Source organism: Monodon monoceros, unplaced genomic scaffold (assembly GCF_005190385.1).
Source record: "Monodon monoceros isolate NGI ecotype Baffin Bay Population unplaced genomic scaffold, NGI_Narwhal_1 Super_Scaffold_12, whole genome shotgun sequence".
NCBI lineage: Eukaryota > Metazoa > Chordata > Mammalia > Artiodactyla > Monodontidae > Monodon > Monodon monoceros.
The window spans coordinates 155,232,003-155,301,312 of NW_021703768.1; the positions used below are offsets into that span (position 1 = coordinate 155,232,003).

The window sequence follows — 69,310 nt, forward strand, 5'->3', positions numbered from 1 at the left end:
CCAGGAGAGAACATATATAAACCAACCTTGGACGTACACACAAGTAGAAGCATGAGTGAGGGAGTGGGAACATCGGGGGCTGGACCAGGCTGAGGTGAGTGCCCGTGTGGGGTGGGGTTTGGTTCTCACTGAATGCCCCTCCTTCCTCCATGCCCAGGTGGTGGAGGAGCTGAAAAGCAGTAGCTGCAGCCAGGTGCTGGAGAAGTACGACTCCTTCTCCACCAAGGTCAGTCCTGGGACACACTTCCTGCTGCCCACAGCCCACCCTGTCACAATCTATGGAAAACATGGCAGGACCACCCACCCTCTTTCCAGCTTGTAGCAGGAGAAACATGTTAACCCTTGACCCACCCTCCCCAGCAGGCAGCCAGAGGGAGCCTGTGCACAGACCCTGCCCCTGGGCATAGTCCCGCCTGTGGCTCAGGGCTGCCCAAGATGGAGAGGGGGTCCTTCCTCACCCACCTACTCCAACCTCTTGCTGTTTCGTACTCAGCCAAGCACACCCGCAAGGCCTTGGCATTGGCCGTTCCCTCTGCCTGGAATGCTCTTCCTGCAGATATCACATGGCTTGCCCCTCAACCTTCTTCAGGTCATGGCTCAAGTGTCCACTTTGAACTGAGGTTCCTCCCATCTGGCACCCTCCCATCTTCCTTTCTCTGCAATATTTTCCACCCTAATGCTTATCACACTGTAGTGAATATTTTACTTGTTTAATTTGTTTATGGTCTGCTTCCCCTGCTAGAATGTAAGCTCCTGGAGGACAATGGTGGTGGGAGGGAGGGGAAGGAAGGGGGGAAGGGAAACAGGGGAGGAGGGAAGGAAAAAGGGAGGAGAGGTACAGGGCTTGGAGAATAAGTCAAGCTAGAGAAGATTCTCAGTTGCCCACCCTCACCCCCCACCTCCCACACACCCCATGCACAGAGGTAGGGAACCTACCACCCTCTCTGGGTTCTGGTTGTCTACACTGCAAATCTTGAAGCGTGTCTCCGGGAACTTTGTGATGTTGCTTTTCCTGGGATGGTGGGGCCCTGCCACCTTGTCTCTGGTTTAAACATGCATGGTTTTTTGTTTGTTTGTTTGTTTGTTTTGCGGTGTACGGGCCTCTCACTGTTGTGGACTCTCCTGTTGCAGAGCACAGGCTCTGGACGCGCAGGCTCAGTGGCCATGGCTCACGGGCCCAGCCGCTCCGCGGCATGCGGGATCCTCCCGGACCGGGGCACGAACCCGTGTCCCCTGCATCGGCAGGCGGACTCTCAACCACTGCGCCACCAGGGAAGCCCTAAACATGTATGTTTGATAGAGGTTTTTGCCCAGGTTAAGGCGAGACCAGCCATGCCCTGTCATCCTGGCAGTCCCTGTCAGGACTGCCCCCCGAGTGCCCAGCCTCCAGGGCTGCTGCACTGGTGACAAGGGTACCAGATCATCCCTGGACACCCCTCAGCCCTCGGCAAGCTGAACAGTTGGTCACCCTAACAGGTGAAGCCCTCCCGGCCAGTTCTGTTGTGTGAACTCTGGCCTTGCTTGGGAGAAAGGAGCAGGGATGAAGCATAGGGCACAATCCTCAATGGGCACTTCCACACGGAGAACTTCAGGGTCACTTGCTGGTGGGCTAGCCAGGACCACAGTGTGATGGTGGGGGATGAGGGCAGGGTGAGAAAAATTACTCAGTACCTAGATTCCTCCAGATCAGTGTAAGCAGCCCAACATACTTGCAGTTGACAGGAAGACTGGGCCTCAGTTCCCCCACCTGTAAAACAGGGATGATAAGCTACTTCTTAGGATTATATGAGGCTCATACAAGTGAAGGGCTCATCAGAGGGTGTGTATGTGGGAAGTAGCCCTGAAAGTTAGCTGTTTTCCTGTTATTAGGACAAAGGAGAGCATTTTGAGACTGTCAGAGCCTAGTACAAGTAGACCCGTGGCAGCCCCAAGGGGCCCGGCTGAATGGTCTAGCCTTTCCACTCTGTCCAATTCTGTTTCTGCCTGTCCCTGGACGCAAAGCAAGGGTTCTCATGTTGGCTTCCAGACGATCTGACTCCCCTGGCTTCTCTCCTTGCACGTGGTCGGCTGGTTGCAGGGATACCTGATTAAGTCGGGGAACCTGAGCCGGGGGGCCGTGCAGATGACTGGGGACCTGCCGAATGCAGATGTTGGCTACTACGAGGCCTTCTTGGAGACACTGCATGCCATCACCTCCCTCTTCCAGGAGCCCCAGTGGGAAATGGGGTGGAGAAATGGGAAAATGGGCATGGGTTAGCCAATTACTAACCAGGACAGTGGTCGAAAGAAAGTTCAGATAAATCTGGTGGAAAATCCCAAAAGAAATGGGGAAGAGGGGAAAGCAGGGGTTTCCAAACTCCAATGAGCCTCAGAATCAGTAGGGGTCTTGTTAAACACAGAAGGCTGAGCCCCACTCTGAGTCTCTGATTCAGTAGATCTGGGCTAGGACCTTAGAACATGCATTTCTGACATGTTTCAAGGTCTGCTGCTGCTTTCTGTCTTTCTGTCTAGGATCCCCACTTTAAGAATCTCTGGCTAAGAGGCAGTCACATCAGGAAGCTACAGATCTACTTTGCTCTGGGCCTCACCTGCTCTCTGGTTACAGAGATGAAGGTCCTTACAAGGGGTCTCACTGTCTTTCATCCCAGGAAGATGTATCAGGGGTGCTAACTCCAGACCCCAACCACCAAACCCCTGGTGGCTGTCAGGATGGTCTGGAGCTACAGAGATAAAATAGACCGGAATTCACTCTCCCTCAGGGTTCTGTGACCCAATTCCTGCAAAAAAAAAGGCTACAGATATTCGTGAGAGGGCAACAGACCCTGCAAGCCTTCAGTGGCCAAGGGGACTGGCTCAGTTATTTGAGCATCCGGTCTCCTTCTTTTCCCAATAGCATCTTCTCCCTTCCTCCCAGAATTTTTTTCAGGGTAAATCCATTTATATTCAGGCCAGGGACTGTCCTAAAGGGAAAATGGAAGGAAGAGGAGGGTCTTAAGGCAGGCCGAGTGGGGTGACCACTTGAGGAGGCGGGGGGCGGGGTGTGTGTGTGACTGCGAGCCAGGCATGATCCACGTTTCAAGCCTGAGGCTCTGGCAAGGGGCTGTACCTGCCCAGAGGGAATGCAGTTTTCTGACTTGTCAGCCCCCAAATGGCACCTATCTCTAGTTCCCTGGAGCTAAGAGCCACCCTACCCGGCATGCCCTTCTTTTGCCAATGGCTTACCTCCCTAACACACAGGCTAGAGCAGGTCCATTAGAGAGCTCAGCCTCTGTACAGTCCAAATGGCCCATCCTCTGCCTGGCCTTGTCCATCAACCTGCTTCCCTGTCTCTCCCTTTCCTGCTCACTCTCAGGTTTGATGAAATCGCTGGGGGCTTTGACCAGCTCCCCCAGGCCCTACATGCTGCCCTCTTGCCCGGGACAGTCCAGCTCCACTCGCCAGCAGAGGAGGTTGAGTCGTACGGAGACCACATCCACGTCACCTACCGAATGCCTGACCCTCTGCAGACCGGGGCACGTCTGACCGCCGATTACCTGATTTTAGCCACCACAGCCAAGGCTGCCTGACTCCTCTGTTTCAGGCCACCTCTCTCCCATGGCGACTGGGACGCACTGCGATCCGTCCACTACAGCAGTGCAACCAAAGTGATCCTGACCTGCACGCAGCATTTCTGGGAGCACAAAGGGATCTTAGGGGGAAAGTCCAGCACCGACCAGCCTTCTCTTCATCTTCTATGCCAACCACATCTTCCCCAACGGCACAGGGGTCATCCTGGCCTCCTATACCCTGGATGATGACTCCTCTTTCTTCGCTGTCATGGACGTGCCCGGGCAATTGATATTGTCCTGGACGACCTGGCAGTAGTCCATGATCTCCCCAAGGAGGAGGTGTGGGCCCTGTGCCCCTATTCCACGGTCAAGCATTGGAGCCAGGACCCCTACTCCATGGGCGGCTTTGCCTCCTTCACTCCCCACCAATATGTAAACTATGCCCAGGAACTCTGCAAGCCAGAAGGACAGGTCCACTTTGCTGGGGAGCACACAACCCTGCCCCCCAGCTGGATTGACACAGCAATCAAATCAGGACTCAGGGCAACACAGAACATCCAAGAGGCTGTGGGCATGGCTTTGACCAAGGACCCCAGAGACCCAAAAGAACCCCACTCCAAAATGGAGCTACAGCTACACCTGAAACACAATACTGTAAATCAACTATACTTCAATTAAAAAAAAAAAAAGGAGCTATAGCCAACTTTACGACACCAGGAATTGGAGTAACTCTGGTCACCATGGTCCACCAGGAAAGGTCTCAAAATCCACTCTCTCACTTTATCTCCACCTTTTTCCAAAGATGCCAACCAAGAGGTGCCACATAAGGCCAAGGAACAGAGTCCATCTAATATTTGGCCACCCATGACCTTGGATTTATTGGCAATGTCTCAACGACAACAACGTGTGATATAGTGATTAAAACAGTAAAGCATTCATTAAGTTTAAGGCAATCACTAAGTGTTTTACCTACATTCTGGGCGGCATCGAAATAATTATAGAATTGAGTGCTGAGAGTTAGGGAGGGCTTTGATTTCCAAGGACCTTGTCTGGGGTCCTTGGCTCCTCTGTTATTCCTTTAATCTGAGTCTAGTCCTACCTCCCCTCCCCACGTCTACTCCTCCATCTCCCGTGACTGTGAATTTTAAGAGAAGTTGGGGACTTAGATGGAGGCAACCTTGTGGCCAGCAACATGCTCAATGCTTTTCCACATTATTAAAGCAACCCCCAGTGTACATATTCTAATATTACTCCATTTTATAGATGAGGAAAACTGATTTTCCAAGAGGTTAAATAACTTGCCTGCGGTCACAAATGCTGGTCCAGAGGGATCAAAACCTAAGTCATCTAACCCCAAACCTTCTTGCTTCTACACTCAGTGGCTCTGTCTTATTCTTCTTTGTATTCCTGAAACAACAATTCACATTGTTGACATTCAGCGATGAATATGTTGAATGCTCGAGTGATAGAAGTTCTCAGAATGCACAGCATCAAAACTGCATGGTCTGCCCTCCATCCTTTTCCTATCCCCCTGGATCTTCTTTGCCTGGCAGCGCTGAGGGGTGAGGAGGCAGATAGATGGAGTCAATATTGATGAGAACTTTCAGGCAGACAGATGCATGAGGTCTAAAGAGGCCCATCATTTGGCAGTGACCTGGCCTGAATTATGTCCCTAAAGGACCTCTTGGAAGTATGAGTAATCACCCAGAGGGTCACAAGAAGGGGCCAGGTGATTATGAGGTTAAAGGAGAGTTCATCACCAAAGGCAAAAATGTACCTTCAGAACCAGCTGAGAAAGTGCCATTCTCTTTAGAGTCTGAGGCTAGGACAGAACAACAAGGTATCCAAGAACCCTCCTCCAGCTGGGAGGGTCTGGGATCTTATCCTACTTGTAAGCTAACAAGTTAGCTTGCCACAGTTTCATGGATGCTGGCAGAAGACTCATGGGTCAGAGGCAAAGGATTTTATTACTCATGCACAGCAAGTAGCATGAGCACCCCAAGCCACCAAGTCCCAATGGGGGCAACGCAGAGGTACCCAGGTAGACACCATGCATTTAGTGGCGTTGCATTGCAGCTGAGGAACACTGAACTCAGAAAATTGACCAGTTGTATAGCAAGCAGTAAGCGTTTGTGGGGGGTGAGTAGGAGGTGGGGGAGGAGGCATTATCTCATCCCTCAACGTTGCTCACTAAAACACAGCTCTGAGAAACAGCCCGAGCAAAGAGCAGTCAGGGCCTTGCATTTTAAGCATATCCAACAGGAATGTGCAGAGACACTCAGGCCTCATTGGTGATTGACTTTCCCAACATTGACGGACCCATACCTCAACCACTTCCCTACATGGTGTGGCTTCTATCTCCTTCCTCGTGTTCACCTCCGTAGGGGCTGGCACCCCCAGTCTCACTGAGTCCCCAGTCTATCTCACTGTACACATGAAGTTCACATGGATTAAACAACCACTCTGACAGTGGCTCTGAAATCTGGTGAATCAGACCCAAATCCTGCCTTTGGTGAACTTGGAGACAAGCTTAGGGACTGTCTTATTCCATAAGGGCTGCTATAACAAAAATATAATAAACTGAGTGGCTTATAAACAATAGACATTTATTTCTTATAATCTTGGAGTCTAGAAAATCCAAGATTAAGGTGCCAGCAGATTCAGCAGATTTGGGCCTGCCTACTGGGACCCCAGTTTCTTGCTGTGTCCTCACACAGTGGCAGGAGCAAGGGAGTTCTCTGGGGTCTTTTTTATAAGGGCACTAATGACATTCATGAGGGCTCATCCCTCATGAACTAATCACCTCCCAAATTGCCACCTCTGACTACCATCATATTGGGGATTAGGTTTCAACATAAGAATTTGGGGGGGCAACAAAAATGTTCAGTCCATAGCAGGGACTATGACACATGTTCAAATAAGTGTGACAAGTGACAGATGATGGTGTTTGTCAGAAATAAAATAGGAAAAACCTTGGGATGCCAGAGGTGGGCTTCTTCCTGGATTATATCTGCTGAAGGCTGATATCATCCATTATGTAGGGAGCATGTAACAATCAAGATACAGAGCTATTTCATCAACACAAAGATCTCCCTCTTGCTATGCCTCTGTAGTCACCTCCACCCCACTCCCTACCCCCCAATAAACACAATCCCTAGCAACAACTAATCTGTTTTCAGTCACTATAATCTTATCATTTGTAGAATCTTATATAAATAGAATCATGCAGTATGTGACCTTTTGAGATTGACTTTTTCACTCTACATAATTCCCTGAGGTATATCCAAGTTGTATCCTGCATTGATAGTTTATTTGTTGTTAGTGCTGAGTAGCATTCTGTGGTATGGTGGTACCACCATTTGTTTAACCATTCACCTATTGAAGGGCATTTCAGTTGTTCCCTGTTTCCCTGTCTTTTGGCTGTTACAAATAAGGGTGCCAAGAACATTTGTGTACAGGTTTTTCTGTGAATATCAGCTTTCACTGCTCTGGGATAAAGGCCTAAGTATGTAATTGTTGGGTCATATGGTAAGTTCATGTTTAGTTTTGTAAAATATTGTCAGACTCTTTCCTAAATGGCTATACCATTTACATTCCCACTAACAATGAATAAGTGATCTACTTTCCCTTCATCCTCGCTAGCACTTGGTGTTATCACTGCTTTTTATTTTAGCTATTCTGAAAAGTTTGTGGTGATATCTCATTGTGATTTTAATTTGCACTTCAATAACGTTGAACATAAATGTCTTGTCATGTCATTTGCTCATTTTCTAATTGGATTGTTTGCTCTTTTACCATTGAGTTTTGAGAGTTCTCTATTATATCCTAGATATAAGCCCTTTGTCAGATATGTCGTTTGCAAATTTTTTTTCCTGTTTGTTGCTTGTCTTTACATCCTCTTAACAAGGTCTTTTGCAGAATAAGTTTTTCATTTTGATGAGGTCCAATTTAATATTTTCTTTTGTGGATCATGTTTTTATTGTCATTTCTAAGACCTCTTCACTAAGCCCTAGGTCCTAAACGTTTTCTCCTGTTTTCTTATAAAGTTTTTATAGTTTTATGTGTTACATTTAAATCTATGACTCATTTTGAGTTGATTTTTGTGTAAGGTGTGAGCAATTTTTCAAATAAGTTGTATTATTCTTCTACTAATAAGTTTTATATACTCATGGTAGAAAAATCAGCAAATGCATGACATTACAGCAAAGAAAATTTAAATTTTTCATAATCCTACCACGTACAGAAAATCAGTTACATTTAGATGTATGTCTTCCCAGCTCTTAAAAAATCCTTTGTTTTTTATTTTTAGATTCCTTCCAATTCCTTTTGAAGATGAGGGAAGATTTCAAAATGAAACTTAAAGGTTAGATGGATTTTCATTCTCTTTCTTCTTCATCCTTTGATTGGCCAGTTTTATAGATGAGAAAACTAAAGCTTAGAGAGGATAGACATCTTGCCTTCTGAAAAGTCCAGTCAGAACTTGAACTCAGCTCAACCTGACCACCAGCCATCATTCACCATGCTATACTCCACACAAGGCTAGATTACAAAAAAAGCCAACTGCTAGCACACAGAAAAGCAGAGGCAAAATTATTTGTCCAAGGCCTGGGGTCGTTTGGCAAGCCCGCTTGTAACTAATATGGAGGTAGAATATATCCTAACAGCTCTGGCCTGGAGCGCTAAAAAAGGTACCCAGGGAGAAATGAATACTTTGAAAAACAACAAATTAAGCATAGAGGGTCAAAATATTATACAACTATTAAGATAGAACTTAAGTGTGACCAGTGTTTTTATTATTAAAGTAGATTATTTTCCACAGGTGTCACAATAGAAAAATGGGCAGGGAAAATTTCTAGAATAAAAACGTTTAAAAAGCAGCTATAAAAGATATTTTGGGAACAATTAGGGGAAATTTGCACGTGCACTGGTATCTGATGATGACAAGTTAACGTTAATTTTCTCAGGTGTGACATGGAGTAGTGTAATACTGTCTGCAACTTTCAAATGGATGGGAGGCTGGGGAAGCTCTATCTGTCTAGAGAGAAAGAGAAAATGTGGCAAAATATTAACTTATGTCGTATGTAGGTAGAAAGAACACCGGTGTTCGTTGGGTCATTGTTTTAATTATTTCAATTTACTTTCAAAATAAAAAGGTAGATGTTGGGGTGGGAGAGAATCTCCTGACTTCTTTTCATAGCAAAACTTGTCTGAGCCATTGTCAGGAGCTAAGACCTTCCTGAGTCCCCCCTCTAGATGACATCTGCCATTCTAATGGTAGTTTGGGCATTCGGGGAGATTTTTTTTGACCCTGGGCATTGGAAGACTGGCACTTGTGGCAGCACCAGGGTTTTCTTTTGGGATCATTTAGTGCTGTCCACAATGTTCTTCCCTTCCTAATTAAGGTATTGTAGGTATAGGACAATGATTCACACACAGCTAGCACCCGTTAACCAGAGTAACTCTCACCTCTGGTAATTCCTTTCTCCCAAAAAGAAAGCAAATACTGTATTTTTGAGGTTAAGTTGAAACAAAAACAGAGCTTTCCCTGACCGGGAATCGAACCCGGGCCGCGGCGGTGAGAGCGCCGAATCCTAACCACTAGACCACCAGGGAGCACATGAGAGCAGCTTCTACATCGGGCTAGACTAAGTGTAAAAGGTGTGACGTAAACTGGGTTCGTGAATATGATTACATGAACCTCGGGTACTTAGACCGCCTCCCTCTTCCACCTAGACAGTCTCTTGGCCACTGTAAATCCGAGAAAACAGGCAGTGGAGAACAGCAGGAACGGTAAAGTCTGAATATGGCCGCCTTCTCAGAAAACAGGAAAAAAAAAACAAAAAAAAAACCGCCAGTAGCGCGGGGGAAATGCGCTTAAGTATGTTAGCCAGCCTAGCCGAAAGTGGTAAAAAACGCCTGTCAGAAGTGGGATTCGAACCCACGCCTCCATTCGGAGACCAGAATGCCCACAGGGAAGGTACACACCTTGAGTCTGGCGCCTTAGACCACTCGGCCATCCTGACACGCTGTGAGCTGTTTACTCATAGAGAGCCTGCTTCCTGCGGCAGTCTGCTGCGCGGCCCCGCCTCACGGTCCGGGCGGGCTGTTGCTGGATCCGCCCGGCCAGGGCGAAGGAGAACCGCCTGCTGGGCGCCGGCCGCCAGCCGCGGAGCTCTTGGAGGACACCGGGCACTCCGGAGTGCCCAGCCTCGCTCTCCCGGGCGAAGCCAGAAATCGAGCCGGATCTCCAGAAGCAAGGACAATCCCTCTAGAAAACCAGAGGGGTTAGTGCCCACCCGGCCCAGCAAAGGAGGGAAACTATAGCAGCAAAGGCAAAGAGAAAGCGCCAGGATGCAGCCCACCCGGGCTACCCGCCACTGCCAGATCCCGGGTCCCCGCCACACATTCCTGGCCCTAGCTTCGAAAACTGGCTAGACGAGTGAATACAAGGAAAGCACTGGAATGTACGCTTGCCACAGAGTAAGCGACAGTGATTACTGTTGTTATTTCAAAATTATTAGGGCTTTCTGCGTTATTGTCCCTGGCATACCCATCCTCTTAAGGTGCACCCCTCTTCCTCTGCCAAGTCCCCCAGCCGTGGTTAGAGATAATGGGGAGATCAGTGTTCAAGAAAAAAAATTCATTCATGACACTTGTCAAAGCACTGTAAGGAAGACTTTATTCAAGGGAGGAGTTATCAAGATATGTGTAGGTACCACTGCACCAGGGTCTTGCAGTGGGGGAGGAGAGATTAGACTCAGCTCTGAGTACAACAAGAGAGAGTGGAAATTTATAGCCAAAGAGAGAGGTTGGGGGGGGGGGGCGTCATTGGATGGAAAATTACTAAGGGGGGGATTCTGTACAAACCGATCTAACAGGGTTCTTGCTGAAGGTAGGCCAGAATATCAGATATCACCTGGCAGATGGTAGAGGACAAGGAGCCCCATTATATATTCAGGGTGATCATATATCAAGGATGGGGCATTCTGGTTAAACATATTTAGCAGGATTCTTGCTAAAAATGGACATTGTTGAGAGAAACATGGAAGTCCGAAAGACAGGCCTAGTTTAAAAAGAGTTCAGGGGAGCAGTTAACAAAAGAGTGCAAAGATAGCAAGAGTGCTTTAGCATCAAATGGAAAGACCCCACTCCTGTGCTCCAGACCACATACCGTTCACTCACTCATTCATTCATTTGTTCATTGAGTCGTTATTGATATAGCAGTGAACAAAGTCCCTGCCCTGGCAAGCTGACTGCCGGTGAAGGGAACAGTCAGCACAAACAAACATACAGGCTGTAAGGACAAAACAAAAGCAGGGCAATGAGATGGTGGAGGTCTATTTTTAGACCGGCTTGATCAAGTAAGACCTCACTGCAGTGACTTTTTCTAAAAATAATTTTCGAAAAGTAAAACACATGACTCCCATGCAAATATATGAATGATGCACATGTATCAAGATTTTACTCAACTCATTAATGAGGGGCTCTGTAAGATGTTATAACCAATTCAAAGGAGATTTTGAAGACATCATTTTTAAAAATTTTTTTTATGGCTGCGTTGGGTCTGCATTGCTGCATGCAGGCTTTCTCTAGCTGCAGCGAGCAGGGGCTACTCTTCGTTGCGTTGCGCGGGCCTCTAATTGCAGTGACCTCTCCCGTTGGGGAGCACGGGCTCTAGACATGTGGGCTTCAGCAGTTGTGGCTCGTGGGCTCAGTAGCTGTGGCTCATGGGTTCCAGGGCGCAGGCTCAGCAGTTGTGGCACACGGCCTAGTTGCTCTGCGGCATGTGGGATCCTCCCAGACCAGTGCTCGAACCCGTGTCCCCTCACATTGGCAGGCAGACTCCCAACCACTGTGCCATCAGGGAAGTCCCCCATTATTCTTTTAATAGTCAGCCAAAGGAATGTTGAAAAGAGATTGCTAACAGATGCAAGATAGGTTAATATATTAAGGGTATAATAAACTGTGATGTTTAAGGTATGGTCACTACTTTGGGGTTGTTTTTTTCCACCAGAGATAAATCAGGTGCATCTCTTGACAAATTTTACTTGTATTGCTATAAATAGGAACCTTTGGCCTTGCACTCAGACAGAAACCATTTGCATTACTATCGGTTTTCTACAGGTTAATTTCTACCCATATGGAATTGTGAAATAAAGTCAGTAGAAGCCAATCAAAGGTGCACATGGAATCAGATAATCCCCAAAAGATCTGCTAGACAATGCTAAGCTGTAAGGACACCTAGTGTCCAAGAGAATCAGAGCTGAATAACAGTTAAAGCATTAAAAACATATTTTATCCAGGAACTATTGCAATAGGGGAAAAGAGACCTTATATAATAGAACTGGGCTCAATTCCAAATACAGCAAGGAAAGGTGGGGATTTCTGGCTAAGGAGCACGGTGGGGTCTCTGGATGGAAAATGGCTAAGAAGAGACATCAAGAGTAGAGAGATTCTTGCTAAACTGATTTAATAGGATTCCTGCAGGCCTGGGTCATCAGATATCACCTGGAGAATGGTGGGGATGAGGAACTTGATTAGCTGTGGAGGGTGATCAGGTATTAGAGGTGGGGGGATCCTCACTAGACTAACTAGCAGGATTCTTATTAAAATTAGACTCTACAAGGCAGGACATGGAAGCGCAAGGTCAAGGCCTAGTTGAAAAGAGGGCTCAGAGGAGCCTGACTAAATTTTGCTCAAAGAGGGAACTTTTGTCACACTAATAATCTCTTTTCTATTTTCAAGTTTTGGATAATCATTTCTTTCACATTGGAGCCTTAACTGAAGGGAGGACATAAGCATTGAGAGAAGGGGAGGGATATTTTCCCTCCCCTGACAATAATATCCTAATTTCTCTGGTGGCCTACTTGGCCTTCAGGAACGTCTGACCAGCCTGACCTTACCTCACAGTCTCCCATGTACCCCAGTGAGCTAGCTGCTTTTTCCTCAACATGCTTGATCTGCCTTCATTCCTTCTAGCTCACCCAGAAAATCCTCTGAGACCCTGGAGGGTAAGGACTAGGGATACACCAGAGAAGAAAACAAAATGTCTGCGCTCAAGAAGCTCACGTTCCAGCAAAGAAAGATGGAAAATAAACAAAATAATTATATGTGGGGAGTGATAAGTACTGTGAAGAAAAATAGAGAAAGAAGGGTAGAGAGAGATGTAAGTGGTTCAGAAGGCCTCTCAGGATGTGGCTTTTGAGCAGACATTTGAAGAGAGTCAGGGAGCAACCAGATAGAATATCTGTGGAGAGAGAGAACAGATGCAAAGGCCAGAAAGGAGTGCAAAACAGACAATGTGGCTGGAACTGAATGAGAGGGCCTGGTGCCAGCCTGAGTGAAGAGGAGAGCTGAGGTTTGGTAAGATATGGCCTGCTTTCCAAGGATCCTCTGCCTGCTATATGGAGAGTGGACTGCAGAGTGCATGAATGAAGCAGGGAGAAGAGTTGAGAAGCTAGTGCAAGCTCCCTTGGATGGACCAGGGGAACAGCAGGCCAGGTGGTGAGAGATAGTTGAATTCTGGATATATTTCTAAGATGGAGCCAATAAGATTTGTTGATGCACAAGAAGTAAAGAAGTGGCGTGTACCTAGAGGAATTTGGGTCTGAGCAATTGGCTAATAGGGAAGGCAGGGAGGAGGCAGACTGTGGAGGAGGGAGAGTATTGTTTTTGATCTTCAAGTTTAAGTTGCCTGTTGGTCATCACTAATCATTAGAGAAATGCAAATCAAAACTACAGTGAGGTATCACCTCACACCAGTTAGAATGGGCATCATCAGAAAATCTACAAACAACAAAGGCTGGAGAGGGTGTGGAGAAAAGGGAACCCTCTTGCCCTGTTGGTCAGAATGTAAATTGATACAGCCACTATGGAGAACAGTATGGAGGTTCCTTAAAAAACTAAAAATAGATCTACCATATGACCCAGCAGTCCCACTACTGGGCATATGCCCTGAGAAAACCATAATTCAAAAAGACCCATGCACCCCAATGTTCATTGCAGCACTATTTACAATAGCCAGGACATGGAAGCAACCTAAGTGTTAATCGACAGACAGATGGATAAACAATATGTGGTACATATATACAATGGAATATTACTCAGCCATAAAAAGGAACGAAATTGGGTCATTTGTAGAGATGTGGATGGATCTAGAGAGTGTCATACAGAGTGAAGTAAGTCAGAAAGAGAAAAACAAATATCATATATTAACGCATATACGTGGAACCTAAAAAAATGGTGCAGATGAACTGGTTTGCAGGGCAGAAATAGAGACACAGATGTGGAGAACAAACGTATGGACACCAAGGGGGGAAAGTGGCGGGAGGTGGGCGGGTGGTGTGATGAATTGGGAGATTGGGATTGACATATATACACTAATATGCATAAAATGGATAACTAATAAAAACCTGCTGTATAAAAAAATAAATTAAATTAAAAAAAATTTTAAATGCCTGTTAGAGGAGTCAAGTAGCAGATAGATACAAGCATCTGGAGTACAGTGGGAGATATGAAGTGGAAGGTCATTGGCCAATAAATTGTATTTATTTGTATCCCTGCCATAAAACAGGGAATTCGCTGGCAGTCCAGTGGTTAGGACCCTGCGCTCCCACTTCAGGGGACACGGGTTCGATCCCTGGTCGGGGAAATAAGGTCCCGCGTGCTGCCTGGGGCAAAAAAAAAAAAAGGCATAAAACAGGATGAGCTCACCTAGAAAGTAGGTATAGAGGCCAAAGGCTGAGCCCTGGGACATTCCAATAAGTTGAGAAAGAGGAGGAAGCAGCATAGTAGGCTGAGAAAGAATGGCCAGTGGGAAAGAAAGAAAAAGAGGACACTGTGGTGTTGTAGAAGCCATGTGGAGAAAGAGGGTAGAGGAAGAGAAAAGTGATCAACCGTCCAATGCTGCTGAGAGTGCCTTGAGAGCCCAGTGGAGCAGGGTTCTGGTGAGTTTGGAGGACAGACTGGAGGTGACGACAGTACATATTGATGCCCTTTGGGAGGTGTTCTGCCCTAAATGGCATCAGCAATACGGAATGCTAGCTGCAGGAGACCACAGAATCAAGGTTTGGGTTTGTCTGAAAACAGACATTACATAATGTGTTGTACTGATGGCAATGATCCTGTGTTGTTATACTTCTTAGCATTCTCTGGACCCCTCTGGCCGTGTGGTGAAGACTACTTCTCATGGTTTTTGTTTGTTTAAAAAAAAAAAAACTGAGGAGGGACTTCCCTGGTGGCACAGTGGTTAAGCATCCACCTACCAATGCAGGGGACATGGGTTCAAGCCCTGGTCTGGGAAGATCCCACATGCGGCAGAGCAAGTAAGCCCCTGAGCCACAACTACTGAGCCTGTGCTCTAGAGCCCGCGAGCCACAACTACTGAGCCCGCATTCCACAACTACTGAAGCCAGTGCACCACAACTACTGAAGCCCGTGCGCCTAGAGCCCGAGCACCGCAAGAAGAGAAGCCACTGCAATGAAAAGCCTGCACACCGCAACGAAGAGTAGTCCCCACTCGCCGCAACTAGAGAGAGCCCGCGCACAGCAATGAAGACCCAACACAGCCATAAATAAATAAATACATTTATTTTAAAAAAAACTGAGGAGAATTGATATAACATAAAATTAACTATTCAAAGTAGCATTTAGTACATTCACTATGTTGTACAACCACTATCTCCAAAATATTTTCATCATCACAAAAGCATACCTTGTACCTGTTAAGCAGTTACTCCCTGTCTTAGTCAGCTTGGGCTCCTGTAATAAGATACCATAGACTGGATGGCTTAATAAAAATTTATGTTCTCATGGTTCTGAGGGCCCCACCCTCATGAACTTGTCTTAACCTAATTAGCTCCCAAAGTCCCCATCTTAAAATACCATCACATTGGGGAGTAGGGCTTCAACATGTAAATTTGGGGTGGCACAATTCAGTCCCCAGCACTCCCCGTTCCTCCCTTCCTCTAGCCCCTGGCAACCACCAATCTGCTTAATATCTCTGTGAATATACCTATTCTGGACATTTCATATAAATGGAATCATATTATATACAATCTTTTGTGCAGGGCTTCTTTCACTTAGCTCACACACCAAGTAAGTGTGCATCCATATTGTAGCATGTATCATTACTTCATTCCTTTTCGTGGCTGAATAATATTTCATTGTATGAATATATCACAATTTGTCCATTGATAGACATTTGGGCAATTTTAGCTATTATGAATAGTGCTCCTATAAACTGATGTGTACATGTGTTTAAGTACCTGTTTTCAATTCTTTGGGTAAATACCTAGGAATAGAATTGCTGGGTTATTGGTAATTCTATTTTGGGTCATTAGAATATATTTTCCACAGTTGTTGAACAATTTACATTCCCACTGGCCATGTATGAGGATTCCAATTTCTCCTATTCCCTCCCCAGCTGCTTTTTTTTTTTTTTTTGATTATAGCCACCCTCCTGGGTATGAAGTGGTGCCTCACTGTGCATTTCCCTAAAGACTAATATATTTTCATGTGTTTGTTGGCCATTTGTATGTATTCTTTGGAGAAATGGCTATTTCTTTGTCCATTTAAAAACTTGGGTTGTTTGTCTTTTTGTTATTCAGTTGTAAGAGTTCTTTGTATATTCTGGATGCTAGACCTTTATTAGCTATACGACTTGCAAATATTTTTTTCCATTCTGTAGGGTGTCTTTTCATTCTTCATGATGTCCTTGATGCACAAAATTTTTTAATTTTGATTACATGTAATTTATCTATTTTTCTTTTGTTGCTCATGCTTTTGGTACCCTAAGAATCCATTGCCAAATTGGAGGTCATAAAGATTTATCCCTATTTTTCCTAATAGTTTTATTATTTTATCTCATATTTATGTTGTTGATCTATTTTGAGTTAATTTTTGTGTGTGGTATGAGGTAGGGGTCCAACTTCATTCTCTGCATGTGGATATCCAGCTGTCTTAACACCATTTGTTTAAGAGACTATTCTTTCCTCATCATTCAAAATCCATTGACCCTAGATATATGGGCTTATTTCTGGGCTCTCAATTCCATTCCAGTGGTCTCTATGTCTATCTTTATTCTAGTACCACACTGTCTTGATAATTTTTTTATAGTTTTGTAATAAGTTTTGAAATCAGGAAGTGTGAGTCCTCCAATTTTGTTCTTTTCTTCAGGATTGTTGAGGCTATTTGAGGGCCCTTGTAATTATAGATGCATTTGAGTATTGGCTTTTCCATTTCTGAAAAAAAAAAAAGCCATTGGAATTTTGTTACAGATTACATCACTTTGGGTAGTTTTGACTCTTAACAATATTGTGTTCCAGGCAATGAATATGGGGTATATTTCCATTTATTTATGTCTTTAACTTATTTCAGTAATGTTTTTTTAGTTTTCAATGTAGAAGTCTTTCACCTTTCTGGTTAAATTTATGCATAGGTATTTTATTCTTTGGGGGCTACTGTAAATGGAATTTTCTATTGTAAATGAAATTGCTGGTGTATAGAAACACAACTGAATTTTGTGTTTTGATCTTGTACTCTACAATTTTGCCAAACTAAACTTGTTAGTTCTAATAGTGTGTGTGTGTGTGTGTGTGTGTGTGTGTGTATTCATTGGGATTTTTAATATATAGGATCATGTCATCTGTGATGACAGAAAGTTTTACTTCTTCCTTTACAATTTTGATGCCTTCTCTTTCTTTGTCTTGCCTAATTGCTTTGGCAAGAATTTCTTAGCACAATATTGAATAACTGTGATGAAAGTGGACATTTTGTCTTGTTTCTGATCTTAGAGGGAAAGCTTTCAGTCTTTCCCCATTGGCTATGCTGTTAGCTGTGGGGTTTTCATACATGCCCTTTATCATGTCAAGGAAGTTCCCTCACAATGTTTTTATATTTTATTTTTCTGGCTGCGTTGGGTCTTCATCGCTGCACGTGGGCTTTCTCTAGTTGCGGCGAGTAAGGGGCTACTCTCCATTGTAGTGCGTGGGCTTCTCATTGCGGTGGCTTCTCTTGTTGCAGAGCACGGGCTCTAGGCACACAAGCTTCAGTAGTTGCAGCACACAGGCTCAGTAGTTGTGGCTCATGGGCTCTAGAGTGCAGGCTCAGTAGTTGTGGTACACGGGCTTAGTTGTTCCGCCACATGTGGTATCTTCCCGGACCAGGGATCCAACCAGTGTCCCCTGCATTGGCAGGCGGATTCTTAATCACTGCACCACCAGGGAAGTCCCCCTCACAATGTTTTTAAATACATAAGACAAAATACATAGAGTTACAAAGGAAACTAATTATGTTGAAATTGTTATCAAAATACTAAAATTAATTTGTGCTATAGTAATATGTGTGCTTATTTATTAACACATTAAATAACGAGATATAGTAGCATTTTGAGTTAGTGATAAATATAAATGACATTCTGAAATATCTGCAACAACTGTAACATGGTATGAAAATATCTATGATTTTTATTTGCGACAGTAGGTCCTGCTAATACTACTGTAGTTTGTTGTCTCCATTGTTAATGGAAAGAGATGCTCAATTTTAGCTAGAGTTTAGTGAAGATAAAGTTGTAAATTGTTAGCCATCCAAATTCATGGCCCCCTGAATTCTACCCACTGGAATCCCAAGTTAAGAACCTCTCAAGTTGGGAGAAAATTGGTGATAGAAAAAACGGACATGACTGGGATGGAGGTGTGGGGAAGCAGCAAGCTGTTGTGCCCAGGGAAGTGTTGGCCTCAGATTTCCACATAAATGTTACAGGGACAGTAGCAAAGATTTCTTGCCAAGGGATTAAGACACAAGGAGAGGGGGCAAGGACATAAGGGTGAGCACCAGGGGAGTGACTACAATGGTAGAACCCGGACTGGAAGCTGGGCTAAGAGGGGAGGGAGGACAGAGGTGGAGTGGGTCAGTAACAAGGTGGAAGGCTGGAGTTCCAGTGGGGTCAAGAGTGGACCAGAGCAGCCCAGCGCAGCCCACCTGCCCACGCATGTGCCCGCCAGACCTGCAAACTTGTGCCACTGGCTGTGCCCGTCCCCGGGGAGCCCGAGTGCCCGCAGCCCGTGCCTCCCACCCATCTCCAGCCATGGCCATGTGGCTGACAGGGTCTTGGTGCTCTGGCCAGGTGTCAGGCCTGAGCCTCTGAGGTGGGAGAGCCAAGTTCAGGACATTGGTCCACCAGAGACCTCCTGGCCCCATGTAATATCAAACAGCAAAAGCTCTCCCAGAGATCCCCATCTCAACACTAAGACCCAGCTCCACTCAACGACCAACAAGCTACAGTGCCGGACACCCTATGCCAAACAACTAGCAAGACAGGAACACAACCCCACACATTAGCAGAGAGGCTGCCTAAAATCAAAATAAGTTCACAGACACCCCAAAACACACCACTGGACATGGTCCTGCCCACCAGAAAGACAAGATCCAGCCTCATCCACCAGAACTCAGGCACCAGTCCCCTCCACCAGGAAGCCTACACAACCCAGTGAACCAACCTTAGCCACTGGGGGCAGACACCAAAAACAACGGGGACTACAAACCTGCAGCCTGCGAAACAGAGATCCCAAACACAGTAAGTTAAGCAAAATGAGAAGACAGAAAGAAAACAGCAGATGAAGAAGCAAGGTAAAAACCCACCAGACCAGACAAATGAAGAGGAAATAGGCAGTCTACCTGAAAAAGAATTCAGAGTAATGATAGTAAAGATGATCCAAAATCTTGGAAATAGAATGGAGAAAATACAAGAAATGTTTAACAAGGACCTAGAAGAACTAAAGAGCAAACAAACAATGATGAACAACACAATAAATGAAATTAAAAATTCTCTATAAGGAATCAATAGCAGAATAACTGAGGGAGAAGAATGAATGAGTGACCTGGAAGATAAAACAATGGAAATAACTACCGCAGAGCAAAATAAAGAAAAAAGAATAAAAAGAATTGAGGACAGTCTCACAGACCTCTGGGACAACATTAAACACATCAGCATTCGAATTATAGGGGTCCAAGAAGAAGAAGAGAAAAAAAAAGGGACTGAGAAAATACTTGAAGAGATTATAGTTGAAAATTTCCCTAATATGGGTAAGGAAACAGTCAATCAAGTCCAGGAAGCGCAGAGAGTCCCATACAGGATAAATCCACGGAGAAACACGCCAAGACACATATTAATCAAACTATCAAAAATTAAATAACAAGAAAAAATATTAAAAGCAGCAAGGGAAAAGCAACAATTTACACAAAAGGGAATCTTCATAAGGTTAACAGCTGATCGTTCAGCAGAAACTCTGCAAGCCAGAAGGGAATGGCAGGACATATTTAAAGTGATGAAAAGGAAAAACCTACAACCAAGATTACTCTACCCAGCAAGGATATCATTCAGATTCAAAACTAAAACCTTTACAGAGAAGCAAAAGCTAAGAAAATTCAGCAGCACCAAACCAGCTCTACAACAAAGGTTAAAGGAACTTCTCTAGACAGGAAACACAAGAGAAGGAAAAGACTTACAATAACAAATGCAAAACAATTAAGAAAATGGTAATAGGAACATACATATCAATAACTATTTTAAATGTAAATATATTAAAGGCTCCAAGCAAAAGACATAGACTGGCTGAATGGACACACAAACAAGACCTGTACATATGCTGTCTACAAGAGACCCACTTCAGACCTAGGGACACATACAGACTGAAAGTGAGGGGATGGAAAAAGACATTCCATGCAAATGGAAATCAAAAGAAAGCTGGAGTAGCAATTCTCATATGATACTAAATAGACTTTAAAATAAAGACTATTAAAAGAGACAAAGAAGGACACTACATAACGATCAAGGGATCAAACCAAGAAGAAGATATAACAATTGTAAACATTTATGCACCCAACATAGGAGCACTTGCATAAGGCAAATGCTAAGAGCCATAAAAGGGGAAATTGACAGTAACACAATTATAGTAGGGGACTTTAACACCCCACTTTCACCAATGGACAGATAATCCAAAGTGAAAATAAATACAGAAACACAAGCTTTGAATGATACATTAAACAAGATGGACTTAATTGATATTTATAAGACATTCCATCCAAAAACATCAGATTACACTTTCTTCTCAAGTGCTCATGGGACATTCTCCAGGATAGGTCATATCTTGGGTCACTAATCAAGCATTGGTAAATTTAAGAAAATTGAAATCATATCAAGTATCTTTTCCTACCACAACACTATGAGACTAGATATCAATTTCAGGAAATAATCTGTAAAAAATACAAACACATAGAGGCTAAAAAATACACTACTAAATAATCAAGAGATCACTAAAGAAATCAAAGAGGAAATCAAAAAATACCTAGAAACAAATGACAATGAAAACACGATAACCGAAAAGTTATGGGACACAGCAAAAGCAGTTCTGAGAGGGAAGTTTATAGCAATACAATCCTACCTCAAGCAACAAGAAACATCTCAAATAAACAATCTAAACTTACACCTAAAGTAATTAGAGAAAGAAGAACAAAAAACCCCAAAGTTAGCAGAAGGAAAGAAATCAAAAAGTTCAGATCAGAAATAAATGAAAAAGAAATGAAGGAAACGATAGCAAAGATCAATAAAACTAAAAGCTGGTTCTTTGAGAAGATAAACAACATTGATAAACCATTAGCCAGACTCATCAAGAAAAAAAGGGAGAAGACTCAAATCAACAGAATTAGAAATGAAAAAAGAGAAGTAACAACGGACACTGCAGAAATACAAAGGATCATGAGAGATTACTACAAGCAACTATATGCCAATAAAATGGAAAACCTGGAAGAAATGGACAAAGTCTTAGAAAAGCACAACCTTCTGAGACAGAACCAGGCAGAAAGAGAAAATATGAACAGACCAACCACAAGCACTGAAATTGAAACTGTGATTAAAAATCTTCCAACAAGCAAAAGCCCAGGACCAGATGGCTTCACAGGCAAACACTATCAAACATTTAGAGAAGAGCTAACACCTATCCTTCTCAAACTCTATCAAAACATAGCAAAGGGAAGAACACTCCCAAAATCATTCTACGAGGCCACCATCATCCTGATACCAAAACCAGATGTCACAAAAAAAGAAAACTACAGGCCAATATCACTGATGAATATAGATGCAAAAATCCTCAACAAAATACTAGCAAACAGAATCCAACAGCACATTAAAAGGATCATACATCATGATCAAGTGGGGTTTATCCCAGGAACGCAAGGATTCTTCAATATACGCAAATCAATCAATGTGATACACCATATTAACAAACTGAAGAGAAAACCATATGATCATCTCAATAGATGCAGAAAAAGCTTTCAACAAAATTCAACACCCATTTATGATAAAAACCCTCCAGAAAGTAGGCATACAGGGAACTTACCTCAACATAATAAAGGCCACATATGACAAACCCACAGCCAACATCGTTCTCAATGGTGAAAAACTGAAACCATTTCCACTAAGATCAGGAACAAGACAAGGTTGCCCACTCTCACCACTATTATTCAACATAGTTTTGGAAGTTTTAGCCACAGCAATCAGAGAAGAAAAAGAAATAAAAGGAATCCAAATCGGAAAAGAAGAAGTAAAGCTGTCACTGTTTGCAGATGACATGATACTATACATAGAGAATCCTAAAGATGCTACTATAAAACTACTAGAGCTAATCAATGAATTCGGTAGAGTAGCAGGATACAAAATTAATGCACAGAAATGTCTTGCATTCCTACACACTGATGGTAAAAAATCTGAAAGAGAAATTAAGGAAACACTCCCATTTACCACTGCAACAAAAAGAATAAAATACTTAGGAATAAACCTACCTAAGGAGACAAAAGACCTGTATGCAGAAAACTATAAGACACTGATGAAAGAAATTAAGGATGATACAAACAGATGGAGAGATATACCATGTTCTTGGATGGGAAGAATCAACATTGTGAAAATGACTATACTACCCAAAGCAATCTACAGATTCAATGCAATCCCTGTCAAACTACCAGTGGAATTTTTCACAGAAATAGATCAAAAAATTTCACAATTTGTATGGAAACTCAAAAGACCCCGAAGATCCATAGCAATCTTGAAAAAGAAAAATGGAGCTGGAGGAATCAGGCTCCTGGACTTCAGACTATACTAAACCTACAGTAAGCAAGACAGTATGGTACTGGCATAAAAACAGAAATATAGATAAATGGAACAGGATAGAAAGCCCAGAGATAAACCCACGCATATATTGTCTCCTTATCTTTGATAAAGGAGGCCAGAATATATAATGGAGAAAAGATAGCTTCTTCAATAAGTGGTGCTGGGCAAACTGGACAGCTCTATGTAAAAGAGTGAAATTAGAACACTCCCTAACACCATATACAAAAATAAACTCAAAATGGATTAAAGACCTAAATGTAAGGCCAGACACTATAAAACTCTTAGGGGAAAACATAGGTAGAACACTCCATGACATAAATCACTGCAAGATCTTTTTTGACCCACCTCCTAGAGAAATGGAAATAAAAACAAAAATAAACGAATGGGACCTAATGAAACTTAGAAGCTTTTGCACAGCAAAGGAAACCATAAACAAGGCGAAAAGACAACCCTCAGAATGGGAGAAAATATTTGCAAACGAAGCAACTGACAAAGGATTAATCTCCAAAATTTACAAGCAGCTCATGCAGCTCAATATCAGAAAAACAAATAAGTCAATCCAAAAATGGGTAGAAGACCTAAATAGACATTTCTCCAAAGAAGATATACAGATTGCCAACAAACACATGAAAGGATGCTACAACATCACTAATCATTAGAGAAATGCAAATCAAAACTACAATGAGGTATCACCTCACACCTGTCAGAATGGCCATCATCAAAAAATCTACAAACAATAAATGCTGGAGAGGGTGTGGAGAAAAGGGAACCCTCTTGCACTGTTGGTGGGAATGTAAATTGATACAGTCGCTATGGAGAACAGTATGGAGGTTCTTCAAAAAACAAAAAAATGGAACTACCATATGACCCAGCAATCCCACTACTGGGCATATACCATGAGAAAACCATAATTCAAAAAGAGTCACGTACCAAAATGTTCATTGCAGCACTATTTACAATAGCCAGGACATGGAAGCAACCTAAGTGTCCATCGACAGATGAATGGATAAAGAAGATGTGGCACATATATACAATGGAATATTACTCAGCCATAAAAAGAACCTAGGGGCAGGACAGGAATAAAGACTGAGACATAGAGAATGGACTTGAGGACACCGGGAGGGGGAAGGGTAAGCTGGGACAAAGTGAGAGAGTGGCATGGACATATATACACTACCAAATGTAAAGTAGCTAGTGGGAAGCAGCCACATAGCACAGGGAGATGAGCTCGGTACTTTGTGTCCACATAGAGGGTTGCGATAGGGTGGGTGGGAGGGAGCCGCAAGACAGAAGAGATATGGGGATGTATGTATATGTATAGCTGATTCACTTTGTTATACAGCAGAAACTAACACACCAGTGTAAAGCAATTATACTCCAATAAAGATGTAAAAAGAAAAAAAAAAAAAGGAGTGGACCAGAAGGAGTAGACTAGAAAGAGAGGTGGTGTTAGAGCAAGATACTTGAAATACCTAGAATACCTTTTGAGAGGAACTGAAATGTTGCCATGTAGCAAGAAGATGCAGCTTTTAGGACTGCTGGGCAGGACTGAGGAAAGCTTTAAAGCTATTTGGCTAAATTCTACTACTGATGTGATATTTTCTTTTCCAGATTCATTTATTCTGGCTTTATCAATTTTAAAAAATGTTCAAATTCCATAAAATATTTCATGCATAAACTAAAATCTGTGCTCACCAAACATATTACACTTTGTAGTTTACACTGTTTCGCCACTTTAGCTTCCAGGCAAGTGGCTATGTAGAATGACAGAATTGTTTAACTCAAGCTGAATCTCCATCTTTACAACCACTGTGCTATGGTTTATTTTGAATCCACTATTTAAATACAGGTATATGTGGTACCTTAAACCATGGAGATGCTATATGTGCCCAAAGTGAGCTCAAATGCTTCCAAACCAAACTGTTAGGAAGTTACTTTGGAAGTGAGCATGTGTAGCCGAGTGGGCCAACCCAGTAATGGGAGTTCTCCAAATTAACTTCCATGTAGAATATAATGTTTATTAAAGGACAAATAAGAATGTGCTACTTGAAGCATAAGGATCTTGAGATAGACTAACTGAACTGTAATTCTACCGTTGTTTAGAATTTAGACCACTAGGAGATTTTACCTGGGCGAAGTGTTTTATCACTAACATTGTTTATGATTGATAGGGTATGATGGTAATTAAAAAGCACTGACTTATTTGTTTTTGTATTTAAACTCTTTACAGGCAATGCCCCTGACTCTGGTTCTAACTCCACTCGGCTGCCTTTTTGCTGTTTCACCTCCTGGAAGTAGATGCACATGTACAAGATAACAATGCCCTGGGACTTAAGGTGTCTTCTTACCTTGCTGTAGGGAGCTGGGTGAAGTGGAGATGATTGGCAGAGCAAGAATTGGGGGCAGGCTGAGGAGGAGGTAGTGCCAGGCTAGGGCAGGGTAGGAGTTATGGGGTGGAGGATGGAACAATAATGAAGAGTCAGGGTCATCTGATTTAGAGGAGTCTTTTCTTCCTGCTCTTGGAACTTTGTCTCCTTAGTGCCTCAGGGTCCTTCCCCCAAGCTTCCCAGTTGTTCCTCTGATCTCCTTTGACATTCCCTTTCCCCTGTCCTGCCCAACCCCAAGACAAGATTCCTTCAAGATAAACTGAGCTTTAGTAGATGAGCAAGGCCCAGACCCTCGGCTAGTAATGGCTTTGGAGATCCTGGAGGACTTACCAGCATCACATCTGCTGTCTCCTAGGCTCCAATATATGGTGCTGGCAGGGAGTAGGTGACTCAGTAGGTCTAGATGCTCCGGTTACAAAGCTTCTAAAAAGCCTCCCACAGTGCTCTGCCAACTCTCCTCCTCTCTCCGTGTTGGACTACAGTGGTGCACATGGTAAGGGAGAAAATGTTTCCTGCAAGCCATTCCCCATGACCACCCCCATATCATTGTTCATTCTGTTGTCATGACCTTAAAGTGCTCCAAGAAAATACAGACTTATTTTCAAGTCTCAGTGGAGATGTGAACCACCTCACTTGTCTCCAACAATTTTCTTGTATTCCCCTTGAACACCATCCACTTCTTGCTACCAAGCAACTTTCAGATCCCATCTCCTTTTCCCAATGTCCACCAAGAGCTCAGTTTTGCTTTCTAGTCTGAAATTACTGCCTTCAGAATATCAAGACTTCATTTAATAAACTCGAAATAGTCATCTCAACAGATGCAATAGCCAGACTTGGGTTTTCTTGGTGGAGAGGGCTGAGGGGTAAGCATTTTGTTTTAGGCATCATATTGGGTGTCTTTACAACCCAGGGAGAGGGTTGGCATAATCAGAAGCAGGCCTTACAACAAAAGTTTTTCCCAACACATGTCCTCACCTACTAAACATGCTTCTCACCTTATTTTACTGCTGGGGCTGTTAGCAGGTTACCTCCTTTCCTCCTTTTCCAGGCCTTCTAGATAAACAGGGCTATGGGAAGGACACTGATGGGGAGCATTTTTACACACAGCTATAGCAGGCTTCTAGGATTCTTAAGAGTTGCTTTCTGATCAAGTCCTGTCTATTTAGCTCTCAAGGTAGAGCATTTTCATTAGGGTTTTGGGCTAGGAGAAGAGGGATGGTGTGGTTAGCCTCTGCATGAATTTCAGAGAAAACCTAAAGGGTGTCAAGGCTAATGAGGCATGAAGACCAACAGTCTAATCCAGCAGACTGCAGTCTCTGCTCAGGGCTCCCAACGGGAAGTTTAGCCACAGCTGTTTTAGATACTCCTGGAGAAAGTAAACTGAAGATTGACAATGAGGGAATTCCAACCATGTTTCCCAGTTCTCACTGGTGGAAATGGCTTCATTTCTCACCAGTTGAATGGACAGTCTGTGGAGGGCAAGACTCACCAGGTCCTGGTGTGGGGAGGGTGGAAGCAAGGAGAGATGGTTCATTTGGGAACCATCCACATATGGCCTGGTGAGTGGACTGAACAGACCAGGAGGGGAATGCAACAAGAACAGAACTAGAAGAAAGGACTTCAGAATGCTGGTAACTCACAAATTCTTCTGTATTAGAAGCCTGATGCTGGGAGATGGCAGTAGAGGATTGGTTGGATCCATTTTTGGCCCAAATGTAAAACTTTCTAGGTACAGAGAAAAATAGATGAAAGACAGGCAAGGAAAAGGGGAGAAGATAGAAAGAAAAGGGAGGCAAGAATATGCATTGAGGGCCAGAAAGGAGGAAAAAGGGGTAGTCAGAAGTAAAACAGAAGAAATGACAGTAAATGGAGAGAATAAAACAGGAATAAGAGAGAACAGAAATGAAAGGGAAGGAATAAACCCAGGAAGTGGAGCAGGATGAGAGGAAAGCAGCAGGGAGTTCTAGGTGGGGAGTCCTAGCTTGCCAGGAAATAGGAGAAAAATGTAGGGGGCCTGTGTGGGAATGGGAAGGACTCTTCCTTACCCTCCAGTCCTCATTTCAGGCTCCTCTTCCCCTAGTAAGCTTGGTTTGGGTGGCTAGTGTTTTGTCAGCACTCTCTACTTGCCCTTCTGGCTTCTTCACCTCTCATCTACATTTGAATACACAAGCACAACAGTGCAAAGACCTGGTACAGGGGATGAAGATGACTAAGAGGAGAAATACTGAACTAGGGATGGAGGGGAGGAGACAGGACACTTCCTCTACTGGAGGAACCCTATCTTTGTCTGAGCTTTCCTCACCCATCACATACACCCCACAAAGCAGCACATAAGAAGCCAGGTTCTACTGAGAGCAAATCAGATTTCCCTTTATTTCCATCTTCACCAGGGGGTGAGGCATAAGGAGTGGTCCAGGTGCCTGGATTCTAACCTCCCACGTTTGCTTGGACCTTTACCTGAGCCCATTGACATCCCTGCCTGATTTTAAATGTTTCTTCCTTTTCTGGGTATTTACTCTGCAAACACCTTCGTTTCTTCCCCAACACACCAAAGGCCCAGGTGCACGTATCTCTGCTACAGCCTGGATGATAACCTAGTTGTATCTGTAAATCTGCGATTTTCCGCAAGCATTCGGCAGCAGGGCCTGTCCCAGGGAGACCCCAGGCGGAGCCCGCTCCTCCGGACTAGAGCGGGCAGCGCGCGGAACACCCTCCGGCCACACGCCAGGAAGGAGGACGTGCGGGCACGAAACGCAGCTCTCGCGGACAAGAGCGACCGGAGGGCGGCACGGATCTCAGCAGTCCCGGTGGCCCGACGCTCGTCTCGTAGGTCCGCGCCCTCCCGCCTGAGCCGGGTCACCTCGCGCGCTATCTGGTTGAAGAGGCCCCGTTCCACCACGTGCAGCACGACCACGGCGTCGCTGGACAGCTGCTGCTTCAGCACCTGGAACACAATGTCTCCCTGCGACCGGCGTCCTGTGCTCCGCCGCGCCCCCTGCCGCAGCGGCCGAAAGCACCCCTGCTGCTGCAACATTCCCGACGGCGACTCTCCCGGGAGCCGGCCTCCTTCTCCTTCATGTCCTCCGCCCTCCCGGGCTGGGACTTCGGTCTCCAGACTCAGGGCGGGCGAGCTATCCTGCCAAGAGCAGAAGCGGCCCGCGACTCTTATCTACAGTCCCGCCCCGCCCACATGGCGTCAAGGAGGGCAGTGGCGGGCCATGCTCGGGTGTGATTGTCCTCAGAGCGCAGGCACCGCCCACTGATGGTCAGGGGGCGAAGACAAACGGGACAGGGCTCCTCGAGATGCTAATTGGCTGGAGAAAACAGATGCCGGACGTTGATTGGATGAGGGGGAGACAAAGGGTGGGAGGAAGGACTCGCGCATAGACTTGGGGCCTGAAAAGGTCTAATCCTGTCTGTGGGTCTCATGAAATTTGGGGCATAAACTGCCTGTGGAGTGCTCCTTCTCCACTTCAAATGAGCCTTCTCAGGATTTCGGATCACCGGTTTGTTACAACGCTGTAGCAGTTTGGCTCTTCTTGGACCAGGGGAGTGGAAGGTGGTTTTTCTATTTAGAGAGAAGATACTGAGAACTAAGAGGATACAGCAGTATTATTAGATATGGCTTTTCCCAAGGCAGGGGATAAGGAGGAAGCTAGGGTGCCATCTGGAGTCCAGGAAAAATAAATGTCATGAGGATAAATGTAATGCCCCCACATGGATCCTGTCGCCTAGCTCACAAGTCCTTCATAGGGAGACTTAAGAACTTCCCGTGAAAAAAAAAAATTGGCAGTTTCAAGAGACTGTAAACTCTGTGTAACTCAACAGGGCTAAAGCTACAAAAAGCTCAAACTTAATCTTAACCTTTGCAATGGGGTGATAAAATGGAACTCTTAAAGTCTCAGATTGGGCTAAGGTATCACTAAAGGCAGAGGACAAATATAGAGAATCCCCCCTTCCCCTCCATGCCAAAGAAGTTAGTGCTTCTCTTCAGGATTTATTACAAAGGATGAGGCTTGGCTCATCCCTTACTTCAATGATGTAAGAAATTGAAGAGAGGCTGAGAGAAAAAAAGAGGATTCCTTTGGAGAGGGTTACTGGAGGATTAAGGAGTTTAGAGCTTTATTATTTTGAACAGTATCAGACTGACAGAACCAAGAGTGTTCTTGGGTCTCAAATCAATAAAGGACTTTTTATTATCTAAGAGTAACCAAGAATTATGGAACCCGCTTGTGATTTCATCCATGGGACAGAGAAATTAGGATTTTGCAGATGTCTAGTAAGGGACCATGAAGGGAAAGAATAAAGTCTTTTTTTCTGTTTGTTCCCTGTGGAGTCCTGTTCTTTTGATTAATGAAGGATCTTCATTAATTAGTAAAGTATCTGGAATAAGGTGGGTGATCTTTCTTCCAAACTTATACTGGGCAGACAAATATCATGTTGAGTCATTGGTACCACAATTCAAGAGTATGATATCGGCAGGACATAGTGGCTTCATCCTAAAGGGTAGCTTATGATTGGACAGCATGTCATTTGGGCTGTTTAGACCACAGAGGAGAAGCTTGGGATAGCCGACAATCATAATATACGAACAACAAACACACTAGCAAATAAGTTCCTAAACTGATTTCAGAGAACTATGAGTGCTATGATGGAGAAGGAAGAGGACACAGTGGGGCAGAGAATGACAAAAAGGATCTGAGTAGGTGATCTTGGAGCTGAGATTTACGTAAGAAGGAAACAACCCCATGAAGAGCTGGGGAGTGGATGCTCCGGAGAGAAGGAACTCCCTCCAGCATGCTTGGTACATTTGAGAAATAGCAAAAAAGTGGGAATAGTAGGACAGAGTGGACAAAGTGAGGAATGGTGGGGTGGCCGAGAAGCAGCCAAGGGCCAGACCACACAGGCCTTGAGGCCATAATAAGGGTTTTGGATTGTACTGGTAAACATGAAAGGTTTTAAGCAGGAGATTTGCTCCTTCCTGCTTTGTGAGGGTGAGCGTGGAAAGAAGCAGATCAATCTGGCAAACACTTTGCAGGTGTGATTATTTTAGGTTATTGAGTTGGAGAGATTATTTGGATTATCTAGGTCGGTCCAAATACCTTCACAAATGTCCCTATAAAAGAGAAGCAGAGGGTGATTTGATACAGACAAAAGAGGAGGTAGCAATGTGACCAGGGAGACAGAGATTGGAGTGATGTGGCCACAGGCCTGATAATGCCAGGTCATCATTAGAAGCTACAAGAGGCAAGGAAAGGATTTTCCCCTAGAACCTTTACCGGAAATATGACCCAGATGACAGCTTGATACGAACTTCTGGCCTCCATAACTATGAGTGAAAAAATGTCTGCTGTTTTTAGCCACCAAATTTGTGGTGATGTTACAGCAACCACAGAAAACTAATACAGGTGACTTGGAGTAAGGTTTTAGCAGTGGAGAGGGCCAGAATTGATTGGATTCAAGACATATTTTTACAGATAGTATCAGCAGGACTAGCTGATGTATCAATATATGGTGTTGGTATTACAGAAGAAGAGTCAAGGATCATTCCCAGGTTTTTGTTCTGAACAAGTGGGTGGATGATGGCAACATTTACTGAGATAGGAGAGGGGCAAGGATTGTTAAGGGTTATGTGTTAGCCACACTCATGTTTGAGAAAATATCAACTAGCTTTTGTCACTGCTCTCTATGTGCCAGGCACTGTTCTAGTTCTTAACTCAATTATCAGTGTAAAGTGGGCAGTTAGATATGAGTCTGGAGCTGAAAGAAGGCTAGGCTGGAAATATAAACTGGGAGTCATCAGTGTACTGTATTTAAAGCCATGGGGCCAAATACATCAAACAAGAAGGAAGAAAAGAGAAGACTTGGTCCAGAAGAGAGAGGACTTGGTCCAGGGACAAAGCCCAAACCAGAGGACACTCAATCTGTTTTGCCCAGACAGTGGATAAAGATCCAGCAAAGGAAAAGAGGAGCCGATGAGGAGGGAGGAAACCCAGGAGTGTGTGAAGTGACAGAAGCCAACCTGTAGTGGAGGTTGGGGCGTTGCATGGAGGGAAATATCTACATTGTCAGATGTTGCTCTAGGGGTAGAGAGGCAGAGAACTGACAGCTGCCTTTAGCAAGGTGGCTACCCCAAGTGGCCTTGACAAGCGCCATTCCAGTGGCTCGGTGGAGAGAAAAGCTCTACGCGAAGTCAACTGAAGAGGGAATGAAGTGCGGAATAGTCCGCTGCAAGTCTAGGCAACTTTTCGGATGACTTTTGACGGGGAACAGAGGGAATGGGCCATAGGTGGTGGTTGCCTTGGGGGTCTGGAGAGGGCTCTAATTGGTTTTAAAGGTGTCTGATTCTGGGGCTTCCCTGGTGGCGCAGTGGTTGAGCGTCCGCCTGCCGATGCAGAGGACGCGGGTTCGTTCCCCGGTCCGGGAGGGCCCCACGTGCCGCTCCTGAGCGTCCGGAGCCTGTGCTCCGCAACGGGAGGGGCCGCAGCGGTGGGAGGCCCGCGTACCACAAAAAAAAAAAAGAAAAAAAAAAAAAGGTGTCTGATTCTGCAGCACGTGTTTGCTTCTTGGTGGCAATTAAGGGGGGTAAACGAAGGTGAAGTACAAAGTAGGAACAACTGCAGAAGCCACGTCCCTGGGCAGGTTGAAGGGGCTGGGGTCGGCGCACGGGAGGAGGGCTTCGCCCTACTTATTCCATTTCCCCATGCCTTTGGTCACCAAGCACAGGCGGTTGCCGCGGAAGCGACCCGTCCACAGCCCTCGCAGGCCTCAGCAACGAACCTGAACTCTTCGTGTGGGAACCAAGGCTCCCAGCAGGCGTTGCGGTGGGCGGTTAGTGCGCAGGCGCGCGCAGCCAGCCTCCGACTCTCTCCTCCCCGGCAAGCCCCGGCCCCAGTTCCAAGCTGGAGCCACCGACGCGAAGGGGGACGGGTTCCTCTTAAAAGAGAAACGGAGGCGGCGCGCGCTAGGTGGGCCCCTGTCCTCTCGCCGCTATCCGGGCCTGCGCGCGACGCTGGGGAGGCGCAGGCGCAGTCGGGATGAGGGCGGGTGGGGGCGCTCAGGTAAGGCCGGGGTGGGAGTGGGCCGCGGCGGGAGCTCTGGGCGGCCTGGGAGCTGCCTTAGGAATTGGCCCATCCGACGCAGTGTGAGTGTTCAGCGGGGCGGCCCGAGACAGAGTGGGGGGCGCCTTCCAGACCCCCCCCCTTTCCCGCCCTCCTGTCCCGGCTCCACCCACAACGACCCAACTATGAGGAGCTCTCCCAATGCACACGACCTCTCCTTCCCTCATCAACCAGTAAAGACCCATGCCCTTTTGAAGATGAAACTGTTACCTTACCCTCTGCCCCTTCCTAGTCGAAATTTCCTTACCCATACCTCCAGTTCTTCACGTCAGTGGGCCCAGGATCAGGCCATTCTGACTTTGATGCAGTACCCCTGCCTCCCACCCCCAAGATACCCACCCCGTAGCGCTCATTTACACGCCCTGTAATGGAAGCAGAGGTGGTTTGGACCCAGTGGCAGCGAATGCTATTGCAGTGGTTTAGTTCTGCCCCAATTCACCGTTGAGGAAACTGAGGCCCCAGCGGCGGGTGGAGCCGGGGCCTCTGGCCTCGGATCAGGTCGGCCCACACGCGTGTCTCCCCGACCCCGCAGGCCCTGGTACTCATGGCTGCCTCCCCTGCGGACGCGTCCCGCAGGCGGCGAGAGAAGCGGCGGCAGCTGGACGCGCGCCGCAGCAAGTGCCGCATCCGCCTGGGCGGCCACATGGAACAGTGGTGCCTCCTCAAGGAGCAGCTGGGCTTCTCCCTGCACTCGCAGCTGGCCAAGTTCCTGTTGGACCGGTTAGGGGCCGGGTCAAGGGTTCTGGCGGAGGGCACCCAGGCTGCAACACCCAGCACCCTACCCGCCCCCTTTCCCCCACATCAAGTGCTGGCCTGCTGCTCCTTCCCACTGGCAGATTTCTCACTTCAGCAGTAAGGCCAGTGTGATTTGTGGCCTCCCAGGGTCTCCCCCCACCTCTTGGTCCCGGAGAATAGGGGACCCCGTAAGTGTGTGAATGCCCAGAGCTGAGGGCAGTTGGCCACATGGGCCCCCACCTGACCTGCCTCTTGTCCCCCTGGCAGGTACACTTCTTCAGGCTGCGTGCTTTGTGCAGGTGGGTAGGGAATGGCTAGGGGTAGAGGATTAGGAGCCAGAGAGAGAATAGGGGCAACAAGGAGTTGTGTGACCCAGAAACACCCTCCCTAAGGGGATTGGATAAGAGGGAGCCTTGAGTGTGTTTGGGAAGAGATGGGGGAGTTGGGGAGCCCAAGGAGGCAGCCTGTGGAGAAGGGAGCAATATCTCAGAACCCTGGGGTTTGGGCTCTGAAGAATGGTAAACTGGATTAGGGACCAGGGTTGCCCAGGTGGTGGGGGTACAGGGCTGTCTGAGTGTGGATCTCCAGGATGAGAGGAGAGGACCTCCCAGCTCACCCTGACTGTTGCCTTCACTGCTCTAGGTCCTGAGCCTGTGGCCCCCAAGGGTCTGCAGTATCTGGTGCTCCTGTCTCATACTCACAGTCGAGAGTGCAGCCTGGTGCCTGGGCTGCGGGGACCTGGGGGCCGAGATGGGGGGCTTGTGTGGGAGTGCTCAGCCGGCCACACCTTCTCCTGGGGCCCCTCTTCAGGCCCCACATCTCCAGAGGAGCCCAATCCGGTCCCCCTTGCAAGTACTGGCCAGAGAAGCTGGTGCCCAGAAGCCAGGAGTGGGCCGGAGCCCGCAGGTAGGCTGGGGGAAAGAAGAGTTATGGAGAAAAAGGAGGGAAAAGTGTTCTTGTCCCTGTAGCTCAGAACCCCATTCTTTAAAAATGATCCTTTCTCCGTGGAAAAACTCTATGGTGACAAGGAAATACATCCTCAAATATACTTTTAGGTATGAAAAGCAAAATACAGAATTGGATGTATGGTATATTACCGTTGGTGGAAAAATAAGAGGAGAAAGGAAAATGTTTGTATGTACTTATGAATGTATAGAATATTTCTAGAAGGGCATGTAGGAAACCAGGTTACCTGTAGGAGGAATGAGGTGGCTGGGGTATAGTATTGGAAAGGAGACTTTTCACGTGGTTCAAAAAAAACCCCCCTTTTTTTGAACCATGTGAATGTACCATCTCTAAAATAAAACAGCCCCTCCCACTCCAGTAGCCTCTGCCCCCTCTTCCTCCTTCCTAAGAGTCTTCCTACCACTACAGACCTTAGAACTCCACCGTCCTCATCCCTCCAGTACAGAGTTCCTTCCCCTTTGACCCTACCTATGCCAACAGGTTTGGAATCTAAGCATGATGAGAGGACTGAGGAGGCCAGGTTGCCCAGGTGAGTTTGGGGTTGGGGGGGACAAGACAGACCTGGGTGGACAATGGGAGTGAGGGAGCATGACCTCATGCTTGCCTTCCTTGGACCTGCAGAGAGGTGGGACCCCCGCCAGAGGCCTTCCCATCCCTAGGAGAAGAAGACGGCGAAGAGGAAGATGAGGCTGAAGAGGAGATGCTCAGTGATGCCAGCCCATGGACCTACAGCTCCTCCCCAGATGAGCAAGTTGGGGCTGAGGGAGGATGCTGAGCAGAGCAGGAGGAGGGAGGGGGTGACTGGCTGGGGAACCCAGAGATTTGCAGACTTGAGGGAGGGGCTTGTTGGTGGAGAGGGCAGGGTAGGCTTTGGAAAAGGCAGAAAGAACTAGAGGCTTTGGATTGGGTGGAAAGGAAGTTAGGCTCTGGGGGAAAATGAAAGCTGAAAGTAGGTATGAACAGGGAGCCTGTGGTAGGGGTAGGGTTGTTCTGAGTTTGGGATCTTTGCAATTTAGGGGTTGGGGTTGGGCTGGGGCTGGCTGAGAATCCAGGGAGATAATGCCTTCCTCTTCTTCATTCTCCTTTCAGCAGTGAGCCAGATGCTCCCAGACCACCCCCTTCCCCTGTCACCCATGCACTTAAGGATGGGGAGGTACCCCCGGTCCCTGCAGCTGTCCCAACTCCTCTTGCTTCGCCATCCTCATCAGCATCCTCATGGGGTTCTGGAGCTCCTCTGCCTGTGGAAGTCAGGGTACAGCCAGAGCTCAGTGGGACCCCTCAAGCAGACCAGCAGACTGAGCCCCTGGCCAGGTAACCTCATGGCTGAGACAGAGGGCAGGGGCATCCTGGGACATGGCCCTCCCTCGAGGCCCTCTGCTCCCTCTTTGCTGCCCGTAGCCCTGGGAGTCAGGCTCAGTCTGCTCTGGCCTCGGCATGGGATGAGGACACTGCTCAGATCGGCCCCAAGAGAATTAGGTAGGACTGGGGGAAGTGGCTCTGGGCAGGGAAGGGAGCGGAGCGAGGTGGAGGAGAGCCTGCACGAGTCCTCATGCTTCCTATTCTGCTCCCCCAGAAAAGCTGCCAAAAGAGAGCTGCTGCCCTGTGACTTCCCTGGCTGCGGAAGGATCTTCTCAAACCGGCAGTATTTGAATGTGAGGATGTGAGGGGTACAGGTTGGGTTCTGTGTAGCCTCATGGATGGAGGAGAAGGGCTGAAGGAGAAGCTGAGGCAAAGAAGCCTAGGGTGTGGGGGGAATTCAGAGCCAGGGAGAGAAGAGTTGGGATGGATGTGCAGAGCTTGCCTATAGTTAATAATCACTAATCCAGATGACTCATAGATAAGGCAGAAAACCAAGCCTCAGGTGCACAGCTGCTGCCCACTACTGCTTGTTACACAGGCCCTGTGATGACCACGTGGAGATGATGGTGGCATCCCTCAGGCTTTTGGGGTGCTAGCGACTGTTCTAAGCACTTGATATGCGTCAAGTCTTTTGATCTTCTCGGCATTCCTGTGAAGTGGGTGCTGGTACTACTCCTGCTTTGCAGATGAGGGAACCAAGGAAAACAGAAATGTTAAGCATTGCCCAAGGCTTCTCAGCTAGTGTGTCATGGTGCTGGGTTCCTCACTCCGTCGGGCTGCCTCGCCCTGCTGTCTCATGTGGGTGGTCCTCACTCCAGGAGGATTAGGGGACAGACCTGTCCCCAGCCTCACTGCAGGAGAGGTTTGAGGCACAGAGAGAGAAGAGTCCCACCCCACACTCAGCCAGAGCTCTCACAGGGTTCTGAGGCTGGGAGAGGACCCAGACCCGAGGGATGGTGAAGCCTGGGTGGATGGGATTTGGGAGAGGGGGAAGGTCCCCAAGTGGTGGTGAAGCTCTGGGCTTCTGAGAAGAACATTCAGCAGGGCTGGTCAGACATACTTGAGTCTATTAATGGAGCAGACTGAAGTAGCCCCCAGCAGCAGTTTAATTATGGGAAAATAGGATTATGGAGAAAGGGAAAGCGCATGCAACTTAGTGAGCCAGGATGTGAAATTAGACCAGATAAAAAGAGAAATATTTCCCAGAAATACTTGGGGAGTTAAGGTTGAAGAATACACTATCCTTAAAAGTGTTCCAGGTTGAGAAGGAGTGTGTGTGTGTGTGTGTGTGTGTGTGTGCTTCCAAAGCAGATTTAGGAGAAAATGATATAATCCCATGGTGAGCTCTTAATAAAAAGTAGGCCATCTGAGTGATATTGTTGTACATTGATATTGATATCAAGGAGAATAATCATACCCACCAAAATATGTGTTCCCATCCCTGGCAGATGGCAAATCCATAGTTAGGGAACCAAGAGTGTCACCAGAAGTGCACTTTTTTCAGGGACCTGGGCATTGCAAGGTGAGGTTGTGACAAAGAGGTGAGATAATGGAAGTCGAGGGCAGGATAGGGTGAGGGCAGAGTTTGGGGTCAGGAAGGGATGGGATTGGGGTGCTCATGTATAGGTGAGGACTGGCCAGGATGATATGAGCTGGCGGTGACAAGGAGAACTGTTGTGGGAGAGGGCAGAAGAGCCTGCCTGCTGGGTCAGCTCTGGTGGTTGCCCTGAGGAAACCATGTGCTTCCCTAGCACCACAAGAAGTACCAGCACATCCACCAGAAGTCCTTCTCCTGCCCAGAGCCGGCCTGTGGGAAGTCCTTCAACTTTAAGAAACACCTGAAGGAGCATGTGAAGCTGCACAGTGGTGAGTGGTGGAAATGCCTCCTCACCTCCCCCTGTGGGTCCCTTCCCCTCCCTCTGTGGGTCCCTTCCCCTCCCTCTGTGAGTCCCTTCACCTCCCCCATGAGGCCAATCACCTCCTATCTGCAGGTCTTGTCACACTGCTCTGGGATAACTCTCGCTCACACACTCATCCTGCACTCTCTGTGTGTTTAGATCCTCCCTGCTTGAAACTGTTCTGGGTGCTGGGATACAGCAGTGAATAAAGCAGGCAGTACTCACCTAAGATGTCCACTCTAGTGAAGGGCTACGAAGAGCTGTGAAAGGTGCTTTGAGCAAAGACCTAAGTGAAGGGAGGAATGGAGGCTTCGCCACATCCACATGAGAGGCGGCACATGAGAGGACCCTAGACTGGCATCTGCGGGCATGTTCCAGGAATGGAGAGGAGGCCAGGAGATTAGAAAGGAAGGAAAAGAGGTCAGATAGGTGGTAGGGGCCTGCAAGACCACCATCGGTTGGCTTGGCTCTTGGCCAAGTGTGATGGGCACCAGTGCGGTGGAGGGAGGGACAGAACTGATTTTAAAAGGAGCATTGTGGCTGCCATGTGGAGAATAGGGGATAGCAGGAATGTGCAGTGCACAGTGATAGTGACCTAGACAGTCGAGTTGATGAGAAGTGGCTGGAGACTGACAAGAGAGTGAAGATGGAGCCAGGGCTACTGTGGGAAGAACAGATTGTCCATGGGTAGGACTGTGGAGTCAGGGGTGACTTGGAGGGTTCCAGCCTGAGCCAACTGGGCAGAAGGTGATGTGACTTCCTGAAAATGAGGGAGAAGCAGGCCTCAGGAAAGGGACATGACATTTTTGGGGGGACATGCTACTTAGGTATCCCAGAAAATGTGAATCTGGTGTTCAGGGGAGATGTTGGGCAAGAAAAAAGTGTTCATCATGAGCATATGGGTGGTGTTTAGAGCCATGGGTGGAGTGTTCCTACAGGGGGAGAGTGAACATAGGTAGAGAAGAGGTCTGAGCAGGGCAGGTAGGAAGGGCAGCTACAGAGGTGCTGCTGAGGCAGGTGAAGAGAGCGGTATCTGAGGAGCCAAGTGGAGAAAGTGCTCCAGGGAGGAGGGAGGGGTGAGATGTGCCGGTGCTGCAGAGCTGAGTGAGATGATGCGCACAGGCCACCAGGCAGGGCGCTGGGAAGCCATCCTTGACCAGATGACAAACTGGCATGTGACAAGGGAGATGACAGCCAGAATGGACTGGGTTCAGAGCAGAGACGAGCTAAGGAGGTGTAGACAGCAAGTATGGACAACTCTTTGGAGTTCTACTGTGAAGACAAGCAGAGAAATAGGTGTAAGTTGGAGGGCTGTGAGCCTGAGCACAGAGATGGGAATGATCCCACAGAGAGGAAAGGCTTGCTGATGCCAGGGTGGGTTGAGCAACCCTGAGTCGTTGAGGAGGGGTGTATCTGAGCACAGTTGGAGGGCAGCCACAGGGAAGCAGGGACTGTTCACAGATACGGGCACAGAAGCAAGTTGGCTGGTGGATTAGGTCGGGGGAGGATGTGGGCTTTCTCTCCTGGCTCCTCTCTTCTTGGTGACTTATAAAACGAGGTCACTGCTGAGTGAGGTTGGTAGAAAGAGGAGGTCGTGTGGAAAATGCCCTTCTGAACTCTAGAAAGTGGGAGAGTGAACTGACCAAGGAGATGCAGAGGCATTGTGTGTGTGCGGCGGGGGTGAGGCTTGACACTTGTAGTTGTGTATGAAAGTAGAGCTCAGAGTGGGGTGAGGGTGGGGTGTTGTAGGTTGTGTTTCCGCCCCCCTTGGCGTACGTGTGCCGGCCTGGATCAGGCCAAGGGTTGTATTTATCCTGAGTTGGGCTTTAACCAAGCAGGCACAGCTGAGGAAGAGAGGGACAGGTGAGTTGGTAGTGTGAGTGGAGGAAGGCTACAAAGATGCCCTGGAAATGAACTGGGCAAAGAGAGGGGAGGGGGACAGTGGGAAGGCAGTGGGCTGCTGGACTGGCAGCCTGGAACTGTGGGATAACTGTAACAGGACAAGGTAGGGGGTCCTGGCTGGAACTGGGACGTCTGAAATTGTGATTTCAAGGTGGTGCAGTGATGGGGCATGACCTGGGAATGGTGGCTGAGAAGGGTTGTGGGGGGCGGCCAGGTCAGTGAAGGTCAGGGAACAGTGCTGGACATGTAGAAAACACACTGACAGCAGTGGTGATGGCTGAGGAGAGGGCCTGGAGCCAGAGCTGTGTGGAGTGCAGGAGCGTGATGGGGATGAAGGCTGTAGGGGTGTGTGTGTGGTCTGATGGCAGGGTCTACAGAGCAGCAGTGGTACAGAGGTCTACAGGATGCCATGAAAAGCAAGGCTACCTCCTCTGCTGCAGGAGGTGTAGAAGAAAAACCACAGCAGGCCTGTGAGAACTGCTGGAGATGGGCGATGGGCAGGTGCTGTTAGAGCTGGCAGGGGGTCAGGTTCAGGGAGAAAGGAGAGGGGATTGGCTCTTGACACCCACAGGGCGTCTGACAGGTCACACGGCACTGTTGGGGGGTGGTGGGAGGAGTGAGATATGCAGGGTGAAAAGGGACAGTACTCCTTTGGGGGACAGTGGGGGTGGACCAAGGAAGGGCCTCAGCTTGGGGATGGATGCTGGGCTGTCCCCCATGTGCCCACAGATACCCGAGACTACATTTGTGAGTTCTGCGCCCGGTCTTTCCGCACCAGCAGCAACTTGGTCATCCACCGGCGCATCCACACTGGAGAGAAACCCCTGCAGTGAGTGTGGGGAAGAGAGCCCGGGGTGGGGGGAAATGGGGAGGCGCTGGCAGAACATCTGGGCAGTTGGGACGAGGAGGAACCCCTGGGGAAGTCAAGATGGACTGAGGCCCGTTTCTTCCCCCTGCTGTCCCTGGCTCAGGTGTGAGATCTGCGGGTTCACCTGCCGCCAGAAGGCGTCCCTGAATTGGCATCGGCGCAAGCATGCAGAGACGGTGGCTGCCTTGCGATTCCCCTGTGAGTTCTGCGGCAAGCGCTTCGAGAAGCCAGACAGTGTCACAGCTCACCGCAGCAAAAGCCACCCCGCCTTGCTCCTGGCCCCACAAGAGTTAGCTGGTCCATTGGAGTCCTGTTCCAGCATCTCTGCCCCTGCATCCCTGGGGACCGACGAGGGATCCGGGCCCTCTCTGGCTCCTCAGGCTCCCACACTGCTCCCTTAGCAGTGAGCACTCTCCAGAATTTGGGGAGCCAGGGACTGGAAAGGAGCAAGAAGGGCCAGATGACTGGTCCCTGGGGACTAGGGTGATGGGGAGTGCAGGGCAGGGGCAAGACTGTGCTCTAGGGGAGCCAGGCTACTTTAGTCTTCCTAAAGGACAGAATAAACCCAGTATTTTACATGGACGTGTGTGAGCAGAGCAGCAGAGCGAGTGTTTTGGCACCTGAGGTACAGGAATCTTGATTCCTTTGGAAGCAGGCTCTCCTGGAATGTGCCTGAGTGCACCCTAAGTGCAGGCCTTATTCTTCTCTCTGCAGACCCCCACCTGCACCCACCCTGAAGACCCAGCTTTCTTTCCCAATTTGCTTTGGCACTCCTTCCACTCTTGCATTCAAGCAAGGCGCTAGGTAATTCCAGAGGGTTGGGCTGGAGTAGGATTAGAGGTATGTGTTCCTGGGCCACATTTGTACTCTCCACTAACCAAGAGAACCAAATGTATAGGGGCCCCTAAAGAGTCTTGCCTTCCAGTGCAAAAATGAGGGGGCTATATGTGCAAGATTGCTGAGCTAGCTTGGGAAGGGACCAGAGACCTTGGAATTTTGAAAGGGCCTGTCTCTTGGGTGACTCCTGAAGTCTGCAAATACAGCAGCCTCAGGTTTGACAAAGGAAGCTCTTGGCATCTGGAACTCAAATAATTCTTTATTTCACCACCTGCAAGCAAAAAAATCGCTGGCCAATTACAGGGAATTTTCATCCCTGCACTGTGGCCTCTGTGGAGCTCAGTTTCCTCATGGCTGCAAGCTTAATTTGTGTATAGTGTTCTTACTGCACTTGGCAGTGCCCAGCTTTGTGGACCCATGTGGTCTTGACTCAGGTCCCAGGGTTGATGTCCCCCACCTGGAGAACACTGTCCTGAGAGGCACCTTGATCTGTACACCAACAGGTCTGTCCCATGGGACAGGTGGGCAGCCACGCTGAGAGCTCCTGCCCACCTTTACATGGTGTAAAGCACTTCTCTGGGTGCTTCTGGCGTGGAGATATCTTTCAGTGAAGTGAGCTTTCCCACTACCTCTCTGCAAATTTCCCATCTCTCAGAAGCTGAGGGAGAAAGCAGCAGAGAGACTAACAGTCAAGTGAAAGGCAAGAAAACCACAGGGCCTCTGGGATGTGACTCCAGCCACATCTGTGGTCATTACCTGAAGAGGCAGTACACCAAAAGTATCTAGAAAGAAGAGGTAGAGGACACTCAGGCTGGAAAAAGGAGATGGGAAAAGGAGATGGGGCAAGAGAAGACAGGATGCTGATGGGAAAACAGGAAACACCTGAGAGCACAGCAGCAGGGATGGGACACACCAATACTTGGGCGCTCTCCCACGTGTGGGGTCTGGGAGGTTCCCCCTGCACCTACACCTCAGAGGGGGAGAAGGACGGACAGAGAACAGGCAAAGAGCTGACAGGGGAAGCAGGTGTAGGGGTGCAGCGAGAGGCCAGGTGAAGTGTTACCAACAGAGATGGAGAAAGGTAATATGCCACGCTGTCTTTCCACAGAACTCCATCTGCGAGTTGTCCCACCCATCCCTATGGCACTATAAAAGTGCTTATCTAGCCCACTCTGGAGAAGACTCTCAGCAAGTCTTTCTCAACTGAGACACAAAAAGCCCTGGCTTTTCCTGTCCTGCTTGCCCAGCAAAGATGAGGGCAGTGCCTGCCTTGGCCTCAGTGGCAGCGGCAGCTGTAGCTGCGGCGGCGCGAGCACGTGTGTGGGCCCGCTGGTGCTGCGACAGAGAGCGGCTGTGGCTGAAACACTTGCCACACTCCGCACATTCCGCCGGCCGCTCGCCCAGGTGCGTTTTGCGATGCAGTGCCAGCTTGGAGCCCACACTGAAGGCTTTGCCACACTCAGGGCACTTGTGGGGCTTGTGGCCAGCATGGTTGCGCCGGTGCACGTTGAGGTTGGACACGCACGTGAAGTGCTTGCCGCACAACTCACAGCGGTAGGGCTTCTCGCCTGTGTGTGTGCGCCTGTGCTTTGTGAGGTCCGAGCGGTCGCTGAAGCAGCGGCCACACTCGGTACAGGGGAAGGGCCTCTCGCCTGTGTGGATGCGCTGGTGCACCACAAGGTCGGAGCGCTGCCCGAAGCCCTTGCCACACGTGGCGCATGCGTGTGGCCGCTCTCCCTGGTGGCTGCGCCGATGGCGCAGCAGCGTGGAGCTCTCACTGAAGCGGCGCCCGCAGTCGCTGCAGGTGTAGGGCTTCTCGCCCGTGTGCGTGCGCTGATGGCGCACCAGGGTGGCGCTCTCCAAGAAGCCCTTGCCACACTCTGGGCATTTGAAAGGTTTCTCACCCGAGTGCGTCTGCAGGTGTCGCGTTAGTGTGGAGCTCTTGCCAAAGCTCTTGCCACACATACTACATTGGTGTGCGTCCGAAGTGCCTGGCTGCCGAAGTGTGGAGTCACCAGGGCTCCTGGCCGCGTGGACACGCAAATGGCTCCGAAGTCCCGCACCGCTGCGGAAGACCCGCGGGCACTGAGTGCAGCGATGGAGCGTGTCAGCGGGCACGGCCGGTGTCCCCCACGGGTGTGCCCGTGCCTGGTGGAAGCGCAGTGCGCTCTGGCGGAAGGCACGAGGGCACAGCGGACAGCGGCGGGGCCGCTCAGGAGGGTGCCAGTGGCGCCTGTGCAGCAGCAGAGCCGGGAGGTGTGGGAAGCAGCGGCCGCAAGCTCGGCAGCGGCAGGAGCGGCTGCGCCGCCTGTGCGCGCTCTGGTGTAGGTCAAGGCGGCCGCTGTGATGGAAGCTCTGGCCACACTCATTGCAGATATAGAGCGTCTGGCCCGCATGAGCGCGTCGGTGCGCACGGAGGTCTGCGGCCTGTGCGCAGCGCTCGCCGCACTCTAGACAGCGGAAGCGGCTGTCACCACCATGGGCGCGCTCATGCCGCAGCAGCACCGAACTGTAGCGGAAGCTCTTTCCACACTCACTGCACCCATAAGGCCTGCCGGCTGCTGCCTCTGAGGCAGCAGCGAGCATGATGAGGGCCAGGCCGGGCGCCCTCAGGGTGCAGCGTGCCACTCACACTCTGGAGTCCACCTCCTCCAGCTGAGAGTTATTTTCAGTTTTCTTAAGGCCTAGAAAGGGAACGGTAGCAGAGGGAAGAGAGGGAGGCCCGGAAAACTGGTCCGCGGATTCTGGGGTTCCTTCTCTCACAGCAGGTGCTGTGGCTGTTTCAGAGGTGGGCTGCAGCTAGGTTTACCATGTACCGTGAGCCCTGCAGGGAGAAGGTCACTGTGAGCCCCAGCAACATCTATGACAGCTACACCTTGGGGAATGGAGGGGCAAGCACAGGCTCCCTGTTTTCTGTACCTTCCCCAGCTAGACCATCTCTGGAGTTCCATTCTCCAAGAGGAGGCAAAGCCATGGGAGTCCTAGAAATATGGGGGGGGGAGGGGTCCTTGTGCCACCAGGAAGGGCAGTAGGGACTCAAGAGGGGAGCTTTCCTCCAGTACACTGTTCGGGAGGGAAGGAAGAGTGTCCAGCTTGTTTTATGACCTTAGCCCAGGGACCTTGGCCTGGAGATGCACTAGGAAACGACCAAGGAGGGATGGGTAATGAGAAGTCCCCTGGGCCTAAACCACATCAACACCTTCCTCTGAAGACCCAGGGTTTCCTGAGTAACCAGTGTGAACCCAGCCAGGCCTGGGTTGGAAGCGGTGAAGCATAAACCTATCCAGCAGCAGCCCGGGCAAAAGGCTCAGGGACGGCTGGGACCTGGGCAAGGGAAGGTATCTGAGAAAACCCAAAGTATTGCTCCTTGGCTTTGGACAGCACCTGATATACAATCATACCACATCAGTACACAGTCTCAAAGTTCTGTGGCCTGGCCTTGAGAAAGCAACTCAGGACCCAGGAAAGGGGTAAAAGGAAGCATGGATAATTCACAAAGAATATTATCAAAAGTTGATGGCATTATCAAAGAAGTGATTTTCCCATTTCTAGGGAAGGCTGGGGAGAAGGAAGGGACATCCTTTCTAATTCTCAGGGCATTCATGTTGTTTGCAAACATTCTGCAGACTTTCCTCATTGCCCCAGCTCCAGGGATCTGAGAACCTGGAGTAGCAAAGAAGCCCCTTTATGGGGATGGAATCTGCACTGCTATTTTCTTTATCTCAAGTGGTATCCCTGAATCCTTCTGACAAGTTGGTCCAGGTGGCTCTCTGTGAGCAGGGTCAGCATTGGTGCACAGAACCTCCTGTGCCCTCTATTTAGAGCACAAATTGGGCTGCTCTCCTCACCTGACTGGCCTCATCACTGACTGTTCCCCTCAAGACCCATGGATCTGTCCCCAGTTCAGTTCAGTAGGACACGGGAGACAGGTATAGTCACTATAAGTTACAGGCCATGTTACCCAACAGATCAGTGAGAGTAAGCAAACAAAATAGTCATCAGTCATTTTCTTATTAGCAGATGGAAACTCAAATACCCAGAGCTGTGGTTAAAACACCCCATAGATGGGGTCCTCATCTTTTGGACGCAAATAGGGTCAATTGAAAAAAGCCTTTAAAACTACAGACCTGCAGGGGTGGGCTCTGAAGCTTCTGTTCCCCTCCTTCTTGGGAAGGAGTGGTGAATATAGCATGTTCTCTCCCTGTGCCTCTGGAGCAGGATGTGCTGTGCCCTGCAGGAAGGATAAAATAAGAGGGACAATGTGAATTTAAACTGAGCAAAGGGGACAGATGCAGGTAGAAGAGAAAGAAGGAAACACTTCTTGGAAGAGAGTATTTTTAAAATGGATATTTTCAAATATAAAAAACTAAGAAGAATAGTACCACAAATCACTCACTCACCTTCAGCATCTATTTACATTTTGCTATTTTGTTTCATCTATGACACTCCCCCCACCCAACCCCAGCCCATACACTATTTTTTTTGTGGGGGGGGGTCTGGAGTATTTTAAATCCTAGACATCTTATTCAAAGAGGATGAGTTTTAAACAAAATCTGTAAGCAGGGGCAAGAGCCCCTCTGCAGACCTGAGAGCAGACTTTAGAGGGAGTTTCTTGGTTCTTCCAGAGACAGTTTTCAGCCCAGGCACTTGCTTGGGCTGCTAATTATAGCTGGTCAAATTCAAAAGAATGTTTGCCCTTGTGTGAATACAACCTTCTCTCAAGGGTCAGTGGTTGATCCCAAATGGCAAAGAGAGCAATGCTTATGTCCTAGTGAGTATTCCCCCTCACCTGAGTGTCTCTGGAGACCCTGGCACCTCTCAGGCCAAGTTTCTGGGATTACACCCTCTGCCAGGCTACTGCCTTCAAGGGCACATGCCCAAGGAAGGAAAGACAAATGCACAAATGAAAACACACACACATAAATGACATATAAACAAAGATACCATTTTGCCCCATCACAGACATGGAATAAGAGACCCTGGTCAAGGGTGCGGGTTTTGTGCTTGAGTGCCAGGGTGTATCCTTCAAGTATCTCTTCTGTACCTCACCCCATGCTGGAGCTTGCCCTGGAAGGAAAGGGTCTATGCTTGGGAAGAAATCTGAAAGAAAAAAAAAATATTACTGTGCCAAAAGAAGAACAATTTCTAGACTGTCCTAACCATCATTTTCCTGATTGAGTTCTGAAGTTGCTATACCACCCAATTTCTTTGATTTTTGGAAAAAAATAAGTACAAGGGAGGCTTCGAAAGAGGGAAGGGGGTAATTACGTGTGAATTGATGAAAAGTCCTAATTGTTCAATACTTTAAAGTATTTTAGTACCTTTCAAGTATTTAATACTTACAAACTTAATATACGTAATTAATAAAAGACAATTACTAAGAAGATAAGCTAATGGCAAAAATTAATATTCACAATAAATTTGTTTCGTATACCACGAAACTTGTTTCTTAATAGATATTGCAGGCATTTCATGCCATATCTAACTGTTCACAGGAGTGTTGGACTTAATCAGGATTTAGTATATTTACTAACAATCTACTGTGAGAGAAGTGTAGTTCTTTTTCTTCTGAGTTGTGTTGTTCAGTCAGTATAAAGATTTTCCTCCCTGGTTATCTTTTCTGCCAGGCCAACATTTCTGGGGCAAGTGATCATCTCACAATTCCTCCATCTTGAAGCCAGAGTTGGATAAAACTGGTCTGGGCTGCAGGAGTGGGTCTGAGGGCTGTCTCAGCTGTGCTGTCTGCTACAGTAGCCACAAGCCACATGTGGCAACTGAAACTTGAAATGTGGCTGGTCCAAAGTGAGACGTGCTATAGGTCAAATACACTCCTAACTTCAAAGACTTAGTATGAAAAAAGAATACAAAGTATCTCATTAAAAATGTTTAATGTTGACTATATATTGAAATAATATTTTATATATATTGGGTTAAATGAAATATATTTTTTTAATTTATTTCACCTGTTTTTAAGAAAAGTGATGATTACAAATGTGGCTCACATTTCCGTTCTATTAGATAGTGTTTGCCAAATGGCCTTTCCAAACCCTGGAACAACGTACAAAGGGAGGCTGACCCACCTCACAGTCCCTGAAGGGGACTGCATGGGAAGAGGTCACCAACTGCCCTGACCCTTAGAGCTTCAGTAACCAGAAGATAGCCACTCTTCTCATCTCCTAAGATGTGGGGCTCTGGCCATACCCTCCAGAGGGCCCATCTGCTCTTCAGGAAAGTGAATATCTGCACTGCCATCTAGGAGACCTGGTTGGGACTTGGCGTTATAACTCATGCAAAGCCTATCACTGCTGCTCTCCAGTTATTACTAGCATCAATATGGAATGGCTCTCATATGTTTCTGTGTATGTACCCCTTTCATCCTCCCAGTAGTCCTTTGAGGTGGGTACTACTGGTTACCCCTATGTGACTTGAGGTTCCCCTGTGGTGCAAGCTCATCCAGAGCCACAAGGACGGCAGGTGGGTCCAGGGACAGGAAGGGGATGGCAGGCCGGGAGGCCCGTCTCGGGCTCTCCCCGATAGTCCCCAACCCTTCCTGGCCCTGGCCAGCTGGCAGCAGTGCGGCAGGAAGCCCCTGGCGGCCCCAGGGACCACCATGGGACCGGGGCTCACTCTGTGTACTCTGCGGTGGATTCCTTTGCGGTCCTGGTAGAGGAAAGGAAACGGTCAGCCTAAGAAGTGGTTTGGGGAGCAGTAGCTGCATTCGGGAGAGAAGATTCTTCTGCTGGCCTCTCTATATATACTTAACCCCCACCCTGGTCCCAGTCCTAAAGTCTGTTGCCCAGCCCTAATGACAATGTAGTCTCCAGGACTCTGAGACACCCCTAGAGGCTGCTGAAATTTACATCCATCTAGAAGCAAATAACCCACTTCTCACTGTTGGGAGGAGGAGGGGGGAGGAACTGGATGGATGAAATAGTTTCCCTGACCCTCTGGAGCCTGCTTTGGGGCCTTTCCACTTGTAGTTCTTTCTACCTGAAAGCCCTTTCTCCTCCTTCATTCAGGGCTCTGCTCCAATAATCCCTCCTCAGAGAAGCCCTACTGAGCACCTTCACTCCTCCAAAACAGTGATTCCCAATCTACTCTGGAAAGGTTTCGTTCTCTTTTCTAGGTGAGCATGGGGTATGAAATCCAGAGCACCAGAATGGCCAGTCCTCACTTCCCTTTTTCCCATAACAGAAACAAGGTCCAGTACTTTAAAAGACATTGCCCCTTCCAGCTTCGGATCCAGTCTGACATGTTTAAGGAGTTGGTGGAAACAGGAATGACAGCTCCCTCCCCATTCCAAGTACCCAAGCCAGATCATGATCCAAACAGATTCTTTTGCAAGGTTTTTTCACAAAGATTTTCCTGTGAAATCTGGGAAGTGTGGAGAATGTATGTATGTTAACAGGGAGAGAACATAGTAGGATAGATTATTCTCTATGTTCCTTTCACACATGGGCAAGACTACAGCCCAGAAGAGCCAGAGGAGCCCAGAACTGGGATGAGGAAGGGACTATATGGTACTTTGCACTCTTCCTATAGGCCTAGCAAGAAGTTGGGCATACATAAGGCATCTAATACTTTTTTTAAATGATGTATTAATCTGGAATACAATTCTTTCAAACGTTAGGTTCCTGGAGGAGAGGGCGTCTCTCTAGTCATCTTATCCTCCACAGCCCTATCCACTGCATATACTGCAAATACTCTGGCTTGGTTTACTAAGTCCTTAACTGCAACCTGTGTAGGAGACCGGAGAGGCAAGCGTCCAAATTCTGGGTCTTCCATTACCAGCTGTGTGACCTTGGACAGGGGACGTGGGGTGTCTAACACTCCTGCCTGAGAAAACTCAGTAAAGGAAGCTGCGATAATGTTTCCTATGAAAAGAGGGAAGGTGTTAAGTCTGAGAACTGCAGTTGCCGAGTTTTTAGGATTTACTCTCCCCAGGTAAATTTTATGGAACCCTGAAAAAGAGGTCTGACTCTTACCACCTAAGCATCCTAAACGTTCTACAAGACCTTTTTTAAGTCTTTTCCCCCCGACCCACCCCCCAAAAGAACCCTACTTAACAGGACTAGAGCAGTGTGGGGCTTTCGTAGACCCTCCCCACACACCGGCAGCTTCGAGAGTAAGTAGTGACATTGGTTACTCATTTTAAGACTTGGTGCCTAGTACTTAACGGGAGCTGAGCACAACTATTCGAGGAATGAGGAACGCCCCACAGGAGCAGGTCGCCTTCCCTGGCCCTCCCGCAGCGCAGCCAATCCCGGGTGCCTCAGTCAGTTTTCGTCACGAGTTACTGGTCAGATTCTCCTTGCACGAAACTTCCCACCCTGGGCCCACCCCAGCTCTTCACACTTGGCGCCAGCCCACGCGAAGGGCAAGACAGGGCACCAAAAACGTAGTGGAGAGTAGGGGGCGTTTAACATCGACCGAGTCCAGAGGCTGCCGCTGCCCTTTTAAACTGACTCAGCCTGGCGATGTCCGCATCGTGGGGCCGCCAGCCACGAAGGTCACCAGGGGAGGACTGGCGAGGACATACGGAGGGCAAGGCCTGGGAGGAGCAGGCCGCGAGGCAGCAGCGGGCGGGCGCCGGCCAATCGCTTGCTCCGCTGCGGCGCCGCGTCACTCGTTGCCGGGGCGTCGTTCTCGACGGCTGCAAACGCTAGCCGCCCGGAGCGGAGGGAAGAAGCCGGGCGCAAGCTGGGGACCACTGCCCCGCGCTAACCCTCCCTCCCGGCCCTTCGGTCCCCTCACCGGTCGCCGACTGGATCCTCGGACACCGCGCGGCTCCCACTCAGCTGGCTCGCCGACCCCAGCCTGCCGCACTGCGGGACTGGGGCGGGGAAGGGAGGGAAGGAGCTGGCGGAGCGCGGGGCCGCCGAGTAGGGGGAGCTGGGAGGCGCCTCGGGATTGGGGGTCACGCTCCAGCCCTGCTCTCCCGGGTTGGCCAGTGGTGGGCCTCATGAGGGCCGCGTCACCGGTTGCTGGGAGGATTAGGAGACGTAAGAGGGCTCCACTAAAGGTTCAGCCTCGCCTGCCCAAGCCAGAAATCCCAGTAAGGGGGCGGAGCTAAAAGGCGGAGCCTAGGGAGACTCCGGTTCCGCCTCCCTCCCTTGTCAAGGCCCCGCCTTCTTCCCAGGCTTAACCAGTCCCTGCCTCCTCCTTTGTCCACGTCCCCTCCCCGGGTCTCTTCCAGCCCAATCAGAGGAAGAGGCGCTGACCCACGTGCACCGCCTCAGCAGCCAGTGGCTGGGTCCAGGTGCCCTGTATGGCGTTCCTGCGGCTCACAGGCGCCCGCTGGGTCGCCAAAGGGGGTCCCCGCAGGTGCTACAGCCGGGGATACGGGTGCCCGGCGCTGTGTGGCCTTGGGGGCCACCCACCCGAACAGTCCCGTCAGTAAGTTAGTGACTTCTTACAATGAGACCAGACTTCATACCTATTATCTTAATCCTCGCCACAGCTGTGCCAAGGAGGCACCCACAAATTAATGACCTATCCAGGGTCGCACTGCCAGGGTTGGGAGTACTCCTGGCCTGCTTGCCAATTGTCTCTACAAGATCTTACTGGCTGAGCTCTCTGTGCAATGTCTTGTTCCACTGAGATGTGCTGTTAGTGTTGGTTTCCGGAAACGCTTTGGGGAATGTGACTATCTCCTCTTCAGGGCTGCCTATCAGACTCTGGATGATGGCTCTCAGGACCATTGTTTACCAGTTCTAATCTTCCTTTCAAGGTCACTTAGTACCACACATCCTGCCACTCATCCAGAGCTTCGACCCCTCTTCTCTGCTCAGGGGTTCCCTAAATCAGTGTACACTTAGATCCCTCAGACCTTCCCCTTGCTTTTTTATAAACTAGACAAACCCATGCATAAGCACACATATTAAGAAATGGAATATTTCCAGAACCCCAGAAAACCCTTTGGCCCACTTCTTGTCTCTACTCCCACGGAAAGGGTAACCATAATCCTGACACCATAAATTAGTTTGGGCTAATTTATAGTTTTGACTTTACATACACGGAATCATACTATATGTACTCTTTTTGAGTCTGACACTTTTGCTTAACTTTACATATGTAAGGTTTATTCGTATTGTTGAGTGTGGTTGTAGTTAGTTCATTTTTGTTGCTGTATAGTATTCCATTGTGTGACTATACCATACTTTACCTGTTTTACTGAATAAATACAGCTGATGGACATTTGGGTTGCTTGTATTAGTTTCCTAGGGCTGCTGTAACAAAGTACTACAAACTGAGTGACTTAAGCAACAGAAGTTTATTTTCTCACAGTTCTGGAGTCTAGAAGTCTGAGCTCAAGTGTCAGCAGGGTTGGTTCTTTTGGAAGGATATGAGGAAGAATCTAATCCATGCCTCTCCTCCTAGCTTGTGGTGGTTTTGGAATGCAATTAACTCTGCTTTGAAATCCACGCATTCTTAACAGTTTAGTCAAATGCCATCTCCATAAACCTGGAGATGCCTATGCTAGAATGTGCTTTTCTCCCCCATAGTTTAAGGGAGGGGCTTTGCCCCACTCATAAACAATGCCCTGAAGCATGAGCACAGTACCTGCTCATCACAGATACTCAATGAATGTCTGCTGATCCATGTATAGCATCATGGTGTAAGGAGTACAAGTCTGGCAGCAGGAGGCAAGTAAGTGGAAAACAGACACAGGATGCAGGCCTAGGGTGATGACAGCCTGAACCAGAAAGGAATGGAGGTGGGAGATGTAGATACATTTTAAGGTAGCATTGTGTAGAGCAGTGGTCCCCAACCTTTTTGGCACCAGGGAACTGTTTCGTGGAAGACAGTTTTTCCACAGACCAGGGTGGGGGGTGGGGGACAGTTTTGGGGCGATTAAAGAGCATTACATTTATTGTGCACATTATTTCTATTATTATTACATTGTAATATATAATGAAATAATTATACAACTCACCATAATGCAGAATCAGTGGGAGCCCTGAGCTTGTTTTCCTGCAACTAGATGGTCCCATCTGGGGGCAATGGGAGACAGTGACACCCGAAGTGTGTTGCTTATGTCCAGCCTACTCCGTAATCTCATTTTGGTCGCTGTCACTGCAGAAAACCCTGCTTCACAAAGATAGGATGCTGGAAATGGAATCAGGCTTTTCAGTGCTTTTGTGGCAATCTCAGGATATTCGGCCTTGACTTTAATCCAGAACACATGGAGATTTGAAGTTGTCTCAAACATACTTTTAAGGGCACTGTCATTTGCGATCTCAAGCAGTTGATCCTCTTCTAGCATGAAGTCGATTCACCTGGCTTATTCACAAATGGGTCACGGATCCATTCCTTCCCAGTTCGGGGATCTTTTGTAGTTGGGAAGTAATGCACAAACTCTTTTGAAAGCTGAGATAGATGATCATGCACCAGCTGGGAGAAAGAAGGCCCTGGCTCAGTCTCTTTCAAAATCTCTGCTAATGTTTAAATGTCAAAAATCCCAATGTTCACTCATTGCCCCCTTAATTCCAGTTTGGCTTTGAATGCAGCCACTTTATCTGCTGACTTGAACACAGTTGTCGTTCTCCCCTGAAGTGACAGATTGAGTTCACTGAGCAGGTTGAATATGTCACACAAGTAAGCAAGTTTTGCGACCCATTCTGTGTCACTGAAATGTGCTGCCAGTGGTGACTGTTTTTCTAAAAATCTCTGGAGCAGCTCTCATAACTCAAAAACTCTGGCCAGTGATCTACCTTTAGGAGCCATCTCACTTCTGTGTATAAGAGAAGACGTGTGTGCTCTGCATCCATCTCCTCACAGAGCTACATGAAGAGACGTGAGTTAAGGGCATGTACTTTAATGCGGTTGATGATTTTAATCATATCCTGAAAAACGTTGTTAAGTCCAGGTGACATTTTTCAGCTAGCCAGCATTTTTCTATGGATGACACAGTGCATAGACTCACATTCAGAAGCGAACTCTTTGACCCAGGTAGTGAAACCAGAAAGCCATCCAGTCATGGCAGCTGCTCCGTCCGTGCATATACCAACACAAAATGACCAATTCAGTTTTCCTGATATGTAATCATTCAAAGACTTGACTAGTTCTGCAGCTGTGGTGTTGGTTAGCAACAAAAGTGCACATAACATATCCTGATGCACATCCTCCTGAAAAATATATTGCACAAAAACAAGTATTATTGCCTTGTTGTCAACATCAGTAGACCTGTCAACCTGGATTGGGTACCACGGTGACTCATTAACCCTAACAATTGTGCCTCAATATCCTCTGCTATTTCATCAATTTGTCTAGTTATGGTGCTAGCCAAAAGAGGAACACGTGCCACCTTTCGAACTGCAGGGTCTCCTAAAAGTTCACAACAAATGTCCTTAGCAGCAGGCAGGATCAACTCTTCACCGATAGTAAAAGACTTCTCAGCTTTAGCAATGCAGTTAGCCACTAAGAATGATCTCTCAGTGTAGGCACATTTGATGAAGTGGTGGCCTTCAATAATTGCTTCTGTTCTTCGTGTTCACATTTTTTTCTCTTGAAAAACCCCAAAGGCTTGTCTTTTAATGCAGGGTGCTTGGTCTTCATTTGGCAAAGCAGTTTTGAAGGTTTCATGGCTTCGCTGCATAGCCAGTCGCCACATATTATACAAAGTGGGCTTGGAGAATGTGAATCACCTGTTGCAATGAACCCATAATTTAAGTAGGACTCCTGGTATTTTCTTTTAAATGCAGCTTTCTTTTTGTTGGCGTCTTAGAGTCTTCTGCTGTCCCATCATTGGGTCTTTCCCCCTTTTCAAAGAAGCTCTCCAGCGACATTTGTTTTTTACTCATTTTGGCTAGGGTTAGCTTGTGGGCTTACCAAAACATGACTGAGACAAGTGTACAGTGTGGGAAAGAGGCGCGGATGGAAGTGGTAAACAAAATAATGGGCGGGCCATGCGCGGACTAAAATGTGTCCTATTCTGACTTAAAGTCTGCCAGCAGATGCAGCTGTACAATTGAAGTACATCAACTCACTTGCCACTATAAAGCCTGCCACCAGATGCAGCTTAATTGTCACTTGCCACTCACTGATAGGGTTTTGATATGAGTCTGCAAGCAATTGACTTATTATGGTCTCTGTGCAGTCAAACCTCTCTGTTAATGATAATCTGTATTTGCAGCCATCCCCCAGCGCTAGCATCACTCCCTCAGCTCCACCTCAGATCATCAGGCATTAGATTCTCATAAGGAGCACGCAAGTTATATCCCTCACATGCGCAGTTCACAGTAGGGTTCGCGGTCCTATAAAAATCTAATGCTACCGCTGATCTAACAGAAGGCGGAGCTCAGGTGGTAATGCAAGCGATGGGGAGCGGCTGTAAATACAGATGAAGCTTTGCTTGCTTGCCTGCCACTCACCTCCTGCCATTTGGCCCAGCTCCTAACAGGCACGGACCACTACCGGTCCGTGGCCTGGGGTTTGGGGACCCCTGGTGTAGAGGATGACTGGTTGAGGATAATTCCAAAGCTTTTCAAGCCAGATAAATGGACTAATTAGGATATTTCTGGACTCACTGTTCGGTATTGATGTCATGCATTTAAGTGACATTGGCCAGTCCCAGAGGAGTGACTAGGATGGTGATAGATACATCACATAACTGAATGGGCTGAGAATATTTAACCTGGAAAAGAGAAATTTGTACATGATGACTGTACACAAGGTTTGACACACATGTGAAAGAGGGCTCGATTACAGAACTTTCTTTTGTGTAGCTATGGAGGGGAGAACTCAAACCATGAAGAGAAAATACAGGAAGGTGTATTTTTGTTTCTTATGGGAGTCATTATAGAGGGGAATGATAATTGGAACAGTAATAATGAGTGTAGTGAGAGAAAGTTAGAAGGTCAAGAATAAAGTTATGGGCATATTTGACAACTTGAAAATATTGGATCCCAATGGTTGTCTTTCCCCACAAATCTACATCAATAAATAACTCCCAACATGGTTCCATAAATATTCAAGATATTTATGGAGGGCCTACTATATGCCAGGTAGTGTTCCAGGCATTGGCGAATACAGCTATGAACTGCCATATGAATTTCCCTAAAATAAGCTCTGGCTGTGTCATACTCCTGCTCAAAAACTGTCAAAGGTTTTTATTAACCACTAAATGAAGTTTACTCTCCTGATAGGATATTAAGTCCCTTTTTCACCTGTTCCAACCTGCCTTTCCAGTCTGTTCTCTCCAACTCTCCACTAAACTGGATCAAGTTATTTAACCTCTAGTTCCTTAATTGTAAAATGGAGGTACAATATACTTCAGTTTGTTGTCATGAGGATCAAATGAATAGATATAAACTGCTCAGAACAGTGCCTGTACAAGATAAGCACTGCATAAGTGTTTGCTTTTTTTATTGTCAAATGACATGAGCAAGTCAGGGAAAATAATTTACTTCTGGAAAACCCAGTAGATTTAACAAGGGTAGAAATAATTCTGACATTTGAATAAAGGCTGTCCCTTTTATCAACCTTTGTTGGTAGACCCTATTTCTGGGAGCAGCAAGTATTCAATCAGATTTTTAAAAAAACAGCTTTACTGAGGTATAATTGACATACAAAATTTCAGATATTGAAATGTAAAGTTTGAAAACTTCTGACAAACGTATACACAAATCAAATCTTCCTAACAATCAAGATAGAAAATACATCCATTACCCACAAGTTTCTGTGTGCTACTTTGTAATCCCTCCTACCACTCCCCTAGGCAACTACTGATCTGCTTTCTATCACTATACACTAGTCAACTAATATGTTTAATGAGCAACTGATGGTGGTATTTATTAAATATTTGACTGATAGTAGGAAAAACAACATAAAAGGTAGTTTCTACTGGTAGAAGAAAACAAACTAATAAAGGTAGCTTTTAAACATGAAGGTAACAGAGTTTTTGTATGAAGAAATTAAGTTACTAATAAAAGAGATGAGTTGTGATGCTACCTAGTAATTGGTGATGTTACTAACATCTTTATATGGCTCTCATATTTCATTCATTCGTCAACAGGGGTTGATTGGTTGTTTATTTGTGTCAGGGACTGGAAGGCGGTACACTTGTGGTGGGGAGAACATTGATATTGTGCTGTCCAATATATTAGTCACCAGCCATGTATGGCTGTCTTAACTTAAAATTTTAGTTCCTCAGTTGCACTAGCCACATTTTAAGCTCTCAAGCACCCCTCACATGGCTAGTGGCTACCATATTGGACAGTGTGGTTACAGAAATTAGCATCATTGCTCAAAGTTCTATTCTACAGAGCTAATTTAGAAGATTCTTGAGGTATATTATCTACAGGGGAGGTGAGGAAGGTCTAAGCTGAAGCAGTGGCAATGAAATGGAGAGGAGGGATCTCTCTGAGATACTTAATGTGATGCAGAGTGAAGACAGGGGGATTCATTTAGGATGTCTTCTAGGTTTCTCCTTGGAGTAAATAGGTAGATGATTAGAACCATTCACCAACAAAGTAAATATAGAAGCAGCAGCAGGATTTGGGAAAAGGGGATGAAATCAGATTTGTACGCAATGAGTGAGAGGCAGCCATGGACTGGCCATTGGTCTGAGAAGCTTCTGGATCTCAGAATGTGATCTGTGGGGATTCTGGGTAGAGACAGAGGTCCAAGGAAGAAGCAGTAGCCAGGGGTAGGAGTCAGAGACATGCACTTGGTTGAGGGCTTTCAGAGAAATTAGGCTGCATGTGGTAAGAGGCTAGCATCAGGTCCTGGGAAGCACCCTGGGAAGAGCAGGGTTTTCAAACTGTGAGTGGCTCATGAAATCAACAGGTCTCCACCAGCATTAAAAATAATAGTATAGTAAATATTAATACGGTTTGCATATTGAGTAAAGATCTTTTCCTGAAACTTTTGTTATGAATATATTTACATACATATATGTATACTAGGTTGCAAGGTAAAATATATTTCTGAGTTGTGATTAGTTTGAATATCACCAATTTATAAAATGAGCACCACAGACTATAAGTTACATGCTGCTAGTGCCTGGCATGTAGCAGACACTCAGTAAACACACTGTATGAAGGAATTAACCAACAGGTCAGAGAAGTAAGAGGAAACCCAGGACAAGGGCGACTCAGAAGCTAACCTCTTGCTACCTGAAACATTATCCAAACTCAGCAGAAAAACCGCTGGGGATATTACAATCTATACATGATGAGATCACTTTTGCTCTTGGTGAGTGAGAGTTAACCCTGGGGGAGGCCAGTGGAGACATCAGGGAGGCTACTGAACCTCAGGATGTGATCTAGGAGCAGTCTGGGCATTACATGTATTTAAGATGTTTTCCCACCAAATGCAACAGATATGTGACAACTTGAAGCTCATGCCTGCTAAGGAATGAATGCACAGGCAAAAGACGCTGTGCAACAAAATATAAGGATAATAGATATTGTAGTAGTGCTGAACAGGAAAGGTTTAGAAAATTCAGGTTAGGGTACACAGCAGATGGTAGGTTAAATAGAACCATTACAGTGAAACTCCAGTTTTGCAAAATTAATGAGACTGGTAGACAACAAATAAGTAGTTTCTGATTTCTGTATGTAATTTTCATGGTTTTTGTACGGCACCTTAATAACAAAAAGGAATGTGATATGTCTGAGGCATCATTATCCATCAGATCTGTCTACTTAGAACTGTTAGGGTCTCGCTGATTCACTGGAGAAAAATCACTTCTGGAATTTAAAAAATAAAATTTCCAATTTTGTTGAAAAACATCTTTTAAATCACTTAAAAAATATATTTGGCTCTACTTCTTTAAAAAAATTTTGTTTTTTTTTTTCCTGATGTGGTTATTCATAGGGCAAGGGGATGTAGGGAGGAGTTCCAAACGGAAGAAGGAAAAATTCAGTCCATTTGACTTGTTCACCTCAGAGGAAGTTAGGTCTTTTGCAAAAATAAAACATCCATCCTGAAGCCTTCCCCTTAGGCCTCTCCTGGCGACACTCAGAAGTGATGACTTTAGGTCAGGTCCTTTCATTGATACACAAAGCCATGTAAACGAACTCCTCCTCCTCGCGGGCTTTTGAGCAGGGTGCACGAGAGCACTGAGTTCAGATTAACTAAACTTCTAATCAGTGTTCACGGGGTAATCAGTGACCCCACTGCAATGACGTTCAGTGGGACAGGGCCTGGCTCGGGAAGGGGCTGGCGAAGTGCAGCGCTGGGGGCATGGTGGGAACGCCGGCAGGAGAGATTTACCTATCAGAGCTGCCGTTTAGACCCCGTTACGAACTAAGGGCACCGCTGACTTCACTTGAGTGAGGACAGTCATTCCTGGAAAACTACCCCTCGTCCCAGCAGCAGAGTCATCTCGCACCTGCCTTGAACGACGATGACTGCTACGGCCGGAAGCTCACAAGCCCACAAGCCCACTTCCGACTTCCTGGGCAAGGCCGGAAGTGGCTTTGGTTGTAACCAGAACCCAGCGCCGTAAAGTAAGATGGCAGCAATCTCTTTGAGGCGATTGTCCAATCTCCGTTTTATTTCTAGCACTTCCTTACTCACCAGGGATTCTCGACTTCCATTACCCACCCTAGTTTTTCTCAGCACAACCCTCTCATATTTCAATGTCATTTATCAGTAGTGGAGGATGGGCCGGAGGCAACGTCAGGTGAGCGTCAGCGCCGTGAGGCACCATTTTGTACGGAAACCGAAGGCCGGGCGGGGATGAGTGCTGGGGGAATCCAGATGTGGCCTGGTTAGCGGGCGAGCGTGAGGGGGAGGGGCGAGAGGGCAGGAGGGCTTTGCTACAGGATGATGTATTTCCGTTTCCTCGCGGCCTTGTTGTACTTGGTTGGACAGGCTTGTTGCGGGAGGGCGGGGGAAGATTGTTCGCAGTGGAGAAGGTCCGCGCAAGGGAAGGTAAACTGAGGTAATGCCGAGAAGAGGGGTGCCTTTGCGCCCGGCTGCGTAGGAGGTCTGGGGCTAGGGTCCTTGGGATTTAGGAAGAGCGGGGTTGGAGATGGGAGGCTCGGATTGTCCACAGGGTTAGAGAGAGAAGAGGAGGTGGGGTGGGGCTGGGGGTTACAAGGTGATTTGCAAAGCTGGGTGGGGGTGGAATGGGGCGGCCAGAACAGAAGCGGGGAGGGTTGGAGGAGACGGTGGAGAGGATGAGAGTGCGGAGGGAAGTCTGGAAGGCGCTGGTGGGGGAGGGGTTGGGGCCCGAGAGCCTGGAACGCGGGAAAGAAGTTGAGGGGGTTGGTCGGAATGTGGGGGTGTGGGAGGAAGGGAGCCGGGTTCTTCGGAGGCTGGGGGGTTGGAAGGGGCTGGTGGCCGACGTTCGAATGCTGACCATGTACTTGGCCTTTGTTTCCCCAGCAACTCCCCAGAGACTCTCATCCAGCAGCCTCTGCTCAGGCCCAGCCTTCTCTCTCCAGTTGCCACCACAGCCTGGAGGCGCCTGCCTCCGCCCTCCCGAATGGTGCTCCTCCTCGCAGGCCTCGGCCCAGGATCCAGGCCCCCTTTGCCTCCTGCCTCGGAGCTGTTGCTCCGGGTCTCTTCTGGTGGACTCCCCGTGACGGGGAGGGAAGGACTTTTGCACATACAAGGCTATAGCTCTTGGGACCCCACCGGCAACTTGAATCTCGGCCTCTAACCGAGTGTGAGGTTCTTCCTGTGCCCTCTTTTTCCACCCTTTGAGAAGAGAAACGCTTCTTCTTGCCACCCAGAGCCCAGGAAGCCCCAAGCTGGGGCCCTGGTCCCAGCATGTCAGTCCTCTTTTTTGTATAGGGCTGTGCCCTCTCCCCATCAGCATGGCTGAACTCAGGCAGGTTCCAGGGGGGCGGGAGACCCCACAGGGGGAGCTTCGGCCTGAGGTTGTAGAGGATGAAGTCCCACGGAGCCCAGTTGCAGAGGAGCCTGGAGGAGGTGGAAGCAACAGCAGTGAAGCCAAATTGTCCCCAAGAGAAGAAGAAGAACTGGATCCTAGAATACAGGTCAGAAGACTGAGCTGGGGGAGAGATAGGGAGATTAGATTCCAGCTTTTCTGAAAAGCTGTCAGATAAATGAGGGGTTAGACTTACTCTTTTCCCAGCGCACGGGCAGGAAAGGAAAACAAGTTTGTCAACAAATCATTGCAGTATAGTGTGACAAACGCGAAAAGAGTTGTGTGCGGTGTGAGTACAGAGAAAGGCCCGGCCTGAGTGCCTGGGGTGTGTTGCTGAAGGCTTCACTGATGAAGTGAAGTGACAAATTGGCAATAGATGCAGGAAGCACACTTTAGGTCAGTAGAGAGTAGAACTGTTGTTTCTTTTCCAAATAAGCAAAGGGGCTGTTGGCTCAGAGATGTAGCATGAGTGGGATGTGAGAGAAGATGGCTTTGAGATCGGGAGGCAGTTTTGAATCTTTTCCTCTCTCCTGCTTTCTCATCAGTGCCTCCCAGGGACATTCATATTTGTGAGAGGTGAGACCTTTCATGTCTTATAAAGGTGGCATCAGGCTTAGGCCTGTAAGGAAATCTGATGTGTTCAGAACGTTGTATCAATTGCGGTCAGTCCTTAATAATACAGATTTCTGGCTCTGAGGATGCTGGGTCAGTCAAATGAATGGAAGAGCTGATTTGTTGCCTTGAAGCATTTACAGGCTACTTGGTAGAAGGGCAGAACTTTGTGAAGGAGACCTCAGAGCAGTGGGGGAGGAGGACAGGCACCATGTGTAGTAGATGCATGGCCAAATGGGGCTGGATCTCAGTGTTTCTGGGCAGTGGCAGGGAAGGGCTTCCTGGAGAAGCTGTTTGGACAGGTGAGGGCCAGGGTGCTCCTGTGTGTTTGGGGCCTGAGTCTGCCATTTGGTATGGTAGCATCTCCAGGATTCTGATGTGGAGGTGACTCACACCTCTGTAGGTGAGCAAGAGCGTCCTGGGGCTCTCATTCCTGGGCTTCTCTGTCAACAGACCTTTATTAGATTACTTCAGTGAGTCAAGGAGATTTCAAAGCTGGTCCTAGCATCTTTCCTGCTCTCTCTTGGTGGGGTTTCCCAGGATGTGTGTGGAGAAACCGTGTCTGTGCTTATAGTGGAGCAGTAATGAGCCATTTGTTTACTGACATGAGTTAGTAATTTATTTCTGCTGTGTTTTATGGGCACTGTATTGAGAACAGCTCAATTTCTCGTGCTAGTTCTATATAGATTTGTTGTCCACTGAGGAAACAAGTTGTGAAAAAAGCATTGGGCTGAGATTCAAGCAGCCTCTGGCCGGATGATTTGTGATTTTCATGTAAGTTATGTAACCTTTCCAAGCCTCAGTTTCTTCATCTGTAAAGTGAAGGGTTGGTCTAGCTGATTTGCTCAACTCATTTCTGCTCTGCTCTGACATAGTGCTATGATTCTTTTCTTTCACAAACTCTTTTGCCTGTCTTTTTTTTTTTTTTTTTTTTTTTTGCCTGTCTTTGATGAAAGTTCATAGGTTGTGCTTTGAGAAAGAGACCTCTGTCTGTTTGTCAGGGAGGAGGGCGTGGTTGTCGTCCTTCATACACCCCTCTGCAACATTCCTTGCCCCCTTCCAGAGGAGAATCCACTGCAGTTTCTTTGCTCGGTCGCTCCTGTGTATTTTTCCATTGCCTACACAGGCAAAGGTGGTAGTATGAAAAGGCAGCTTTCATGTTGTGCTGTCCAGTAAAGTAGCCACTAGTTGCTTGTGGATACTTAAATCAACTAGGAATAAATAAAAAGTAAAAATGCAGCTCCCCAGGTGCTGTTGGCAGTTGCAGATGTAGAACATTTCCATCATCATAGACAGTTCTGTTGTATGAGCTCTGTGAGGGTTGGAGACTACTGAGCAGCAGTAAGATTCACCTCGCCTTCAGTGAGCTTGCAGTGTTACTGGAGCAAGAGGGGCAGGCGGACCTTAGTCTCTCTTGCTAAACTGGAGGGCACATTGTGGAATGTTGTGGGCTATGTAGGGAGGCAAGGTCATGTTGTAGAGGCCTCCCTCGCTGATGAAGCTGGGCCAGTGCTCTGACCTCAGCAGGCATTCAGCATCTTCTTGCCATGTGGGAGAGGCAGCTTGGTGTGAGGGGTACCTTTCATGGAGGAGGCCGGTGGCATTCAGACCTTCTGGGTTTGGGCTCTTCTGGATGAGAAAGACATTGGGGTATGTGTCTTTTGAGTTTCTTTTTAGTGTTGACAGTGTACAAGATCATGTTATCCTGATACTATATTTCAGCACTTTGAATGGATCAGTGCATTCAGCCCATCAGAGCCTACCAGGGAACTTTAAAAGCACCCATTCCTGAGCTGTGCCCAGATATGTGAATTCTCCTTCTGGGTGGGGCGAGAAGTGCTTCTAATTGTGGCCTGTGAGAGTCCACTGATCCAAGGATATCCCAAAGGTGGAGACCCTATTCAGGTATTTTCTCAACTACCAGAAATGGTCCCTTAGGGCAAGGCTCTTTCTGATGTGGGGGGTGGGGAGTCTTGGCAGGCAGGCAGCTTGTGCCTCCTTGTCTGGTGGGATCCTTCTGGAAGTTGGAGGGAAGCCAGGTAGAGGCCAGCTCTAGGCCTGCGTGGAGTGTGCTGCCCCCCAGGGAAGTCCACTGGATGTGTCTCTGTGTCTTGACCTCAGCATACTTCTCTGAGGCCTCCAGGCTAGTCCTCAGCTTTCTGAGAGAGACAGAGTCCCAGTGGCAGGAAGGAATAAAGGAGGGTTGTACTAGGATGGGCCTGGGTCTCCTCTCCTATGACTTTTCTCAGCCCCCTTTATGATGGCACATTCTTTCCTCAGGTAAGTAGATGTGTTCACTCACCTGCTTCTCCTCAGAGTGACTTTGCAACCTCTGCGTCATCTGACGTGTCGGTTTAGCTTTCTCTGGGCAGTCATTTTTACCTTATTTCTGAGTCTTTGGTTCATGTATCACCCTGGCCCTGCTGATGACTGTGGGCTTGAGTGTTTTTCTTTTTAATTGAGATATAGTTGATTTATAATCTTATGTAAGTTCCAGGTGTACAACATAGTGATTCACAGTTTATGAGATTATACTCCATTTTGGGCTTGAGTGTCTTAATCGCTTGCACAAGTTGGGCAGGAACATCTGTAGCCCAAGCGCCCGTGCCTTTGACTCAGTGGCCTGGCATCGTGGGAATGCGCCGGGTGTGCTCTGAGGAGGTCGCCCTCCCTGCTGGCTGCAGGCTCACTGATGGATGATGTACGCTGACTCAGACTTCATCCTCCTTGAATTCCATTTCAGCCGGGTGCCAGGAGTCCCCTGGTGGAGCAGGCCAAATGGAATGTGTTGCCAACGGCCCAAAACAGAGCCCTGGCTGCTTGTTGGCTTCCTGCTCTGCTTTGCCCTGGGTCTGCCTCAGCCGGGCTGCCCCCATCCCCCACCCCCTTGCCCACCTTGCCCTCCAGCCTGCTCTGCTCCCCATCTCTTTGTCCTGCTAGAAAGAGCTTTGTGACTCCGCGGGGCAGACCTCAGAGTCAACAGGAGGCCTTTTTTTAAATTGCTGGAGGTGCTTCCTGGATATGAGTTTCTGTATAGAAAGACATGCCTGCTTCTGTGGGCCAATAGCCAGAGCCTTTCACATTCCTGGATTTGTTATATGTTTCTTTCTTTGTGTTCTACCTTATACTGTAATTAGAGCACATAACTTGGTTTCTTAGATTCTTACTTGCTGACTCAAATTTTTTAGGGCTTGAGATGGGGTATAGAAATAGAAGGACTAAAGGGGGATCACACACTGGGTTGTTGGAAGGGCCAAATGAGGTGTGAGAGCAGTGATGGCAGTGTCGCTCACTACCAAGTGCAGGTTGTGTCTGGGCCATGGGCAGCAAGCAGACACCATGCTGGCTACTGCTGGCCTGTCCAGGGGCTGCAGGGCTCCTGGAGGAGGATCCTGTAGCCGAGCATCAGGCATCTCTCTGGGTATTGCTCCTCCTCAGGAGTGTCATTGGCTCACTGGACCCCAGGAACTTGACCAAGGGGAGGGGAGGCTACTCAAGGCCAGCACCCTCCCTGCTCTCTGCCACTGAAAGGCCTGGGTGGTTTGCTTCTTTTGCCAGCCCTGGGACCAGTGAGGCGTTCAAGCCAGCGTGTCTGGTGACTTCTTCCTGAGCCTCTCTCTCCCTCCCTCCCACAGGATCTACCTGGGGTCCTGTCACCACTGCCCAAGCAGGCCTAGAGGCCTCCTGAACCATGCGTTCTTCTCTAATCTTGACCTTAATTGTCCACGAAGCCCTAATGATTTTGCATCCTGTATTTCCCTGGGGTCTGCCCTCTCCTCTCCCACCTGGAGAACTACAGACAGCCTCCACTTTTGTCTCCCTGGCCCCTCCAAGCTTTCCCTACATTGCCCATCTCTGCCTTCCTAAACCACCAGGTGGCATTAGTCTCTGAGGGGTTCCCCTTGCCATTGGGAGAAGCCCTAGTATCCTGTCCTTGTGCCACAGCCCCTCTGGCTTCTCACCCAATAATCTGCCTTCCCTGGGCACCTGCTCTCCTTTTGATTCCCAGGCCCTACCATGCCCACCCCTCACCTGGCTCCTCACACCACTGAGGGCCTGTTGCTTACTTATTGGGCCGGAGCTGCCACCTCTTTGTGTTCTGAATCCTCAGGTCTCATGGTGATGAACTGTGATAAGTGTGTAGTAAAAGTATGCTGAGTGAGTGGCCCAGCGGGTTTGTCCTTTCTGGGACAGAGACCGTTAGCTCTGAAGGAGACTCCTGGCTGGAGTACGAGGAGGAGGTGGTGCAGTCTAATGGAGAGAGCACAAGCTTGTTGCCACTTTGCTGTGTGCATAGGAGTTTTCCATACTCTGAACCTCAATTTTCTCATCTTTAAAATGGGGGTTTAGAGGTGGAATTGTGAGGATTACAGGAGGCTATATATTATTCTGTCTGACAGGAGGCATTTGACAATGACCTCCTGCTGCATTTCTTCACTTCCCTGGTTGGCTGGGCTTTCCCTCTGTGTACTGTGCTCCTGCCCTGCCTGGTTCATGTGAGGCTGCTTACTTCCACTGCTCTAACTTTCTGCCCCTCTTTGGCAGGAGGAGCTGGAGCATCTGAACCAGGCCAGCGAGGAGATCAACCAGGTGGAGCTGCAGCTGGATGTGAGTGTTGCTCCTTTTCCTCACACTCCTGGGTTGTTTCCAAAGGTGTTTTCATCATTTTCCCTCCTCTTTCAGTACAGTGGCAGGGGAAGAGGCATGTATGGAAAACAAGAGGGGCTGGGACCCACACGCATGCCTCCCTCTGCCCATGTCCTTATCCTTTTGCCAGGAGGCCAGGACCACCTACCGGAGGATCCTGCAGGAGTCAGCAAGGAAGCTCAACACGCAGGGCTCCCACCTGGGGAGCTGCATCGAGAAGGCCCGGCCCTACTATGAAGCTCGGCGCCTGGCTAAGGAGGTATGACCTACATTCTGAGGTAGGGGCTGCATGCAGAGCCTGGCCCTGTACTCTTCTATCTCTGTATGGGGTGTGAGATAGATCACCATTCTTTTCCTCTTCTGTTCCCCTTGGTTCATGTCTCTTTTTTCTTTGTTTGCTCCTCCACTCCTTTACCCATTTCCTTCTTTTTAAATTTTTCTTTGCACAATTGCACAAATAATGTGGGCTCACTATTGGAAGGCTGTAATTGTAACCTGTAACTATAAAACAAGGTAGGAGAAGAAAACCGATATTTCCCCAAATCCAACCACGTGCATGTTTCATGATTTTTGTACCTGGGATTTGTTTAGTCAAGTATGGTAAGGTGACAGACACAGAGACAGCTGCCTTCAAAGAAGAATTTATGACTTAACAGTTCCTAAGAGAAAAGGACCTGCCACGTGGGCTCTGAGTGGGTGAGGAGGCAGAAAATGTGAGGGGAAAGCTTGGCTTAGAGCTTTTATTGTAGAGCGTTTATTGTGGTTTTCATGGGAAGGAATGGGTAGGGCAGGGTAGGCAACTTTGAGCCAATTTAAGATTGGCTAGTTTGAATAATTGAGGCAGGTTCTGGGCTATAGGGGTGGTCTCTAGTTTTCTGGTCCTGGCCCTTCAGTGATTTAGGGCAGGGGAAATACTGGCTTGCTGTGTGATAGATGGGCTTTGGATTGGTTGATTTGCATATGAAAAGTGTGCTCACATTCCTAGGAGTGTGTCTCTAGGAATTAGCCAGCCCTAGGAGAGCCAGCAAGGCCTCCAAGATATCAAAGCATCATAAAACATAGAAAATAAAAAACGTGATTAATATAACACAAATAATTCCTTAAATTTTTTTGGTATATATCCTGCCAATATAGGATCACATATGTACAATTTTTATTCCTTTATTTTATTAGGACATGGTTCCATGTCAAGAAATACCCATACTTACCATTATTTTTAAGGGCTTCTTAATATTTCTTTATATTAGATGTACTATTATTCGTTTAACCAGTTCTCTGTAACTGAAAACTTAGGTTTGTTTCCAGTTTTTTGTTTGGTAAATATGGTTGTGATGATATCTCCAAGCACTTGTCTGGTTATTTCATTCAGTTTACCTGCTGGACTGGAGTTGATGGTCTCAACCATCAACTAACCACCTTCCAACTAAAGGTTGTGGATTTTTCTTTGTTCTCCCTAGGGCAAAAGGCCAGCAGCCTTCGAGACTGCTGGATTTTACACACTCACCCTCCACTGGCAGTATCCTTCTTTTTCTACATATATTTCTTCTCTGAGCTATATCCTTGCAACATATTCTTCATAGAATTTTACTTCCTCAGCATTTATTCTTAGTGCAGTTTGGGAAGTGAAGCCGACATTGCAGTGGGCCTTCCTCCTTCTCTTGTCCTTGCCCAGGGCGGGTCTCCATGGGCAGCCAGGGGTCCTTTGAGGCTCCCTATCCTGATGGTCCTTTCCCCCCAGGCCCAGCAGGAGACACAGAAGGCAGCACTGCGGTATGAGCGGGCTGTGAGCATGCACAACGCTGCCCGGGAGATGGTGTTTGTGGCTGAGCAGGGCGTCATGGCTGACAAGAACCGGCTGGACCCCACGTGGCAGGAGATGCTCAACCACGCCACCTGCAAGGTGAGCCAGGCAGTGCCAGTAGGTCCCTCCTGCCAGTTCCTGTACTTCCTTTCCTTTCCCTGCATCCTGTCACCTTCCTTAGTCCTTTCTCTCCTCCACTCCAGACTTCCCTCCGTTTTGATTCTGTTTCAGGCAAAATCTGGTCCTTGCTCTCTGCCCTGTTTGGCCTCCAGTGTGTCCCATATACACTTCCTTCTGACTTAGAATGTCTTTCTGGGTTCTTCTTGAACCTTTGCCTCCAGATGTGGGACTAACCCAAATAGTTCATTCCTGCTGATTGCTCTGGATTCGACACTCTTTTGTTATGTTTAGCTGTGACCCCTTGCTTCTGTTTGCTGAATGTTCTCCCTTTCTTGCTTTTGAGCTCTGCCAGTGTACCTTGGTTTTTGAAGTACGATTTGTGTATTATTTCCAAGCTACTCTATGGCTACCAGGGAGTGGGAGGATCCCTGGCATCAGCTCTAGTCTGCCACCTTCACCTTGTAAAGGGCAAGTGTCTTAGTCTATTAGGGCTGTTACAATAAAATAACAGACTGGGTGGTTTAAACAACAGATGTTTATTTTTCACAGTTCTGGAGGCTAGGAAGTTCAAGATCAAGGCATAGGCAGATTTGGTGTCTGCAGCGGGCCTGCTTCCTGGTTCCCAGATGGCCAGCTGTCTTTTCACTGTGTTCTCACATGGCCGAAGGGGCTAGGGAGCTCTCCAAGGCCTCTTTTATAAGGAAACTAATTCCATCTGTGAGAGCTCCCACCTCTTGACCTAATCATCTCTCAGAGGGCCCACCTTCAGGGTTAGGATTCCAACATAAGAATTTTGGGGGGGTAGAAACATTTAGTCTGTAGCAGTACGTGTCAGCTCCTGAGGAGTAGTCATGTCTTGAGGTTCTTTGTGTGCTCCTTAGTCCAGGCCCATGGCCTCACGCAGAGCAGGAGCTCCACTTCCACTCTGGAACTCACACAGAGGAGAGCATGATACCGAGGGAGGGGTTGTTGAAACTGTGTGTAGGCGGGGTCAGCCCCTTGGTCCTGGTAGATAAGGTGGCTGGAGCCCTTGCCTGCTACCTGCTCAGGCACAGAAACCTGGAGAACTCAATGCAGAGCTGTGGCTCCCCACAGTGAGGCTCCTCCCTTCCCCCAGCCCTAGCCTCCAGCACTGAGGGCTCTCTGAGGACCATGGGTGTGGCAGATGTGCTCACAGGTGGACATTCCCTACATGCTCACAAGTGGTCCAGAGGGCCCCGGCACCTCTTGGTAGCAACGAACCTGAGAGGCGGTTGGTACAGGTAACAATAGGCAGGTACAAGGACTCACTGTTCTCTTTTGTGTCTTGGGAGCTCAGTGCTCTCTCCAGGCTCTGCAGTGGGGGATCTCCCCCAGGGTAACATTTGGAGTGGCAGCCTGAGCAGGCTATAGGGGCAGGAGGGTGGGACCGAGTTCAGTGATGTGTGCCCTCCATCCCACCTGGGCCAGGTGAATGAGGCCGAGGAGGAGCGGCTTCGTGGTGAGCGGGAACACCAGCGGGTGACACGGCTGTGCCAGCAGGCTGAGGCTCGGGTTCAGGCCCTGCAGAAGACCCTCCGGCGGGCCATTGGCAAGAGCCGCCCCTACTTCGAGCTCAAGGCCCAGTTCAGCCAGATCCTGGAGGTAGCTGAGTGGGAGAGGGGGAGGGTGAGTGGACGGAGGATGGGGGAGGGGGCAGGCATAGAAAGGGAGGGCAGGTAGAGGGGACACCAATCTGCTTTTCTGGGCCATCCACCAGGCCAGTGCGGAGGAACAGGTGTGCTCAGAATGACCCCGCAGGAGTGGGAGGTGGGGTTAGGGAGTGAGTGCTGGCAGAGAAGGGAGGTGAAGGAGAAAAGGTGAGAATTGGGGGAGACCGGGGAGAATGGGGCAAAGGAATCGGCCAGATAGGGAAAGGGGACAATGGGGAGAGGGGGAAGAGCGGGTGGGAATGAAGACCTGGGAGGAAGGCCCCGGAAGGTCAGGCAGGAGCAGGGAAGGTTGCTGGGGAAGGAGGACCCCAGGAGGAGGAGGAGTGGAGAGAGGCTGGGTGGAGCACTGCAGATTAGTGGTTGCTGGTGAGCAGAGCCGAGGGCCTGGGACGGGAGACCCCAGCGCAGAATGCTGAGTGGGCCTGACAGGACTTGGCAGCTCCAGGGGCCTCGGATAGTTGCCCAGAGGGTCACCTGACTCTGACCCTCCCTCTGCAGGAGCACAAGGCCAAGGTGACAGAGCTGGAGCAGCAGGTAGCCCAGGCCAAGACCCGCTACTCAGTCGCCCTGCGCAACCTGGAGCAGATCAGCGAGCAGATTCATGCGCGGCGCCGGGGCCAGCTCCCTCACGCCCCGGGCCAGCTGCGCTCTTCCCCAGTGGGGGCCGAGGCCGGGCCTGATGGTGGCGAGGATGGGGACAGCGGGATCATCGAGGGGGCCGAGGGCGGGGGGCTGGAGGAGGGTGTCAGCCTGGGGCCTGGCCCTGCCCCCGACACGGACACGCTGAGCCTGCTGAGCCTGCGCACTGT

General features: G+C 48.0%; 3 protein-coding genes and 2 non-coding genes across 10 annotated transcripts in view; 2 read left to right on the forward strand and 3 right to left on the reverse strand.

Annotated features, from left to right (window-relative positions):
• Positions 1-9,089: 9,089 nt before the first annotated feature.
• Positions 9,090-9,161, reverse strand: TRNAE-CUC. Its single transcript has one exon. It is a non-coding gene; the product is annotated as a tRNA-Glu (tRNA).
• A 304-nt stretch (positions 9,162-9,465) lies between these two features.
• On the reverse strand, positions 9,466-9,571 carry TRNAL-CAA. The gene is made up of 2 exons: positions 9,534-9,571; positions 9,466-9,511 (listed from the first exon to the last, which is right to left on the reverse strand). It is a non-coding gene; the product is annotated as a tRNA-Leu (tRNA).
• Positions 9,572-31,970: 22,399 nt separating this feature from the next.
• On the forward strand, positions 31,971-41,429 carry ZNF692 (zinc finger protein 692). 3 transcript variants are annotated; one of them, XM_029217331.1, is made up of 12 exons: positions 31,971-32,065; positions 32,751-32,938; positions 33,221-33,252; positions 33,596-33,859; positions 34,400-34,448; positions 34,541-34,666; positions 35,009-35,230; positions 35,318-35,395; positions 35,493-35,571; positions 37,030-37,144; positions 39,808-39,907; positions 40,050-40,526. In XM_029217331.1, exons 2-12 carry the CDS (start codon positions 32,763-32,765, stop codon positions 40,345-40,347), a joined length of 1,539 nt encoding a protein of 512 aa, XP_029073164.1. In that variant the 5' UTR covers positions 31,971-32,065; positions 32,751-32,762; the 3' UTR covers positions 40,348-40,526. The 3 variants fall into 3 exon arrangements, with proteins under 3 accessions (XP_029073164.1, XP_029073165.1, XP_029073166.1); XM_029217333.1 differs by lacking the exon at positions 31,971-32,065 and adding an exon at positions 32,223-32,241 and having other exon boundaries at positions 40,050-41,429; XM_029217332.1 differs by lacking the exons at positions 39,808-39,907; positions 40,050-40,526 and adding an exon at positions 37,336-39,801.
• Positions 41,430-41,461: 32 nt separating this feature from the next.
• ZNF672 (zinc finger protein 672) lies at positions 41,462-49,805 on the reverse strand. Of its 2 annotated transcripts, XM_029217334.1 has the most exons (4): positions 49,538-49,805; positions 45,728-45,883; positions 44,911-45,014; positions 41,462-43,607 (listed from the first exon to the last, which is right to left on the reverse strand). In XM_029217334.1, exon 4 carries the CDS (start codon positions 43,367-43,369, stop codon positions 41,969-41,971), a length of 1,401 nt encoding a protein of 466 aa, XP_029073167.1. In that variant the 5' UTR covers positions 43,370-43,607; positions 44,911-45,014; positions 45,728-45,883; positions 49,538-49,805; the 3' UTR covers positions 41,462-41,968. The 2 variants fall into 2 exon arrangements, with proteins under 2 accessions (XP_029073167.1, XP_029073169.1); XM_029217336.1 differs by lacking the exon at positions 49,538-49,805 and having other exon boundaries at positions 44,911-49,513.
• Positions 49,806-58,232: 8,427 nt separating this feature from the next.
• Positions 58,233-69,310, forward strand: part of SH3BP5L (SH3 binding domain protein 5 like) — a 12,652-nt gene continuing 1,574 nt past the window's right edge. Inside the window, exons 1-7 of one of the 3 annotated variants that reach the window (XM_029218105.1) lie at positions 58,233-58,415; positions 59,123-59,739; positions 64,788-64,850; positions 65,020-65,148; positions 66,628-66,789; positions 68,260-68,433; positions 69,000-69,310. The exon at positions 69,000-69,310 is cut by the window's right edge and continues 1,574 nt beyond it. In XM_029218105.1, the coding sequence (XP_029073938.1) occupies positions 59,557-59,739; positions 64,788-64,850; positions 65,020-65,148; positions 66,628-66,789; positions 68,260-68,433; positions 69,000-69,310 (1,022 nt within the window). In that variant the 5' untranslated portion in view covers positions 58,233-58,415; positions 59,123-59,556. Of the gene's footprint in view, positions 58,416-58,579; positions 58,677-59,122; positions 59,740-61,964; positions 62,148-64,787; positions 65,149-66,627; positions 66,790-68,259; positions 68,434-68,999 lie in introns of those variants that run through there. The other 2 variants (XM_029218104.1, XM_029218106.1) reach the window with 2 other exon arrangements.

What these genes read in the sequence shown, in the direction of transcription:
- ZNF692 (XM_029217331.1), top strand. Translation starts at nt 32,763, where the DNA reads ATGGCTGCCTCCCCTGCGGACGCGTCCCGCAGGCGGCGAGAGAAGCGG. An exon ending in AGGCTGCGTGCTTTGTGCAG is followed by an intron (nt 33,253 to 33,595) that starts GTGGGTAGGGAA and finishes TCACTGCTCTAG; the next exon opens with GTCCTGAGCCTGTGGCCCCC. An exon ending in ATCGGCCCCAAGAGAATTAG is followed by an intron (nt 35,396 to 35,492) that starts GTAGGACTGGGG and finishes CTGCTCCCCCAG; the next exon opens with AAAAGCTGCCAAAAGAGAGC.
- ZNF672 (XM_029217334.1), bottom strand. Translation starts at nt 43,369, where the DNA reads ATGCTCGCTGCTGCCTCAGAGGCAGCAGCCGGCAGGCCTTATGGGTGC.